General features: G+C 34.4%; 1 pseudogene; it reads left to right on the top strand.

The window, feature by feature from the left end:
* Positions 1 to 31,479: 31,479 nt before the first annotated feature.
* Positions 31,480 to 33,027, top strand: LOC149168882 (cytochrome P450 86B1 pseudogene; annotated as a pseudogene).
* The last annotated feature ends 39,062 nt before the right edge of the window (positions 33,028 to 72,089 follow it).

Genomic DNA, 72,089 nt, shown 5'->3' with positions numbered 1-72,089 from the left:
TTTACATAAGAAAAAGCAATTGGATATCTATATGGATTTTGACGGAAGATCTACATGACGATGGGGATGGGGTTTGAACTTGTTATTGAAGAAGAGCAAAGGTGCCACGGGACGAGCTATTGCAGTCAACGTGGCACCTACCAAGTACTCCACGATGGCAACAACACCGAATGTTGTTTTTTTGCAATGCACGATGGCAACAAGGTCAAATTTACGTGGTAAGTGCGGATGAGGGCGTATATTAAGGTCAGTTCATCACTTGTCTACTGCTTCTACTGGTTTGGTGGGCCGGGCACTAATTCAAGGTAGAGGTATTGGCTCTTGGGGGACGCTTCCTGGCTCACTGGGAGACTCCAAAATAGTTATAGATTGGGCTCTGAGCCACAAATTCATTATAATGCCTTGCCTACAACATTGGTTGCAGAATGCTCAAAATCTGATGGCCTCTTTCTCCAACATCACCTTCGAGCATGTTTTTTGGGAGCAGAATCTGTGTGCTGGTGCTCTCTCCAAACATGATTCGATCCACTTTGACTCTCAGGTGGATGGCTCTGTCCGTGGATCTGGGACTTTCCTCTTCTAGCTCTAGGTTTTTTTTTCTTTACTTGCTCTATTTTTCCTCTGATTTTTGGGTTTCTGACGCGGGCCTCTAGATCATGTGGAGGCTTATCGTAGTTCCTTTTTGTTTTGGTAGTTTTATTTTTTCCTTGTCCCTAATTGGATAGTGGATCAATTTTAGATTGCATGGGGCAATTTTTAGTTCTTCTGACCCATTGTGGATCTGTGCCTATGTGCAACATTTGTTATGATGTATTTTTGGCGATTTCTGGAAGGTATGTTCCGGATTACTGCTCTTTCTTTTTCGTTTTCACTGGGCTATGGGGATAATGCGATCTATATATGTAAACTTTGTTTTTCAATGAAAGAAGTTTGTTTTTTTCCTGTGAAATTGAGAAGGAAGTCAAATTTACAAGGAGGCAATTGCCATGAAAATCCCATGCCCTCCTAATGGTAATGGAAATGTTGAAGCAAGAACGGATATGTTGATGTTAAAATTGTAGAAAGGGTTAATGTCAAAATGGCAGGGATGGGTTTCTTCTATAGTTGATTTGTCTTCCTATTTCGAACTTGTCTATGTATGCAAGCGCTGATGTCCAAATTGTTAGAACGATACTTTCGGTCAACGGGCCCATTTTGATATTAAACTTAGTGGGCGGAGGATCAGGACCACGGACAAATAAATGCAATATATTTATCGCAAGTCTTCGTACTGTACTATTTATATTAAAATAAAGTTTATACTTTTGACAAATTAAAAATCAATAGGATTTCATAACAATTGTGATGTAAAAATCATGATTTCATATTTTTAAAAATAAACAGAAATTCGAATGTTTTTTAAAAATGATTTAACTTTAAATTTTTATGTAAAAGGAGTTGATTAAATTATTTATTAATATAAAGACTATAATAGATAAATTAAATATATATTAAATAAAAGTTTTGAACAATTTGGATTTATTAATTTTTAAAGTTATAAGTAATTTTGATATATAAATCCATAATTAATATTTTAAAGTGATTTATTGGTTTTTACGGTGAGTCTTTTTAGTGTGAATTAATCAACTACTATTTAAGGTAATCTATTAATTTTATATCTTAATAGTCATTTATAGGGATTTAATCTGGCTCACCACCACTGCTTTGCCAACAATAGACCAGACATGTTTATTAAAAAATAAAAAAAAATTATTGTACTCTCACCAATATAATTCGTTTAAAAACAAATCTGCAAAAATAATTTGAAAACAATTTCAACGGACATCTTGTACTCTGACCAATACAATTCGTTTAAAAACAAATCTGCAAAAATAATTTGAAAACAATTTAGACGGACATCTTTTTATTACAAAATAAAAAATTACTCTTATGATTTCAGTATTTAAAAATAATTTCGAAAAAATTTCGGCCGTTATGCCATCTGCAACGTAGACCTTTTGGCAGGCCCCGGCAGGGACTACCGGCTGCATGCAGCACTTGTTATAATAATATTACTATTATCATAATAATGATTAAAACACTCTATATTTGTGTACTATAAATTTACATAAAGCAAATTTTTGATAGGGATAATATGTAGTTATATTATAATAATAATAATGATTAAAACACTATATTTTTGTACTTTAAATTTACATAAAGCAAATTTGTGATAGGGATAATATGTACTTAATATATAAGTGACTTTAATTTTATAATATATTGGGAAAGACTTTAACGATTAAATAATAATATATATTGATGTTTTATTAGGCAATATATTATCTAAAAAATATAATTCATGATTATTATACACATTTTTATATATGTCAAAGAAAGTTTATAGGAATAATTGAGAAAGATAAATAATAGATTTATAGTGATGTAAATAATTAAGGTTATGCAAGTAAATGATGAGCTGTTTTTATTTTTTATTTTTGAAAAGTTATTTGGCCAATCTTGTTTCAAGGTTCTCAAGAGAAGAATGGTAAAGAAAAGGTCTTAATTAAGTCAAAACAAATAGTGTCATTTTAACCTTACTTATGTTTATTTTTATAATAAACTTTGTTGTTCTAAAGATATTCATTGCATTATCGATCTCTATTTTCAATGGCATGATGATTAATATACATGAATGAATACATAGAGACTCGACTATGAACATTAAGAAGAGACCATAAGATATGCAGTAATACACTGGATTAACAATGCTATATTGGCCAAGGTAACGTGTTCAAACAAGGAGTGGGAAATCCTAATTGAGCAATTGAGAGAAGTGTGGCACATTCCCCTAAAACTATACATTAAATGAAGTTCAAACTTGAAGCAATATACTCTAAGATAGTATGCAAGGGGCAATAAGTATTAGAATGCGGCGATGGAAAATAACTATAAAGAGCCAACGACTATAAGAAAGGAAGGAAAGCTTACAAATTTGATTTCCAATATTAGCAATATATGTTTGATAAAATACCTTATGGAGGAATAATAAAGGATGAACTTGCAGATTTTGATGATAGTGAATGGTGGTTGTTATAACCATGACCAACTTGGAATGTTTAGATGAATAGGAAGGAGTCATAGGACATTTAAAGGGAGTGAGTGAAAGTTTCACAAACAAGTATAAGAATTCAATGACAATTAGTAACTTAATACTCTTGAGGTGGCACATGAGTAAGTAACCATTTGAAAAAAAAATGTTGTTAAGAGGAGAAGGCAATACTTTCAATCAACCAGTAAAGTTAAAAGATTATATAATGGTGATGATCATTTTTAAGGAAGTTGTAGGAATTATGGTAACATTAGATTACAATGGCAATAAAACCATGAATTTCTGTAGGGTGGAATAAAGAGGACAAAAGTTTTATTTGGGAAGACTTTACAAGCGGAAAAAGGGGAATGCCTTAGCATAAAATTATTGATAGTCAAGCAAGGTTCCAATGTTTATAACAACAATATGAAATTTTAGGATTGGAGTAGCTAATTAAGTTCATAGAATTCTTTAAAGTGTATAATATTAAAGTGGGAAGGCAAATGTGGCAATGTGCTATTGTCTTAGGATAATTTATGAGGGCTATATTAAGTGACAAGTTCCCTTAATGATATTGATGAGTGGATTGAACAACAAGATTGGTAAGGGTTATAGTGATGACCTACAAAATTTAAAAGTGTAAGGATTGGAAATTGTGAATACTTTTAATTGGTGAGAAATGACAAATGTTAAATTGGGAAAATGTTTCAAGGATAGTGATGGTTTAACTTTTGGAAAAGGATATAAACTATGTAGACTAATGAGAAAACACCAAGCATGAAGTGTAGGAATAAATATTGTTGGAAATTCTATAATGAGACCTTGAGAAGGATTACACATAAAATGACAAAAGAAGTGAAAATCATTCACTAATAGAGGGTGTATTTGACTAAATTTCATTCATGGTTTCATGACTAGATTGATGATATAATGAGACTTTTGTAGAAGAAATTTATCTAGTTTATACCATGGCTAATGGAAGAAGTTACCAAGTACACCAAGCATATAAAATGTTTTGATGGATGAATAAGTGTAATAGTGGTTCAATGCTTCACCTTTCAAATCAATGGTAGTGTTGACAAGCCAATAGTGAAAGGTAAATATTAAATATAATAATTGTTTACCATGGGTAAAGGAGATACATTTCGTGATAAGTTGAGGATTAAAGACTAATGGAAAAATAATTAAAGTAAAGAGTAAGAAGTTGGTATGCCATTGATGAGTTATGTATTTGGATTAAATAAGTCAATGTATTGGAAATGAAACAAAAATTTAAGGAATGATGGTAAGACTAGTAATAACTTAACTAGAGATTATGACTCTATTGGGTGAAACTTGCAAGTAAAGAGATTATATCAAAACTATAGCATACTGATAGTATGGCTATGCCTATTCAGTAAATTTTGAACTTTCTTATGGAAAGAAGAGAAAATGATTATTGAAAGCATTTGACATCTAGTTGAGAACACAACACTAAGAGTGTTTATGGGATAGCCTAGATCTTAGATGGATGTTGAATAATCTTGTATCATAGTTGATATTCATTGTTTATATAAGAAAATGAAATTGATTCATGATAAGAATGCTTATAGTGTATTATTTTCTCTATATTTGATGTGTATTGAGATGATTCTCATATTTATGATGTTATGGTATGAGGTTATGTTGACATGTGGTTCATTTATTATGAGATGTCATGATATATCTTTGATGTTCATATGTTGATGTTGTAACTTATGAGGATATTATGATGTGAAGCATGTGGTAATTGCAAGCAGATTTTATAACATGAGAATGTGGTGATTAACAATGATGTTATGTTATCATGATGACATGAAAGAGTTGGCATGTAGATTATTTTCTATGATATTATTATTATAACTAATGCAGCGGTTGCATGTTGAGATGTGGTGACTGACAGGAACTCCACAAATGGGCTGAGAGGGCCGGTTTATTTGATGATCTTGTGGGAGCCCATACTTGCGAGGGATAATATGTAACACCATATGGGCTGGGGACAAACTCAATCAACACTACATATGCCAATGGTTCCTTTGTCTTGTATAGGTCTTGATGGATAGCTCTTGAGGGGCTATAGGACGATCTTGAGGAGGCCAAGTGCCTGATATTGTAGGCTAGGTGCCTAGTATTAGATTGGGATGCCGAAGTCTGGTGGGGGTGTAAGGACTTCGATGCCTGGGCCTGTGCGCTTTAATAGCTGTGGAGGGAGTGGGCCAGCCTTGCGAGATGCCTAGAGTCATTGAGTACCGTACCAGATGCCTGCCTTGGGGCAGATGAGGTTTGAGTCAGGCATGAGCCTTGGGGCCAGCCTTGGACTAGGATACAAACCGATGAGGCTTATGCCTGGTTCCGAAAGTGGGAAAAAGGACAGAGATTCCTTGAGATTTCTTGGGTGTTGTGAAAACTTTCAATGCCTACTGATTATACTAGTTCAGCAGAGGGTGTAGGGCAAACATGAAGTAATAAATAACTAAATAAATAAAATGTTAAATAATTCAACTTAACTTTGGGACGAAGTTCCTTATTGTACCCTAATAATAATAAAAATAATAAATAATGAAGAAAATATAATAATAATAAATAAATAAAATAGTAAATACCCTACTAGAGTTCTAAATAAATATAAATAAAAATAAACTATAAAAATAGTAAAAATAAGTAAAGTTAACAAAAAGTAAAATAAAATAAGAAAGAGTTAAATTAAGAGAACTATAAAATAGTAAAAATAAGTAAAGTTATCAAAAAGTAAAAATGAATAAAATAAGAAAGAATTATATTAAGAGAATTACTAAATTAAGTTAAACTTAAAATAAAGAAATAAAAGTTGCATGTTGACACATGGAGTGTGTGCATGCAGTCCCATTTCCATTGTTTGGTCTATTTAATAGACAAAGAGGAAGATGAGATTCATCATTCCATCATCCATTCTCTTGGGAGAAAAGTGTTGTGAGACAAAGGATTCCCTGGCAGTAGTACGTTGATTGAGGGCTCGAGGGTGGCTAGTTGTAGAAAGATTATATGCAGCTGAGCCTACGGTTGGGTGGAGAGTCGTCCCCAAAACTTTGTTGCGGTTAGCAAGATTCAAATAACATTCAACTCCGAAATTACAAGTAAGGAATATCATCGCTGCAGGTAAGTTTCCTTTGCTCCTATTTCTCAAAAATTCTATGCTAATTAGTTGAATAGAGGTGTGTTGATTGTAAATCGCATAATTGATCTAATTAGTTGCATGTTTTAATTTTGGGGTTGTTACACTTGGTGGGTTGAGTTACTAAAACTGGAAGCCCTGGTTGGACAAATGCTATGGAAGCCTTCTATAGATTGTGGGTTGAGTTACTAGTCATGGAAGCCTTGGTTGGACAAATGATCTGGAAGCCCTGGAAGGCTTAGATGGAGACCAATCTGATGATGGTTTTGTTTATGTCTCACTGGGTGGTGGAATCACTATTTGATGGGTTGAGGTGGATGGCATTTGGAAGACTTGGATGAGTTTTGATTGATGTGTTCTATGAGATCCGGAATTCATGTTTGGAATATGGCAGGGGTGTGAATGGCTGAAAAGAGATTTGGCTCAACCATTCTATAGTCAGGTGGAACATGGAAGTCCCATCCTGGGTTTGGATTTTGCATCATCAATGAAAGGTAATTTCTCCTTATATTTATATGATCATTTTTATGGATTATATGTGGTCTATATGTCTTTAATTTCATGAGTATTTATACTGCTATTATGCTGGTGATGTATGTGTTTTATGACAACAACTATGTATGGCTTTCACCATATTCTTACTTATAATTGAATGCTCAATGTATTTATGACCTAATGGATGGAATTACAGTTAATATGTTGAGACATCAAAGGTTCTTAGCGATTCATAGCTAAGCATGAGACCCCTATCCTCATAATTGTTATTTACACATGTAGTTTACATATTCGTGATATGTTTGACGAAATGCTTATCATGGCTAGTAGGGGTCTAGTCAAGGTTACATTCAAGAATTTTCTTTAGTACTGTTATTTCCATGTTGTTTACTATTCTGAAGGTGTCATGAAATTATGGGCAGTGACATGGGCTCTGGGTTTGAAAAAGTGGCTCAAATCTTGGGGATGCTAGCATATCACTGATAAATTTAGTCTCTAGATGCTGGCAGACAAGCTTGTGAGAGCGACATTGGGTTTCTAGACGCTGTCATTCCTATAGCATGAGAGCAACTGTGGCTTAAGGTGTCCAAAAGTTCAGTAGCACCCAAGGGAAAGCTGTCTAAAGTATTGGATTGGTTCTTGAGGGTCCTGTACCTAATGTTGAATATTTGTATGGTGTGTTTTCGTCAGTTCCACTTCCTTAACGTGACTTAAGAGGTTGAATCATATCATAGTGGCCTCTTGTCACATATTTACCCCAACTGACTGGTTTCTTGAGTAGATGTGGGAGGAGGGTGTTACAATATTCTCCTCGCTTGTCTTTTTCAAGGTTCTCCTTGCCATTTTTCATTCCTCATCGAACCAAGCATTCACATGAAAACAATTTGATTCTCATTTTTAATTTTTTTCTCTATTACACTTCTCAAGTGCACCCTGAATTATATTTGTTAACTCATGACTATTGAGGCTTTGGGGACTAGTTTTCTCCTTTTGAATTGTTCTCTCTAGCATTGGTTTGAAGATAGTGCAATTTTCTCGTGTAGAAGAATTTTACCCCTTGATGTCGATTGTCGAGAACATTGAGTTTTCCTCCTATGTTGTCTTTCTTCTAACCAAGATAACTTCATATAAATTGGGTTATGATCTGATTTTACGTCCCAAATATTCTATCCAATCTTAACTTCATCTATCCTTTCTATTAAGCTTTGTGAACAAATAACATAGTCAATAGCACTTGCCCTATTGTATTTGTTGCAAGTGAAGTTCCCAGAAATTTTCCATCTATCTAGACCATTGTAGATAATTAAGTTGAAAGCGTCACACAAGGTAAGAAAATCCTCTCCAAAATTATTACTAACTTTGTTTTCTTCTAAACATCTCAACCATTGAGGATTCTCCTCTTCAATGAACCATATATGATTGTGGTCCTATTTGCAACAAAGAATACTAGCTTGTTGATTTGTTGTTCTAGCATTGAAATCTTTCACTAAAAGAAATTCTCCCTGCTGAGAATATGCGACAATGTCTTGCTTTAAATCTACATACTAATCGTTTTTGTCCAACCCCTTATTTTTGAAAGTTTTTGATACTTGAGGTGCAAAATAACATGTTGCAATTGTTATGTGGTTCTCATTCTCTGTTATTTTGAACCATAACTATTGTTTATTTATATCTTCTTTCAATAACTAAATGTGATGACTTTTTTTTTTCTTTCACTAAAACCGGTATTCCTTAGTACCCTTTGCCATTCTCTGCTACCTTGTTCCAAAATGCTAACTTCAAATAACCATCAAATGTAGGAGTTTGCAACCATCATGTTCATGAGTTTCTGTGTGTAGTATACCTAGGGGGGATAGTATGGGGTACAGAGGGAGGTACCCAACAGAATAATGTAATGATGGGATGGGCCATAGTTAACAAATAAAGTGGTTAACCTGCATCATGTAAGGGACCACAAGTAGTTAGCAATAATGTGATAAGCCCGTTGTATTAGATATATGGTATTGAGAGAACCATGTTAATGACCCATGGTATTGTATGTATGAATCCTATATAGAGGCTAGAGACTCCCCATTGAGAGATGTCAAGGATTATTGTATCAACAAACATATGTCTTGTGGAGTGTTCTCTTTCCTTATGGAGTGATTGTATGGTGTTGCCCTACCTTAAGGGTTTTGATTAATAAAGAGAAGCATTTTTATATTTTGTGTTTATATTGAGATTATTTACAGTTATTGGGTATATTGGCATCATTTCATATATTTGCAGGTTAGATCTATTAAAAGATTCCTGCAAAAATAAAAATAAAATATCTCTCTGCTTGCCCAAGAAAGTGCTCTGATACCACTTGTAATTGATCTGACTTGCAAATATATAAAATGATGCCAATATACCCAATAACTGTAAATAATCTCAAAAGAATTATAAACACAAAATATAGAAATGTTTCTTTATTGATCAAACCCTTGAAGTAGGGTAACACCATATAATCACTCCTTAAGGAAGGAGAACACTCCACAAGCCATATGCTTGCCAATACAATAATCCTTGACATTTCTCCATGAGGAGTCTCTAGCCTCTATATAAGATTCATACATACAATACCATGGGTCATTACCATGGTTCTCTCAGTACCATATATCTAATACAATGGGCTTATTACATTATTGCTAACTACTTGTGGTCCCTTACATGATGCGGGTTAACCACTTTATTTATTAACTATGGCCCATCCAATTATTACATTATTCCCTTGGGTAACTCCCTCTGTACCCCATACTACCCCCCCTACGTATACTACATTCCACCCCCTTTAAACATGTTTCGTCCCCGAAACATAAGAAGAACACAAATAATAAGATCTACTCAAAAGAGAAGTCTACCGGTACCATGCACATGCATTTAACCATCTAAGAGAAAGGTGAACCCTCGATCTAGCTCATGCCTCGCTCGCTTAAGATGGAAGTTGATATTGGCAGTTCCTTTGTGTTGATGTGCTATGGTTAGATCTTTGCACCTCTCTATCTATCGTGCGGGGGTTGTTTTCCTTGTTTCTAAATTGTTGCCATATTGTTGGTTGTTTTCTTGCTGGGTGATGTGGGTGTTGATATGCTGAATTTTTAACCAATGGTGTATCTTTCTTGAATTCACCACCTAATGGAGCTTGATTGGTATCTGGTACATGCTATGGCACCTATTGTTGTTGCTTATCTTCCAATATTACTTCAACCATGGATTCCTCATATGATGTATCAGTACCTGTAACATTTTTTGCTTCAGCCTCCTTGGACTCTACCTGTTTATTGATGGAAATATCCTGTAATGTAATTTTTTCCTTTTTATACTAGAGCTTCAGGGATTTCTTTTGCACATTAATATTGATAGTATGAACAAATTCCATGCAAGGGTATCCCAAAACAACATCCACATTAGCCATATCTGAAGCATTAAAATCTGAATGCAATACATACTTATCCATAGAAATTTTCAAATCTTTATAAACTTGAACATCCTCATTATCGATCCGTGTGTGCTCCATTTTTTTGGTTGGTGCTTGCAATCTATTTGCCAAATTAACATTTAGAAAAATTTTCTTGCAACTAGGGTTTATAGACACAATGATCTTCTCCTTCTGAATACATCCATGAACTTGTAAAAAGGGGATACCAGTAGAAAAGAACCCCTTACATGTCTCATTCTCTTGTTTTCTAGCATGAGACCATTTGTCTAAAACGAATTTTTCAAATTCTTCATCGGGTAGTTAATTTATGATAAAAGATAACATGTTTCTTAGCAAGGAGTGTATCCAGTTCTCCTACTCCTTTTTTAACTTCATTTATTTCTGGATTTTATTTCAATTGGTTAATCTTCTGTTGTAGTTATTGTACCTGTGCATCTTTGTCTTTGATTTCAAATTCAAATTGTAGTTTTGAGTCATTGAAACTTTTCTTTAATTCATCAAGGTTTGCTTGCCATTGTTTCTCCATCACTTTCCTTTCATTCTGGAGACTTTGTTCTAATTTAAAAATCCTTTGGTCCTTTTCCTTCATAAGAAGTTGAATTTTTGTTGCTTTATCAATAATAACACTAGCCTAAGCTCCTACAAACAGTGAGAGTCTGTTTAATTCTTTGTGAGGGATTGTTTGGGCTCCTTTCTAGAGAACTTGAAAAGGATTCTCATTTGAAACTAATGTTTGTGTCTGTTCCAACTTTCTCTTCTTTCTTGACTTTCTCATAACTTATTTGTATTATGGACTATAAAACACATCCAAAGGATGGATTTATTCAATATTTAGAACTATCTCTGATGTAGGAAATGATGGGATGATCTCCAAACCTTTAGCAACATTAGTTTTATCTGGAGACTCAATAGCGAACGAGGTTGTCCCTTCAATTTGTGGAATTTGCTCTGTTTCTATGTTAACTGTAGTGTTTACATCCCAAGTCTCTTCAGTTGATAGGACGCGATTAAATTCCTCCCAAACTTCATCCATTTTATTTTCTTCTTGAACTTTATTTGTTTTCTCAACAACTACGGTAGCTATCTCTGAGACTTGAGAAATAATTGGATCCTTTGATGAGGAGGCTGATGTATTTGAAACTTTGGATTCTGTCCAGAATGTCTTAATACAACTTCTAGTAAATGGGTTATTCTTCAACTACGATATTGATTGAACTCAATCAATTCTTGAGGTGTTAGTCAATATGCTGCTAACTTTTCAACCATGGAATACTCTGGAACCATCTCAAATAAATCATCAAATTTATCAGGCTCGCTTGCGAATTTCCTGATTCTTTCTTGTGCCATGACATCTTTTGTGACCCCATTGGGATCATATTGTCTATTTAGGATGGTTAGAAAACTCAAAGATTTAATTTGGTAAATTTCAACAAGAGCGTGTCTGAAATTTTCCAATGCTTATATACCATAAGAAATAGGAAAAGAAGGCCAGGTAGTTTTCTTGGCATATTGAGCACTTTAGTTGAACCATTCCCAACTGTTTTGTATGCAGTTTCTATGGCCAATATTTTATCAGGAACAAAAAGAGGCAAAACATGAGGATGGGAAAAACTGCCAAACACTCGAATATAAGTAAATGAATCTTCCCCAAACCACCTTCATAATGACATTAAGTCATTGTTAGCTTATGTAGAGAGTTTAGGAGCTTTCCTTCCAAAGACCTCTTGGTGAATGGGGAAGATAATTTCATGACAAATTTTATAAAAATGAGAATGATACTTGGATTCCCACAAGATATCAAGGTAAACATGGATGGGGGTAGGGTATTGAATTGTCCACTTCCATCCTATATATGGAAAATCATAAGAAAAAAATAACATCCATGACATAAGCGCTCATAAAGAAAGGAGGAGGAGTTATATTGTTAACATTGTGCTTCTATCTGTAACCGCGAATTTGAGTAGTTAAATTATTAGACAATATATTTCCTAAATCTGTAATATAACCATCAAAAGAAACCTCTATTAACAATACCCATTCTTCTGAGAACTTCTGTGTATTAAGGTAATCGTATAAACGACACATCATAGTAGCGACATGAGAGAAAGGGCCAACAATAGAAGCTAATGAATACATACCCTTGTCCTTGTGCTTGTGCTTGCTTGGGTCACTTCTCCATTCTTTGATAAGCTCTGTTGGGTTCTAATTCTCATGCATAAACTTCTGGACAAATTGAGTATCATACTTTTTCTATGGTAGCAGCAAATGGTACATTTTCCTCAAATCCTTGACCTTGAATGATCCTATGATTGTTTTCTTCGGAGTTATAAAAACTTTGTTTGTAATATCCAGATGGTTGATGACCCATCTCACCATATCTGTATAGGGCAAGATTTTGGGACAGACGATAATTCTATACAAAAATGAATTAGCCACATCATTCCATATAGATCCAACATCCAGAGCGAGAACATCTACAGCAGCATTTGCTTCTCAATTACCTTTGGGTTTAAGAGGAGGACCCCGTGTCTAGCATGCATGTAGTATCTTATAAAAACTCTGTTTGTAATATCCAGATGGTTGATGACCCATCTCACCATATCTATATAGGGCAAGATTTTGGGATGGGCAATAATTCTATGCAAAAATGAATTAGCCACATCATTCCATATAGATCCAACATCCAAAGCGAGAACATCTGCAGTAGCATTTGCTTCTCAATTACCTTTGGGCTTTCATCCTCGATCAGTTTGTATATGAACTCCTAAGAGGAGGACCCCGCGTCTAGCATGCATGTAGTATCCGTAAATAAAGGTCACATCTCGGCAACTTCTTCAGGAGGCAAAACTTTCTATGAATGAAGTACAAACTTCTTCTTTGCCTTGATAATCCTTGACATTTCCTTTAACTTTTGTTTATTAGAATTTACCTATTAAAAAGCAAACAAGGGTGAGCGAAAAGAAATCGTGAATGCAAATAGTATTTTCAATTGAATGCGAGTTTTAATGAAGAAATCCTTCTACATTATATCAAAATCATAACAAATTATTTAAAACCTTGAAACTATAAATCACACAAGGTGGCCATTTAATGTGTGAACGTTTGTTCGCGTGGCTTTGACACCTGTCACTGTATCGGAAAATCACTTTTCGACAAAACTTTATCAGTGTTTTGGTATCGGGTGATATGAATAGAACCATGCGACATGCGAACTCCGATACCACAAGTCAATTGATTGTTCATAAATTGGAATGTGGGATGTCCGATATTGGAGTGTTGGGATTTGAAGGAACGTGATATCAGTGATCGTTACTTAACATAATGCGATATCAATGATGTTACTTGATAAAATGCAGTATCACTATCGGCAAATTGCTTATAGTACTTACTTTGAAATAACTAATATCGATAAGCCGATTAGTGCTTCACGTGCGGTTTTCTATTGGGGCAAGCTTTTATAATATTTCTGTATATTTATGTAAAAGGCCTTTTAAAGCTTTGAAAATGATTTTCAAAGGTTTTATAATGGAAACATAGTTATCGGGTTTTTTATACTTTCATATTATTTCATAAGGAACTATGAAAAATCTTTTAAGCCTAAAGAAAAAATTACATTTCGCTATATATGCTTTTGAAATAATTTTTTGTTTTATTTATTAAAAGGTAAAAATATGAAACTTGTCCTATTTTATTAAAACAAGAAAGGATTATTTCCTAAAAATTTAAAGGGTCCCCATTATTTATTCTTCTAAGTCTAAGGATAATGGGGAGTTGTTGAGTACTACAACAATTGACGACACACTAGATGAAACAATTAATCTCTGTAATAATAAATAAGATCTTGATCTTATCAAGAAATATTAGAAAGTTTAAAAATGATTGAAATTTAGATTGATAAAGATAACTTTGAAGTGAAACAACTTATTTTATTGTAAAGATTCTCAGAGCTTGTTATATATGAAAATCTTCATTGTGTAAATCAGTCACTAACAGGTTGAAAAATTAAAGTAAAAAGTATTTGAATCTTAGTGTATAGAATAAACTTATTTGTCACTGGTAGAGCCAACGCTGCTAGCAGGCATTCATAGCCTCGACAGGGTTACAGTTTAACCAAAATCAACCAATATCCCATCCACTTTCTAATATAATTGTTAGAGGTAATTAATGTTTTTTTTCCTTTTTGAGAATATTATTTTTATTTTATTTTTTTCTTTGTTTTACTCAAAAGTCATTATCCTGGTTTGGTGGCCAGATGATGATAATGCCACTCACAAGTTGTAATAAAATTGAACAAGTCAGCTCATAATGAGACCTCTTGTCTTACAGTCTTGTAACTATAAGCCATCATCTTGGTTTGGTTTCCAATAGTGATAATGTCAATGTTATTAGTTTCCTATGATCATGGTAAGTAGGCTCATGATGAGACCTCTTATCTTTTAAGTTTTTTATATTTTTGAATTACACTCTAAAAAAATTAAAATTAATGGATGGGGAGGTTTCATTTACTCCTTAAGATTTTTGGATGACCATTTAAGTAAAAGATGCTAAAGCTTCATAATAATTTCTACTTTGTAAAAATAACTTTTCAAAACCAATTTACAAACAAACATATTTTTTAAGAGTTCCAAGCCAAAATATTTTACAATTAAATGGTTATCACATTTCAAAGTTTTTAAATAGATACAATACCAAATTTCAATTTATAATTTCTCTTTTTGAATTCTTTCTTGAGTAAGTTAACACCTTAATAATGGAGAGAAACTTCCAATGTAGACTTCAAAAGTGTACTACTTAACATTATTTAAAACTAAAAACGCTATTTTTCCTATAATATTATTTACATATTTTACAAGAGAACATTCATTCTTTTTAAGAAAAATATTTTTTGAGAATAAGTCCATTAACGGGAAGAATATCCTTTCTCCCTTGTAAATCTTGCAAGATAAAAGTTGATGGACCTACCTTCTCAAAAATCTGAAAGGGACCAAGCCAGAGTTTTTGAAATTTAGTATGTTTTCCTTTATCCTCATGCACTTTATCCCATTTCAAAACCAAGTCTCCAATATCAATATATATATATATATATATATATATATATTTTTTTATATCTATCTTTGATTGAATTTATATCAAATGAAGCTTTGACCAACTATTGATGGTGGGCATGGACCTGTTTTGCTTTATTTCTTTCTTCTTCCAATTTAAGGATTTGAGACATTCGCAATTGTAGAGCGGAAGAAGGCTTTTCTTCAATAAATTGTATTAGGGCTAATGAGGGAAGTGTTAAATTGGGAGGAAAGATAGCTTCTTTCCCATATACTAGATGAAAAGGGGAAGTACCTATTGAGGTCTTCTCAGTTATTCTATCATCCCATAAAGCAAATATTAAAGCCTTGTGCCAATTATTTTTATTTTGGTCAATGGTTCATTTAATAATTCTAATAAGGTTCTTATTAGTGGATTCTACTAAACCATTCCCTTAAGGGTAGTAATTTGCAGAATACTTAAGTTTAAATCCTCTTTTTAGAGAAAATTCAGTCATTATATTTCCAGAAAAATAAGAAGCATTATAAAAAATAAGAGCAAGAGGTATACCAAACCTGGTAATAATAAATTGATCAATCAATTCAGTAATGCTCTTAGAATTGGCTAGCTCCAGAGGTATTTCCTCTACCCATTTTGTAAAGTAATCTATTGTAGTCAAAATGTATTTATTCTATTTGGAAGAATGAGGAACGATCTCACCTATTATGTCCAGTCCCCCATTGTTCGAAAGGTTGTTTGATGTTGACTGGCTGCAAAGGCATAGATTGTTTATTCTGTCTTCCTGAAACAATTTGAAAATTTTTGCATCTTCTCACATACATGTGAGTGCCTTTGAACAAGGTTGGCCAATAATATTCAACATGTAGGATTTTGTGAGCAGTTGTATCTCCACTATAGTGCCCACCAGCTGGCCCATCATGAAGTTCCTGTAAAACCTTTTCTGCTTCAGCTTTTTCCAAACATCTTAATAAAACAAAATCGTAATTCTTTCTAAAAAAAACATCATTGAGAGTTGATATTGATTAGATTTCAATCTTAATGCCCTTTTCCTTTTGTAATCAAGCTCGGATGGAGCATAACCATTTTTTAAATAAAAGATTAAGTTAGCATATTGAGATTCAATATCAACATGAAGTACATCTATGATTTGATCAATATTACCTGTACCTTCATCTAATGATGCATCATTCATTCATGTGATCGGTTTCTAAAAATCTTGACCTCTCACAATTTTAATAGGTTTGATTTCTAGGTCATATTCTTGTAGGGCAGTAACTTAGTTAGCCCCTTTTTCTCCTAATTCCTTTTGAATAAGTAATTACCTAACTGCTGAGAAAGGCACAATGACTTTAGTATGAATTTTTAAGGGAAAAGGTCTAAAGTATTTGATTGCTTTGTAGACCACGAAGACTTATTTTTCTACTTCAGAATAATTTAATTCAACTCCTTAAAAATTTGAGCTGAAGAAAGAAATGGGGGCTTCTATTTTTTGTTCATTTGGTTGTGTTAAGACTGCTGCATATGACAGTTCATAGGTATAGGTAGATAAAATGAATTGATCAGAAAAAAATAGGAGTTGATAGAAAGGGAGCATCAATAACATCTTGTTTGATTTCTTTAAATGAATCTCTTCTTTGTTTCCCCATTGGAAAAGTGAATTTTTCTTTATCATAGTTTGTAATGGTAGGGTGATTTGAGAAAACTCACGAACGTGTCTCTTGACAAAATTAATTTGGCCAAGAAAAGATTGATTTTTTGGTATGTGGTAAAGGAATTTCTAAGATTGTCTTAATTCTTTCTGGATCAATACAAATTCCATTTTTGGATACAATAAAACCAAGGAGTTTAACTTCATTAAGAGAAAAAATGATTTCTTGGGGTCTAGAGAAATTCAATACCTTTTGCATCCTTCAAAGATTTTTTTAAGTCATTCAAATGATTACTTATCTTCTTGGAATATATAGTAATATCATTTAGATATACCGCAACAGTTTTATTGATTAAACCCTTGAAAGCGATATTCATTTCTCTCTGGAACGTAGCTCCTACATTCATTAATATGAAAGGAATTTTTTTATATGTGTATGTTCCCATTTTGTTCTGAACGTGGTCTTTAATCTATCCTTTGGATGAACAAGGATTTCATTGTAACCTGAGAATCCATCTAGAAAAGACATTAGTTCAGAACCAACAACTGATTGTAGGACTTGCTCCATTGGTGGGAGGGGAAAATTATCTTTTTGACATGCCTTATTTAAATTCCTAAAATCAATACAAATGTGAATATCACCATTCTTTTTTCTAACTGGTACAAGATTAGAAACCCATTTGGAATGTCTTACTGGAAAGATAATTTTGGCCTTTAAAAGCTTATTCAACTCACTTTTGATCTGAGTTTCCAAATTTGGATGAATCTTTCTAAGTTTTTGTTGAATGGGTTTGACATCAGGTATCATTGGGATAATGTGTTGGATGATAGAAGTATCATAAGTTTTAAGATCTTGATAATTCCACGCAAAATTGTTTTATATTTTTTCAACAGGTGAATAAATGCATTTCTTTCTTCTGAAGAAAGCTAAGACCTAATTTAATATTTTGAGGCTTGATATCAGATCCTAGATTAATCAATTCAAATCTCAAAGTTAAACTTTGAAGTTTGCAGTTGCTAACCTTTTTAAATCTATCTTTTAAATCGTAAAGATACTCAAGTTTAACGATAGGCTTTGGCAAAGCATTTTGTTCATTTGATTTATTCAAATGTCTATCGTGTTCATCTTCATCAATTACTTGGTCAAAATAATATTGTTCAAATGTTAAAATATCTAAGATGTCTTCATCATCATTGAACACTCGCCAATTGGTGATATTATCAGGAATGGAAGGGCGAAAAATAAACTCTATAAAAAATATATCTAGACTAAAATCTTCATGTGGGATCAGTTTAGATTTAACATTGGCCAAAATATCAGCACTGGCATTTTGTAGCCCGGGCATTGGAGAAATATTAAATGCAATGAAATGTGAAGTAAGATTTTGAATTAAGGACTGATAATGTCTAAGATGATTAGAAACACAATGAATATTGTTTCTAACTTGTTTTATAACAATTTCTGAATCACCAAAGACTTGAAGGTACTCAACATCAAGACTTATAGCTTTATGCAATCCTTTTACTAATGCTTCATATTTTGTTATGTTATTAGTACATTCAAACTCTAATCTACATGGCAACATAGTTTTTTCACCATTAGGGCTTACCAATATACATCTAGCCCTTGCACCATAGTTAGATTTAGAACCATCAAAATAAAGTGTCCAAAATAAAGAATCATGCTTAATTACATGTGTATCTACAACATTTATACATTTAGTAAAATCTGTTTGTGAATAATTTTCAACTTGAGATGAAACATAATTTGCTAAGAAAGGAGATCTTTGAGCTGTAAAACTTCCAAAGAAAGATTCAGAAGAATAATTCCCAAGGATGTTGTTTGTGAAAACTATAGGCTCATTTTCTTCATCCAGATCAATAACCAAGTATTTCATATGCTTTTCTCTATCCACCCGAATCTGATTTGGTTTCCCATTGTAAGGAATCCATATATGTGACCAATCTGTGGTGAAATAACCATGTAATTTCTCAGACCAATCTCTGCTTAAAATAAGACCATAAAATTCAGGAATATCAACAATCAAAATATCAATAATTTGACATACCTTTGAATTTGAAGATAATCTTATTAAAACAGAGTTTAATTCTCCCAACACCTTAACCTTTGTTCTATCTAATTGAACAATTTGGACAGCAAACTTCTCAGGTGTTATGTTCAGCTTGAGACAAACTAAATATGGCATAATATTTGATGATGCACCTAAGTCTACCAAACAATTGTGAACATTTTTATTAAAAATCTCAAAGGTTAAAAGAAAAGGAGTGTGGGAATTGGACCTGTCTCCAATTAGAATTGCATCGAAAGCATCAATTTTATCTGGGGAATCACTTGGAGGCTTTCCTTTTCCAAGTGAGGCTTTTGCAGTTGGCAAAGGAGATGTAGGAACAACATTTAATTCTTTAAGCAATAATTTTTGTTGTTTCTTAAGCTTGCTCACCTCATACATGGAAATGTTAGCCTTGACTTTCTTCATATCTTCCACAATGTTATACTCTATATATTTATCAGAAACAACAAGATTTTTAGATGAAGAAAGGGAATTTGAAGAGGATGGAATGGATTCAGAAGATTTAGGAGGAGATTTTTTGATTGCACCTTTATCTTTATTAATAAGAGTATTTGATCTTTGTTTTTGATTCCAGGATGATGGATCAATACTCCTAGTTTATACTGGTAGGGCTTCTCCTTCTTCTTCATTTTCTGATGTAGTAAGAATAAAATCCCATAATCCATGTGCTTCAACCAGCTCTTCTTCTTCTTATTCTTCCACAGATAGGGCTGATTCTTCATCTTCATCTTGATCTGATTTAGCATTGGATATAATATTGGGTGGCTGAGATGACGAAGGTTGAGCTTTCTTGAAAGGTCTAAAAGATATTTTTGAAGATTCTGATACTTGTTTCTTGATCTCGACCATCTCATTTGACATTGTTTTGAGGACTTTCTATAATCCTTCTAAATCAAAAGGGTATTTAGAAGGTTTCTTTTTGGCTTCCTCTTTAAAAGTTACTTTCTTTGACTTCCTTTCTTCAAGAATAGTTTTCTTCTCTAAAGCTAGAATTCTCTTTTCAACAGACAAAGCTTCTTTCATGTTTTTAGCTAAAGTGGCCTTATTAGCTCTATCTACAAATATTGCAATATTAGAGGGAAGCACAGAGATATACCATTCTATTTGTACATCTTCACTAGGTTGTGAAGTGTCAGGAATCTTATTAAGCAATTTATTGAACCTAGAATTAAAATATTTGATTCTTTCATTTTGATTTGTTTTGAGATTGGAAAGATTGTTAATTAACGTTGTTGTTGTACAATCATCACCAAAATTGTCAAAAATTTCTCTTGAAATGTATTCCAATTATTAATTGAATCTGTTGGTAAAGAAAAGTACCAGATCTTGCTAATCCTGCGAAAGTATAGGGAAAAAGTCTACATACACAATCTTATTCTGAGACTCCATTTAGGTTAATGGCAAAAATATAATTATGTAAATGTTCTTTAGTTGGAATCCCTTCATCAGGATTGAACTTGGGTAACCATCTTTCTGTTGTTTAGGTAAAGGATGAAGAGTTGTAGGCATGTTGACTGCACCTGGATTGGTCCATGGTATGTTAACCATTCTGGGAATTTGGGTAGAAGAAGTTGTAATAATAGAAGAGGTTGATTGTGTGGTAGAAGAAGTAGTCCCTGTGCTAGTGCTAGTGAAACTAGAACCAATTGATTAAAGATGAGGGATACGAGTGAAAGGATTGATCAGATGAGAGTAAATTGATGACGAGGGATGAAATAAAGGCGTTTGTGGTTGAGTGGAGGATAAAATCTCACTAGTAGATGATTGTGATTCAATTTTTTTAATCTTTCTTTGGTGGGAAGGTAAGGGAAACTCAAATGGAGTAACCCCAAGTTTCTCACTTTGGGATCGAGTCAAAATACGAGAAGTTTGGAAAGATGAAGATACACTACCTTCAGATAACTCAGATTGTTGTGGCCTTTCTTTTGAAATAGAAATTCCTTCTAATTTCTGAATTAAGGTCTGAACTTCAGGTAACTCCTGAGAAGGAGGTTGATCAAATGACTTAGGGTGTGTGCTAGGAGATCTTGTAGTTGTTTTTACAACTTTCGGTCTGGGAGTAGGAGATTTCGAATGAGATCTGGAAGTTGGGGGATATTTTGAGGGAGAATGACTCTTTTGATGACCTTTTGATTTAGGATTAAACCTTGTTGCCATTCATAGTCAGGGCCCTCCTTCTAGCGCCAAAAATGTTGAAGGCTGGAAAATCTTTGCCTCAACATCAGGGAATACCACCCGGTCGGGAACTTAAGACAACTTTTTTTCTATTGGAATTGGTGGCTCTAACTAGGGATAAAGGGAGTTTCCCATTAAAGAAATATAAAATAATAATGGAAATAAAATGAGAATAATTGAGTGATTTAAAGCTAAAGATGATATTAATAAATAAACTTATTCTACGTATCTCCCCAGATAATATCTCTTTACATGTGATTCATAAAAATATTTCACAAAGAATGCAACAATATAGATAATTAAACTCTTTATGAAAAGAAAACAGATAAGATAAACTAAATTAATTAAATAGTTAACTAATTTAGTTGGTTAAAACTAATCACATATAAGATCTTGTTATTTCATATATAATCACAAATGATATAATCGTACACATCAATAGTGACAATGTATGACTGTTTTTAAAATCATACATATAATGAAACAACTTGTAAGAAATTCGCTATCTATCTCAATGAAACATAGTAGTGATATAAAGATAATAGTACCCGATACATCAAGACTTTGCTCATGAAAAAGATAACTTCTGGTTCAGCTTCTTCAATTAGATAACTTTGGAATAAATATTAGTTCAAGTTCAAAGTTGTCTATCAAAAATTCAGAACCCATTTCTAAGTACATGCGAGGGGTTTAAATAGTCTATTAATATTACAAAAATAACAAAAATAAAAATAAAAATCTTCAGAAAAGCTCCAACAAACTAAGCTAGGATAAAGAAAAGAAAAGATAACATTCTGTTGGAACAAGAAATTCATGATTGTGTTGCAGACTGATTCTCCATTCATTCTCCGAGTGCACATATATGTGTTATTAGCTTTAGTTGGGGGGATAAATTGGTTGCATGCACATTTGTCCTGTAAATACTACATCGCTGAGTGCTGGAAGAAGTTGAGTTGTTGCATTAGAAAGACACCTCAACACAAGCCATTGACTATGTGGCTTTACTAAGAAATTCCAATAACTTTCAAGGTTTACTTTTGATAAACTTTGGATGTCTTAAACCTTATTCTTTGATGTTTCCTGCCATGACTGCTTTCGAGATTTGACATCTGGCGAGGTTTCCTTCAGGCATTCCTGTATTAGATTGGCCTACAATAAGGTATCACTGATATATTCAGTGAAATTAGAAGCAAGATTTATGGCCCTGATGATAGCCATTTCTGTTTGCTTCATCTTGATGTCCCAATCATCGAAAACGATATCTTTTTTAGATTCTTCAATTCGAGGAAGATCAGCTAATCTTCCTTTAACACTGTCCTGCCAATCTATATGCTCAAAGATTTTTTCATCAATTTCTTCATAGAATGTCCTTAGATCAAACAATTGGTTAACCAAAGAATTACTGCTCTTACAAAAATCATGAACTAAAGGTAATTTATGACAAAATATTACCAGTTGCTTAGCAAGGAGTGTATCTAGTTCTCCCGCTCCTTTTCGAATTGCATTTATTTCTAGATTTTCTTTCAACTAGTTAATATTCTGTTGTAGTTGTTGTACCTATGCATCTTTGTCTTTGATTTCAAATTCAAATGATAGTTTCAAGTCATTGTAACTTTTCTGTAATTTGACAAGGTTTTCTTGCCATTGTTGCTCAATCACTTACCTTTCATTCTAGAGACTTTGTTCTAATTGAAGAATCATTTGGTCCTTTTCGTTCATAAGCAATTGAAATTTTGTTGCTTTATCAATAGTAGCACTAACATAAGCTCCTACAAACTATCGGGGGTTGTTTGGGCTCCTTTCCAGAGAACTTGAAAAGGAGTCTCATTTGAAACTAATGCATGTGTTTGTTCCATCTTTCTCTTCTTTCTTGACCTGCTCATAATTGCTTTGTGTTTTGGACTATAAAACACATCCAAAGGAGGGATTTATTCAATTTTTAGAACTATCTCTGATGTGGGAAATGCTAGGATGATCTCCAAATCTTCAGCAATAATAGTTTTATCTAGATCCTCAACAGTGAATGAGGTTGTCTCGTCAGTTTGTGGAATCTGCATTGTTTCTTTATTAACTGTAGTGTTTACATCTCGAGTCTCTTTAGGTTATAGGATGCAATTAAATTCCTCCCAAACTTCATCCAATTTATTTTCTTCTTGAACTTTCTTCATTTGTTCAACAGTTGTAGTAACTATCTCAAAGACTTGACTCAATAATTGGATCCTTGATGAGGAGGTTGATGTATTTGAAACTTCAAGATTCTATCGAGAATGTCTTAACAAAACTTCTGGAAAATGGGATATTATTTGGCTACAATATTGATTGAACTCAATCAATCCTTGAGGTGTTAGTCGATCTGCTGCTAACTTTTCGACCATGGAATACTCTGGAACCATCTCAAATAAATCATCAAATTTATCAGGTTCACTTGCGAATTGCCTGATTCTTGCTTGTGTCATGACATATTTTGTGACCCCATCTGTTTAGGATGGTTGGAAAACTTAAAGCTTTAATTTGGTCAATTTCAACAAGAGCATGTCTGAAATTTTGCAATGCATATATACCACAATAAATAGGAAAGTAAGGCGAGGTAGTTTTCTTGGCATCTTTGAGCACTTTAGTCAAACCATTCCCAACTGTTTGGTATGCAATTTCTCTGGCAAATAATTTATCAGGAACAAAAAGAGACAAAACATGAGGATGGGAAAGACTGCCAAACACTCGAATATAAGTAAATGACTCATCCTCGAACCACCTTCCCAATGCCATTAAGTTATTGTTAGCTTCTGTAGAGAGTTTGGGAGCTTTCCCGCCAAAGACCTCTTGGTGAATGGGGAGGATAATTTCATGACAATTTTTATAAAAATGAGAATGATACTTGGATTCCCACAAGAAATCAAGGTAAACATGGATGGCGGGAGGGTATTGAATTGTTCGCTTCCATCCTATAGATGGAAAATCATAAGAAAAAAAAATAGTGTCCATGACATAGGCGATCATAAAGAAAGGAGGAGGAGTTATATCGTTAACATTGTGCTTCTGCATGTAACTATGAATTTAAGTAGTTAAATTATTAGACAAGATATTTTCCCAATCCATAATATAACCATTAGAAGCAACCTCTATTAATGATACCCATTCTTCTGAGAACTTATGTGTATTAGGGTAACCGTATAAACGACACATCATATCAGTGACATGAGAGAAAGGGACAACAATAGAAGGTAATGAATACATACCCCTGTCCTTGCGCTTGTGCTTGCTCGGGTCACTTATCCATTCTCTGATAAGCTCTACTGGGTTCTGATTCTCATGCATAAACTTATGGACAAATTGAGTATCATACTTTTTCTGTGGTAGTGACAAATGGTACATTTTCCTCAAATCCTCGGCCTTGAATGATCCTATGATTGTCTTCTTCGGAGTTATAAAAACTTTGTCTGTAATATCCAGATGGTCGATGACCCATCTCACCATATCTGTATAGGGCAAGATTTTGGGATGGGTGACAATTCTATGCAAAAATGAATTAGCCACATCATTCCATATAGAGCCAACATTCGAAGCGAGATCATCTGTAGTAGCACTTTGCTTCTCAATTACCCTTGGGTTTTCATCCTCGAATAGTTTGTATATGACCTCCCAAGAGGAGGACCCTACGTCTGGCGTGCATGTAGTATCCATAAATAAAGGTGACATCTCAGCAACTTCTTCAGGAGGCGAAACTGTCTGTGACTGAATTACAAACTTCTTCTTTGCCTTGATAATCCTTGACATTTCCTTTAACTGTTGTTTATCAGAATTTACCTATTAAAAAGAAAACAAGGATGAGCGGCAAGAACTCATGAATGCAAATAGTCTTTTCAATTGAATGTGAGTTTTAATGAAGAAATCCTTCTACATTATATCAAAATCATAACAAATTGTTTAAAACCTCGAAACTATAAATCACACAGGGTGGCCATTTAATTTTCAAACGTTTGTTCACGTGGTTTTGACACCTGTCACTATATCAGCAAATCGCTTTTCGGCAAAAATTTATCGACGTTTCTATATCGAGTGATATGAATAGAACCATGCGACATGTGGACTTTGATATCACATGTCATTTGATTGTTCGTAAATCAGAATGCAGGATGTTCGATATCAGAATCGCTATTGAACAATCGCTTATAGTACTTATTTTGAAATTGCCGATGTCGATAAGTCGATTAGCGCTTCACGTGCGGTTTTCTAGTGGGGCTAGTTTTTACAATATTTTCGTTTATTTGTGTAAAAGGCCTTTTAATACTTGAAAATGTTTTTCAAAGGTTTTAAGCCTAATTATCGGGTTTTTTTATACTTGCATATTATTTCATAAGAAACTATGGAAAAAAATTTAAGCCTAAAGAAAAAATTACATTTCACTATATATGCTTTTGAAAGAATTTTTTGTTTTATTTATTAAAAGGTAAAAATATGAAACTTGTCCTATTTTATTAAAACAAGAAAGGATTCTTTCCTAAAAATTTAAAGGGTCCCCATTATTTATTCTTCTAAGTCTAAGGATAATGGGGGGTTGTTGAGTACTACAACAGGAAGCTATACCAAAATATTTGCAATAAACATATTTAACACTCTTAGTTAGTTCGTACCAATGGATTGTGGAAATTGTGAAAACTTAATTGAATTTCTATCTTTTAAACTACATAAGAAGATCAGTTAATATATTGTTAATAGTGAAACCAGATGCCATCATAATTGGGAATAATATTTACTGGCAACCAACAAATTGCACTATGTTGATGCTACTGGGACTCACTGCTAAAGTTTAAATTCTACTCAAATATTGCTCAGTGTCTATGAGATATATAATATCCTAGTTTACGATTCACAGAAGGAAATAAAGGTGTAATTATTGTTCATAACATTCTGCTACTCTGAATAACACTTCCTTTTGTAAACAATATAAATATTTGGGACTTTTTTATTTTACAATGCTTGGTCTCTTTTAAAGATAAACTTAAACTAAGGACAATCCTCATAAGGGAAACAAATTTTCATTATAATGACTCTTTCCACTGTCAAAGAACTCTTTGAAGTCACATAACAAGGTCAAGAAAGTCATGATCAATGTCAATTCTAGGAAACCATTAACAACAAGAACTAAACAAGTCACGACTGTCCCCAAATTCTGAATATGAGATCATTATTTCTTAGTTACAAGTTCCCTAAAATTTACATGTAAACCCGAGTTGTTCCATAGAGAAGCATGTAAAAATAATTGATAAAAATGATGTGATACCTTGCTATGTATTTTTTAGAATGTAATGTGATATGAAATATTGAAAATATTGTAGCTATGAATTTCTACATCTACATTGACAATTTATCATTATGAAAATAGACAATAAAAAAAATTTGAAACAAATGGCTAAAATTGGATGAGATGTTTTCTCAATTGGCACTTTTTTGTGGAAGTCATCGTGTTGAAGAAATAGAGGCCCCTAAGAGGTGTAATTGCCATCATATAATTTTAGATAACATGAAATAACTAATGGACACTATTCACAAATAAATTAAGTACAATTTTTAGGCTATAATATATAGAAGTGAGTGCTTCAACTGTCAATTGTTTCACTCAAAAATACTCATCTATTAATGGTTCTTGAGAAGTTGGTTATATAACCTCATTGTACGTAATTGTAGAAGCTTGTTTTTTGTCTTCTCTTTGTTAATTACCATATATAATGTTTCTATCGATTAAGAGGCCACGGTATAGATATGTATGATTTTTCAAAATAGTTAAAGCATATATACACAGAAAAATCCAATAATCTGCCTGCTTAATCAAACCAAATAATATCTTCATCTATTTTGTGCACGACTTGGAATGTTGCACATGAAATATAACTATATGTGGAAGTACGACAATATACATAAAATGAAAGTGATTTTCCTTCGCACTGAAGATGGTTAAGCTTCTATTCGTGATAAAATTCAGCTCCATGATAGGTTGATATCACCTGGAGAATATGCTTGTTAAAAACCTAGAACGTGACAATAAAAGTCTGGCAGAAAATCAAATAGAAAAAGAAAGAGGATTCATAACCTATAAATCCTTGTATTCTTCGCATTGAACTATCAAAACATCAGGGTTGTATGACATTTCACATTTGTAGTGGCTCAAATAAATAGATAGGCAAAACCAATCCTTACATGCTTCACATTGAACCATTCAAACATCAACATTGTATGACATTTCACATTTGCAGTGGCTCAAAGAAACAAACAGACAAAAGGCATTTCATTAAAGAACACATCTTGGAGTTTGGCAGATCGAAACCTCGGAAGATGAAAATGGAAGTGAAACTTTCACAACAGATCTTGCTGACTTACACGACCACCTTATCGGGAGTGAACCCTTCGGTTGCGACATTGTATTCAAAGCAACATAAATAGTTTGGCCTGCAAGGACATGGTTGTGAGTATTTAGAACTTCCTTCGCTATGGCAAGAGAGGAGACCACCACTGCAGTTTTCAGTCTGAGAGAGACACATCAGAGGGTCATATTTCATAGTGTGGTGGAATAGAGATTCGTAGGGCTTGTGAGTTAGTTAGGTAGTTAGTGGCGTAAATGAAGGAGGCAGTGGATCGAATGGCCTAAAACATTTCAATCATCTAACATTCAATCTAATGGTACAGACAGGTACATAGTGGCAGCTGGGGGAGTTGTTCTCAAAGGGGAATGCTTTACGGTGTAAATATTTTATTGCATCCCTAATTTCATTATGAACTCCATCCCTAATTCAATTACAAAATCATGAGAGTTCATTTTTTTTACTAATGTTGATTTCCTTCTTTAACATAGCTATACTAAAATATACCTTTTACCTTTTACATTAGGATTAAGGCTATCTTTGTAATATATAACTTCTATATTACTTAGCCAAGAATCAACACTTTTATCCCACTCTCTCATTAGTTGTCTCTTATTCAAATTTGGAACAATAATGATGATGATGATTAATTCCCTCTTTGTTGTTAATTTATTTTCCAAGTTAGACACCTAAAGTGTTGAATGTGTGGGGAGGATAACAATCATTCCTCCTAACCAACTAAAATAAACTAGAGTATTTATATTTACATCAAAGGTGTCCCTTTTTGAAATTGGTCAGGCTAGAAATTGTCTACCTTTTTCATTTTCATTTCACATTTGTCCGTCTGTTGTTTTGACATCTATTTTGTCTAATGTTACATCGGTGGAAATCAATGTGACTTAAGTAGGGGAGAGGCAACTTTTACCCTCTTCTATAGTTATTGACCTTGACATAACATCGAGCATTGCAAAAACTTCTTCCACGACACCTCCCGATACCCATTTTGGAGTTGTTGATCCTTCATCCGACGCTCTGGAGCCGAGATGATTTGATGTCGTCACACCCCTCACGCCATAATGTACCTCTAGCAATTACACAATAAGGCGCGTCAAACGGTGTGTTTAAACACTTTGGGGCCCAAAATCTTGATCCAACAGAAAACGAGGGATTATGCAGTGATACTAAATTCAAAGATCAGAGACAAAGCAGTGTGCAAAGAGAAAATTTTCCAATTGCACGAGATCAGCGATAACGCAGTGTGCTACCAGTAGATTTTCACTTTAAATTTAAATAAAGTAGATGATGTTTTTAGATGCATTCCCATTATCCCATTGAAATTCCCTGTACTGTAAATGCTCTTTTCCAAGATTACTCCTGTAAATGCCCTGAACTTTTCTTCATGGTTTCTTTGCTTTTTCAATATTATTTTCCTTCGTTAGCAGAAGTTTATATACACTTCATCAATTGAAATTGGTCAGTGTCTGGCTATTTTATTCATGGTTGTTATTTTTTTTCGATTTTTTTTTCCTCCCCAAGCTTCGTCAATTAAAATTTGTCGAGGTATGGTTTTATAACTTCAATTTATATCTCTTTTTTTAAGCATATCAACCATTTTAAAGCTTGTTAAATCATGGAAAAATAAAAATAAACCTTCCATGACGAGATTGCCACACAAAACAGAGAAGATGAAATAACTAACTCCAATGTACCAAAACATGACCAAGTAACAACTGATCGTTATGTTCTTCTCCGATTGCTCATCAGAGTCAACCAGATTTCGCACAAGTAACAAGAGAAGGGGCGGTGTGTGAAAACAAAGAAATGTAAGAGTACCTCCATGATGCACCTAGGTAGTTTACCCCATTTAACTTTCTTTGACGATGGGATTAGTGATTAAATTTGAAGTGTGATGGGACCCCGATTAAATTTGAATTGTTGATGTTAATTTTAATTCGATGGGTGTATATTTATGCCACTTTTTCATGATGAAAAGTTGAAAGAAAAAACATTTCAATTGACAAGGGTATATCATCTCTACATTTCATTTTCAATCAAATTTATTTTTACGCAGAAGGTGTCTCTTTTTGAAATTGGTCAAGCTAGGCATTGTCCACCTTTTTCATCTCCATCTGACATTGCCTGTCTGTTGTTTTGACATCTATTTTGTGTGATGTTGTCTCGATGGCAATCAATGCGAATTAAGTAACAGAGAGGTGACTTTTACCCTTTTATATAGTGATTGATCAATTAACGAATATTTAATTGAAGAAAATTATTAGTTTTAACATCGAGTGAGCCTAGAAGCATTTTATGGGTAGTCGATTAATACTTTAGACACATGTAATTTTTTTTAGTGATAACATCAAAATTTTAAAATTGTATTTTTAAATGCATAAATAGATACAATGCCTTGAAAGTTTGCTTGGACACTTGGATTGTGTAAACTACACCACATTAATTTGCAATCCCAACAAATCTTTGTTAGACAAAATTTAAATTTAAATTTAAAACTGGAATTAATGGCTCCAAATTAATTTAAAATTTATCCTGGAATCTGAAGGTTACTTAAGTGAAATATGTTCTTTATTTAATCCCATTATCAATACACACTAACTTTAGTCATTTCCTCTGTGCAATTACATTTTTTGTGTGCCAGTGCCCACTAGGACCTATGGTAATGTTTCTCATCATTACCTTGCATGTTATAGCTTGGATATAATATGTTATAAGATTATGACATAGTGGTATGATTGGAAAAAAAATGATTTAGCCAAGTGGTTTGAGCAACATTTGTTAGATAGTCATCGACACAAGTGTGAGACTAATGCCTGAACACATTTCCTCCCCTCCATCCTCCACCCTTTAGGTTGTTATCTTTCCATTATTGCAACATTTTTGCAGTAACAACATAAACATGTTCAATCACTTCAGTGTATGTTTGCACCTTTAGGGACAATTGTTAGTAATAATATGGTGTATTATCTATTGGATTTAGCTAGAGTAGTTAGGGAAAAAGTTGTTATTCTATTTACCTAATTGTAAAACTAGTGAGAATTTATTCTTACTTTAATGATATTGATTTTATTCTTTAATATAACTATATTTTACATTTTACATTAAAACTAGTGTTATTTTTATTATATATAATTTTTATTATTTTTTAATATTTTAGCCCAGAGTGAGTATTTTTATGATAATCTCTTTTAAATTGTCTTTTTCTCAAATTTGGAACAATAATGATAATAATTAATATACTCTTTGTTATTTTATTTTTTTCCAAAATCACTTACATCATGCACTCCTCCCAATCACTTAAATTAAACTAGAGTATTTATACTAATAATATGATATATTTTCAATTAAATTTAATTATTTAAATTTAAATAAAATAATTTAAAAAATGATATTACTATTTTTACCCAAATATTATTATGCTATCACCCAATTCAATTCTCACATATTACATATTCACTCTTAATAATTATATAGATATTTTATTTTTTTTATTGTGTTAACCTCAAACTTTAAATTATAACCATGTAGCAGATAAAATTAAGTAGGTGAAGACCATGAATTATCATAGTAATAACCAACCTACCATCTTTTAAATTATAACCATGTAGCAGATAAAATTAAGTAGGTGAAGACGATGAATTATCATAGTAATAACCAACCTACCATCTTTTAAATTATAACCATGTAGCAGATAAAATTAAGTAGGTGAAGACCATGAATTATCATAGTAATGACCAACCTACCATCTTTCCATATCTATTGAGTCCATTCCATTCTTCTGTTTTAGTGAAAAGTACACGTTAATAAATAAATTACCCAACAGAGGCGTGGTGAACAGTGAAGGAACACAACTACACAGACGATGTGTATGTGGTGGAAACAAATCGAGCTGCAAGTATAGATCTATATAAGTTCAATCATGGTATGTATATGTTGAGAGAGGGGGATGGTGATGGAGAGCGTGTTGTTGTCATTTCTGAGTGAGAGGGTGCCATTTGCCGTGGTTATGATGATTTTAAGCTTCATAATCTGGCAATCTCTTGTATTCCTGGGGAAGATGAAGGGGCCTCTTCTCTGGCGACTGGTGGACACAATGCTTAATTTCTTTGTTAACCTGAATGATATTTACGGCTGGATTACGCAGCTGATTCAACGCTATGGCGGAAGCGTGAAATTGCAGGGGCACTGGATGGGTTTTTCATTTGTCACAACTGATCCCAAGCACATTGAGTACATTGTGAAGACCAAGTTCAGCAGTTTCCCAAAGGGTCGCTATTTCAGATCTATCTTCCTGGAGCTTATGGGCGATGGAATCCTCACCGCCGACGGCGAAGAATGGGTCTCGGTAAGAAAGATGATGAGTTCCGTTTTCCACTCCCCGGCCTTCAAAAGGAAGTTGACTGAGACAATGGACGAACTTGCGAACTCGAGGCTTGTGGCCGTACTGGAACACGCAGCTCGGCGCGCTTCGGATGTGGACATTCAAGATGTCATGGTCCGTTTGGCATTCGACGGCATTTGCAGGGTTGTGTTTGGAGTGGATGCGGGTTGCCTCAGTCCTGGCCTGCGGGATATTGAGGTCGAGAGAGCGTTTCACGAGGCGATTGAAGCCACCGCCTATCGATTCATTACGCCGCACCCTGTGTGGAAGGCAATGAGATTTTTGGGCATCGGAATGGAAGGAAAGCTTAAGGCGTCTTTGCGAACCATTGACAATTTTGTGGAAGAAACAATTCGACAACGACGGGAGGAACTCGCAAGTGGCACGGCCTGTGAGCGGGTTGACCTGTTATCTATTGTGATGCAGCCGCGTTTCAAAGATGACGGGCGTGGTGTTTTGTCTGATAAAGAAGTCCGAGATATGTGTATGAACTTCGTGCTTGCAGGGCGGGACACTGCTTCTGCTGCGCTCACCTGGTTCTTTTGGCTTCTCATCCAACACCCAGACGTAGAAGAGAAGATAGTGTTAGAAATCCGGCGGATCTTGGATCGATCACGACCCAATGATGATCCCCAGAAGGACTTCTTTAATGCACAACATATTAAAGAAATGCACTATTTGCATGCAGCGCTGTCAGAAACTTTAAGGCTGTACCCGTCCATTCCGCTCAACTTTAAAGAGGTGGCCGAAGATGGACTGGTATTGCCTGGCGGGAGACGTTTGAAGAAGGGGACAATCGTGCTCAAGGCCATTTATTCCATGGCAAGAATGGAGAAGATTTGGGGGAAAGATTGCAGGGAGTTCAGGCCGGAGAGATGGCTCAGGGATGGAATGTTTGTAGCGGAAGATAGTTATAAATACCCAGTTTTCAATGCAGGACCACGGGTGTGTCTAGGGAAGGATTTTGCTTATTTGCAGATGAAATGGGTGGCGGCTTCTCTCCTTTATCGATATCGTCTTAAACTGGTGGACGAGGATGTTGTTGCGGTGCCCAAGTTGGGACCCAGTCTCTTCATCAAGAATGGGCTGCGAGTCACTGTCCATCCACGATCTGAATAGCCAGACTAGACTATTCCAGACGAGGGGCGATGAACCCTAATTTACAGTTTCGTCATATGCGTTTTGGCACAGCTTTGGTTAGTTTCTTGATCAAATATGTTTTGGTTTTAAGCAACGAAAAGTAATCTCCTGTACGTCTGTTTTTTCAAATCACATTTCAGTAGAATAATGAAGGTGGCACTGCTTGTGGCATATTAATTCTCTCCCTATATTCCAGATGTAAGTGCGGGCGGATTGTACAGTGCTGAAGTTATCTGGGAGGTTATTTAAGGCTTGTATAGATGTATGACACCGTAAGTTTGTTAAATTATAAAATGTCAGGTTTGTGGTAGAGTGTTAGATTTGTTTTATATCGATGGGTGAATGCTTTTTTGTTTATATGTGGCTACTCATTCTATGATTTATGAATGCTTTTTGTTTATGTGTGCCTTCTCATTCTATGATTTATATCTTTAATTTTCAAATTGATTTGACATTGTTTATTATTTTGTTGCGGTGATACTTCTTTGTGTTGTTATAAAGTTAAACAACGATGTTATAAATGGTGGGTTTTGTCTTTTGGTATGTTAGTGTAGGTTTGCCCACTGTATTTCGTTAAGGGAGTTTGTGTTTCATTTTGAAAGCATTTTAAGTTATAAAGTGGGTGGTTTACTGGATGGATAGTTAAAAAGTGCAGCTGAAAATAATTTTATTTTGGAAGTATTTTTAAGTAGTAAATTTGGTGATTTATTAGATGAATTGTCAAAAGAATATAGCTAATTTTAATGTAGTAAATTTAGTAATTTACTAGATGAATTGTGACAGGAATGTAGTTAATAATATATTTTGGGATCAAAGTATGGCAGTTAAAAGGTGAAGACCAAATTTGATAAAAATATACTGTAAGAGTTATACTTGGTAGAAAATTAATATAGAGTTAGATTTTTAAGGGAGATTTTATTTTACCATGGTTGTTATTAAGTTATTAAATATTTCTCAAGGAGATTTAGCTAAAATGTATTGGAAGAAATGTATATGAAGGTTGGAGTTGCTATAGAATTGTGTCTTCTTAGTTCTATTCTAATGAGTGTTTAAGATGTGGATTCAACAAAATCCTTGTTAAACAAGTTGTATTGAATATATGACACAAAGTCCCTAGTTAATGATTTAATTTTCAGAAGGTAGCTTTCCGTGGAAGTAGATGAGGCCAATAAACATCTTAATACCCTTAAATTGTTTGTAAATTGGCATGAATCCATTGGAAGCAACATGGCCGAGGAAGAGAGATGCATGATCTCGTTGAGGTCTTCAAATGTTTGCATAACCTCATGACCATTGACTTGTATTGAAGAAGAATGGAACAATGGCTCTCAACTCCATTTATATTCATTGGAATAATTGAGAAGATATGGAGAATATATTGCATGGAGTTCAAGCCTAATAGATGGCTCAAGGATGGAGTGATTACACTAACAAATGGTCATAAATTCCTAGTTTTCAATGCATGACCAAGAGTATGTCTAGGGAAGGATTTTGCTTACTTGTTGATGAAATGGTTGGAAAATTCTCTCCTTTATTGATATGTCTCAAATTGGTAGACAAGGATGTCATTGTTGCTTCAAAGTTGGGACTTAGTTTGGTCATCAATAATGAATGGGCTTCAAATGAATTTCCATCCATGATATGAATTGTTAGACTAAACTAAATGATGAGTAATAAATTACAATTTTATTATGGTTCCTTGAATGTTTTGGCATAATTTTAATTAGTTTCTTGGCAAAATATGTTTCAGTTTGAGTGAGGAGAAATATTTTCTAGCTCATTTTTGGGGATAAATTCTCCTTTCAGCTGGCTTTTCATGCTTTTGTCGAAAAATGATTTTGTAATTCCATTTTTTCAAAAAATGATTTGCCAAAATATTTTTTAAACTTTAAAAATCACCAAAATTTTATAAAAACTATATAAAATTATGAGAAATTTAAATATTTTATAATCAAACATTTTATAATTTTCATTTCAAAAATTAATAAAATTTATCAAAATTTATACATTTTAAAATTAATATAAATCCTTAAAATTTTATTTGCTAATTTATCTTCCAAATTATATATAAAACATTTATCATACCAAAAAATCATATTAATAAAAAAATTGTGTTACATTTTCAACTCATAAAAGAGATGTTATTAATCAATTTTTAATTTTTATCTTATTTTAAATTAGAAAACTAAAAGTAGACGAATGTGTCAAATTAAAACAAAAAAACATTTCCTATCGAAATAACTCAAAAGTAATCAAGAATGAGGGTTGGGCGTGCAACTCACTGAACTAGTCAAATTCAATTAAAATTTGAGGAACACAATGTTGCAGACAAATTAGAAAGAGTTTCAAAATTCTGAAGGAATTTTTTGTCATATCTATATATATATATATATATATAGATACACACACACACCTCCAGGTATATGCTCTTATGTTTTAAAAAATGCCTCTATAAAGCTTGTAGCTGACATTTTTCTAAGCCCATTTTTATAGTTATAAGACAAATCTATAAAGTTATGGACTTCATGCAAATGTTATAAGACAAATATGGACTTGTTTAAGACCATGGGAGGAAGAAACATATTCTCTACAACTGAAAGCACTTAAAAATACCCAAGGATAGAATTCAGGCTTGCATTTTGGTCAACTAAGCGGGCATTTCACATTTAGAAGGTAACCTTGTAGTGTATTTACACAACAAGATTTTTTAAATCCAAAATTAGGAAACTAGAAGTAAACGAATGTGTCAAATTAAAAGAAAAATCATTTCCCACTAGGATCACTAAAAAATACTCAAGAATGAGGGTTGGGTGTGCATTTTACTAAACTAGTCAAATTCAGTTAAAAACTGAGGAATACCAATTTTGAGAACACTCCTACAGACAACTTAGAATGATTTTCAAAATTTTGAAGGAGGTTTTTGTCAAATATATATATACCTCCAGGTATATGCTCTTTATGTTTTAAAAAATACCTTTATAAAGCAGCTCCTAACATACATTTCTCTAAGCCCATTTTAAGCCCATTTTTATAATTTTACTCTCTATTTTTCATAATAAACCTAGGATTTTAGTCATTATTTTCAATTATGACAATGTTTCTTATAGTTTATGCATAAGTATGAATCCATCATGATGCAGTGGGACTACTACAAAATCTTCATGCAACTATTAAGACACATATATGGACTTCATGCAAATGTTATAAGACAAATATGGACTTGTATAAGACCATGGGAGGAAAAAACATATTTTCTACAACTAAAAGTAGTTAAAAATACCCAAGGATAGAACTTAGGCTTGCATTTTGGTCAACTAAGTGGGTATTTCACATTTAGAAGGTAACCTTGTAATGTATTTACACAATAGGATTTTTTAAATCTAAAATTAGAAAACTAAAAGTAAATGAATGTGTCAAATTAAAAGAAAAATAATTTCCTATCGAAATCACTCAAAAATACTCAAGAATGAGGGTTGGGTGTGCATTTTACTAAACTAGTCAAATTCAATTAAAAATTGAGAAATACCAATTTTGAGAACATTGTTGCAAACAACTTAGAATGAGTTTTAAAATTTTGAAGGAGGTTTTTGTCAAATATATATACCTCCAAGTATATGCTCTTATGTTTTAAAAAATGCCTCTATAAAGCTCATGGCAGACATTTTTCTAAGCCCATTTTTATAGTTTTACTCTTTGTTTTTTCATAACAAACATAGGATTTTAGCCATTCTTTTCAATTATGACAATGTTTCTTATAGTTTATGCATAAGTAGATGAATAACACATATAGTATGATCAGTTTAAAGGGAGTGAATAGCTAGGCATCAAAGGCAAAGGGATGTCTATCAATAATGAGGAAATTACCAGCTAAAAGTCACCACAAAAATTAGACAAAGAATTCTTAGTGAAAATTTGTTAAACCCAATGAATATTATATGAATATGAGAACAAATTACTAGTCTTTTAAAATCGAAGTTGATATCACTTTTCCAATTTTTTAATCCAATTATGGTTCGTTTTTCTTTTGAAGTAGTAACTACAATCTATCTGAGCGTAGCTTCAATAGTTCGTTGAGATGATTTGGCCTGTGAGCTTAAAAAAAAGAGAAGGAATATTTTCAATTTTTTTGTTACATTATTAGCTTAAATTCATCTGTCAATGAAATTTTTGAAGTTACCCACCATATGATAGATAATGAACAAATGCATGATCAATTGAATTGATTGATTTCATGAACAGGTACTGGTTAATAACTACGCCACCCTGTTCTTAGCTATTATATCAATTAAATATATTTTTTGTTGTCGTTTTTTTCTCTTGGAAGAGTGTGCCCAACGACAAATATTTATTGCAATTTTGAATTTTCGTTGGCTTAACTCAACATGGGTTAAGAATTTTGTTTGGATAACTCATGTTCAACCTGTTTGTTAGGGAAAACACAATAGTTTTTCTTCAAGATTTTCCCAAAAATTCTATCTATTTGTATTTTTTTGGCTAAACCATTTTTAGTGAATTGACTAAAGCACATTCTTAACAATAAAAATAATACTTTTAAAGCTCAATAAAAAATCCTAGCCAATCAAATAAGACATCTTTTGACCAAAAAAACATGTTTTACACATATGTGATTAAGAAATAGGATACATGCTAGTGTTGGCTAGAACGTTATGTAACAAATTAAAACACAGATTAATATCATATTATCTAACAGACACAATCATATCATTCACAAAAAAAAAAAACATAACCATCATCATCATATTACCATCTAAAAGAACATAGCCATATAATTTAACAAACAAAAACAATATCATCCTCATCATAATACCATCTAACAAATACAATCATATAATTTACAAATAAAAACAATATCATTATTATCTCCTATCATCTAATAAACACAATCGTATGCTATATAACAAACAATCATCTTTATAATTAATCTAAAATCTCTCTCTCACACACACATATTATAACAACCAAAATTAACTTATTATATATAATATCATTTAATGTCAGACCAGGCAGTAACTCCTCAACACAAATTGATTCGTATGTCTTATTCCTTCAGGTAGGTCTTCATTATATACATGAGGGAGAGACTGTTCACTTCATCTCCCGATGACTGTTCATATTACCTATTTATTTATTTACATTATATTCACCCAATCCCGATGATTAGGTGTCAACATTCCCCCCCTTAATCTGAAGGGATGTTGGTGAGTCCAAGCATCATTCTGAATTGTTCAAGCTTTTCTCTTCCAAGCGCTTTGGTGAAGACGTCTGCAATTTTCTCATTAGTGGAACAGTTATGGATATGGATTGTTTTGGCCTCAACATGATGTCGAATCAGATGATATTTAGTATTGATGTGCTTCGTTCAATCATGGAACTTTGGGTTCTTGGCCAACTTTATTGCAAAGGTATTGTCAATCATGAGTGGAGTTGATTGTACTTGTTTTACCTGCAAATCTTCAAGAATTTTCCTGAGCCACACAATTTCTTTTGTTGCTTCAGCTGCTGTCACATATTCTGCTTCTGTTGTGGAATCTGCTGGAACTAATTGTTTGCGTGATCTCCAAGAGACAGCTCTTGATCCAAGACTCATAGCATATCCTGAAGTAGATACCCCGGTTTCTTTGTCTCCATCAAAGTCTGAATCAGAGTATCCAATCAAGCTGAAGTCGTCCACTTGTGTATACTTGATTCCAAAGTCTTGAGTTCCCTTCAAGTACCTTCGAACTCTTTTTGCAGCAGACCAATGTCCCTCACAAGGTTTTTGCATAAACTTGGAGAGGATTCCAACAGCAAACAAAATGTCTGGTCTGGTAGTAGTTAGGTAGTTGAGACTTCCTACAAGTTGTCTATACTTTGTTGCATCCTCAAATTCTTTTCCTTCAATAGATGTGAGCTTTAAGTTTTGTTCCATTGGAGTAGTAAGAGGATTGCATTCTGTCATGCCAAACCTGTTCAATAGATCTCCAATGTATTTCTTTTGAGAAAGAAATATGGACTTCGGATGTTGGGTTACTTCAATACCAAGATAGTAATGAACATAGCCCAAATCAGTCATTTCAAAATTTTTCCCAAATTCCTTCTTTATGGATGCAATGTAGCTTTCATTGTTCCCTGTCATTAAAAGATCATCTACATATACCACAAGATATACAACTGTTTTGCCAACTTTCTTGACAAATAAAGTTGCATCATCAAGATCATAATGTTTGAAATTGAGTTTCAGAAGATGCTCAGTTATTTTTTCATACCAGGCTCGTGGTGCTTGTTTGAGGCCATACAAGGACTTCACCAGTTTGCATGCTTTATGTTCATGTCCTTTCACAGCAAATACTTCAGGTTGGGACATAAAAGCATTTTATTTTAGATCTCCATTCAAGAAAGTAGTTTTTACATCCATTTGATGGACTTTCCAACCGTTTTGAGCTGCTAGGGCAAAGAGTGTCCGAATGGTAACCCATTTTGTTGTGGGGGCAAAAGTCTCCTCATAATCGACCCCTTCCTTTTGTGCAAAACCTTTTGCCACAAGCCTAGCTTTGTGCTTGTCAAGTGAGCCATCGGCTTTATACTTGTTCTTGTAGACCCACTTGCAGCCAATTGGTTTGGTTCATAATGGAGGATCAACCAGCTTCCAAGTGCCATTCTTTATGAGGGGATCATACTCCTTTTGCATCGCTTCTTTCCATTCATTAGGAGAAGCAGCTTCTTTGAAGGAAGTTGGTTCAAAATCTGTAGACATGTTCAATTCACAATCATAAGAAACATCCATATCAACAGGTGAATTAGAGCCATCTACATCACCTCCATTTTGCCGGTTTGAATTTCTAGTTCATGTCTTTCCAACCTCATCAGGATGAACACTTTCAAGTGTCTTTGTCAGCCACTTTGGGGGACCTTTTTCAGATGGTCCAGGCTACTCCGCTGATTGAGTTGGGACTAAATCAAGATTGTGTCTCCCAATTTTGTCAATCACATCACTTAAAGCATCATCCGTTGTTGGAGTTTCATGTAGGGGAGAGTGTTCTTCAGAAGAAGATTCCACATGTTGATCTAGTATAGGAATCCCCCCTTCAAGATGTGGAATTTGATTATCAAATTCTTGAAATGATTTTGCTTTTGCGAATCTATCCAAGCGATCAGGTTTCCGCTCAACAACATTGTTAGTTTTGGATGATTCAAGAAAAATTACATATCTAGATACAACAAACTTTTTATTTACTTCATCATAGAGACGATATGCTTTGGAGGTGTTTGAATACCCTGGGAAGATACACTTACGAGTTCTACCACCAAGTTTGTTTCTATGTACCTTTGGTATCAAGGTATAATAGGTGGAACCAAAAACCTTGAGATGCTTTACCGAAGGAACATGTCCATACCAAATTTCATATGGAGTCTTGTTTCTAATAGCATTAGATGGACATCTATTCTTTATATATGCAACACATAGAACAACATCAGCCCAAAACATTATCTTTACATTTTTGAAGAAGAGCATGGATCGTACCATATTTAATATTGTCCTATTCATTCTTTCAGCTACACCATTATGTTGGGGATTATAAGGCACAATTGTTTGATGTTTGATCCCATGTTGGCGAAGATAGTTTCAAATTCATTTGATGTGTATTCTTTTCCATTATCAGTGTGAATAGACCCAATATGAGATTGTGCATCATTTTCAATCCATTTATGAAAATTCTTGAATGTTTGAAAAGCATCAGATTTGTTCTTCAATAAATAAACCCAACACATCCTGGTGTAGTCATCAATAAATGTCATGATATATTTATTTCCATTTGCAGAAAGAATAGGCATTGGACCACACAAATCTGAATGAATGAGTTCAAGTTTTCTATGTGCTCTTGAATGTGAATCATGAAAATATTGTTTTCTATGCTTTCCTAGAATGCAAGCATCACATTGCTTAAGTTTCCTAGGAATTGTAGGCAAACCAACAACGCCATTTTTTTCAACAAGCGGAGGTTGTCATAGTTCAAATGTCCAAATCTAGAATGCCATAATAAACTTGATGGAAGTGTACCTTCTTCATAAGGAGAATTGTATGAGAAATATTGTGCATGAGCAGAGGTACCTTGCAGCTTGATAAGCCTTTCTTCTTCTATTCCCCTCATGAAAAGTGAGTGGTCATGCTTTTCTTACCTCAAGCTTGCCATCAAACATATGAATGGAGTGACCTTGCTCGCAGATGTGAACCAAGGACAACAAGTTTCTCTTGAGCTGTGAGAGATATAGAACATGATGTAGAAGAAAGTCTAGAAGACCAGGCAGTTTAAGCCTGATTGTGCCAAGCCCTGATGGCTTGATTTTTGATTGGTCTGCAAAGTATACTGCTCCATCAACATTGTCAGTAAATTCTTCAAAAAAATCTTTTCTATAAGTCATGTGGCAGGTTGCTCTTGAATCAAGCAACCAATCATTTTTCCAAGAAGCAAATGAAGCATTAAATAAATCTTCATTTACTCTAATATTACATTGTGCCACAACATAGTGAGCGGATTCAGGTGCTTTACCTTTGTCTGTATCATCAATTTTACCTTTCTGTTGGTTTCTTTGCTGCTCAATTTTGTCCCATGGTAGCTTGCATGTAGAGGCATTATGTGATCCATTTCCTTTACAGTGTATGCAGTGCAAATCTGCCTTTTCTCCTTGAGAGTCTCTGCCCCCCCTGCCTCTGAAATCTCTTCTACCTATTCCTCTGGAAGAATCTTGAGCAAGATTATTCTCTCTGTTTGCAAGAAGGGTTGTCTTCTTTTCCAAACCCTTCACTTTTTCAACAAACTTCTCCATCATAAAAATTTGAACTGAGCCCAAAAATAATTACAGTATTCGTAGAAAAACACTAATAATAATTTGCTATTGTAGGTTTTAACCCTGTATAAAAATTACCTGCATATGAATTCTAAAACACAGAAAATAAACAATGCGAGAACATAACAGATAAAACACATATACACAGAGATTTTCCCCTGGATCCCAAAACCGGGACTACCAGCTTGATTTTTCATTATGTTCCTTTCAATGTAATAATACATATTTATACATGCCGAAGCATCCGATACCATGGACCGAAAAACATCGCGTCCAATACCATGGACCGAAAACCATCGCGTCCAAAAAACATGTGCGAAAATCATGCACAAAACCATAGGTGGGTCCGCCCAACCTAACATAGTGTCCAAAACCAAAATTTCCCGGGGCGCTGTCCCAGACCCCATAAAGTGGAGTTACGGGTACACCTGAAACCCCCTGTGACCACCCCCCCCCTCTAACCCTCGGTTAACTACATGGGCTAGTCATGGAAAGAATATAGCACAACCCAACAGCTATGACTTTCCAAAAAATGGAATCAACTGCAAGCTCTCAATATTCATATATCATGCAATATATATTTCACATATTATACCATGGCATGTCATCATAAAATAAACAACATAAGCCCTAATGCCATCACCACATATCTTTCGCTATCATTCAGTTGGAAAGCAACGGTCTATTTACTACAAATCAAAGGATCTAGATACTTTTTGTAGTCATAGTTACCCGCCAACCATTAAAATAAAACACGACAATTAGAAGAGGAACTGTAGCGACTCACCCCGGTGTCAACACATTCAGCAATGTGAGAAACATGGACGCCGAAGAAATCGGATTGCATTTATCGCGATTCTCAAGACCAGCATTTCTTCATCTTGATGTTTCACTCATCATCGAGATTATCCCAGCAAATGAACACGAGGGGCATGAAGGGAGATTCCTTGCTGTTCTTTACCAATTTCATGCCATGTCTCTCCAAAACACTACTACCGGTGTTGCAGAACTCAGACTGGGAAAACCAGTGGCAGCGATCAACATATGGGTAGCGTTCAAGGCTATAATACACCAAGATTGTAATACAGCTTAAATACAACAGACCAGCGTTATATGCCAAAACAAACTTCAAACCAGCATTATATGCCAAAACAACGTTATATGTCAAACCAATGTTAATACAATGCCAAAACAATGTTATAATACCAGCATTCTTCAAAACAAGAGCAACAGTGTTCTCCAACGGAGTAGCGTTATGTAAATACTTATGGAAGGGAGTAGCGTTCAAATCTACAGTTCAACGCAGCGTTCCGGAGCATCGTTCTTCAAACTTCAATTTACTCAACGTGTCAGCCTTCAGATTAAATTGCATGTACCATGTCTTTCTTGCATCAGTATTTTTCTTTGACCTGAAAACATTTCAAGGTAGGAAATTTCACTCCGATGGCATTTACTGCAACATCGATGCAAGAAACAAAAATGACAGCCTCAAGATGGCTCTTGGGGCCACGCAGCAAGACAATATTCCACCGAAAATTCTTCAGACAATATTCCAGTTCTAAAGATGGCCCTCTCTCAACGCTTTCTGAATTTAGGCAGTAAGAACAGTAGATAGACTATGCAGTAGAGAGACAAGACAGAGAGCACAATAGACAGTGGACATAGAGCTCAGTAGACAAACTCCACAGGGGCAAAGGACAGAGAGCAGTAGGCAGAAGGGAGTTACAACTATTTTGGGAGCTCGCTCTGATACCATGTCAGACCAGGTAGTAACTCTTCAACACAAATTGATTAGTATGTCTTATTCCTTCAGGTAGGTCTTCATTATATACATGAGGGAGAGACTATTCACTTCATCTCCCGATGACTGTTCATATTACCTATTTATTTATTTATATTATATTCACCCAATCCTGATGATTAAGTGTCAACATTTAAAAATACATTAAAAAATCAGTATATTCATATTATACATAATATCATTTAAAAATACATAAAAAAACAAAAAATAGAGAAAACACAATTAAAAAGCCAAAAACACACACATAAACCCAAACAAACATGCACATTAAAAAGGGAAAAATGTTAATAATATCCTTGTATATTTTAAAAATATGCTTGTACGTTTCAAAAGTTTTTTCCCTACATCATTTTACATTGTACATTATCGAATAAATGACCAGTTACATACAAAAAGACATTAATATTTAATTTTTAAGAATAGAAAACAAACACTTTAACATAAAATATACAAATCAAATCAATAATTAATGTACACCGTTACAAATGGATAAATCACTATAAAAACATGACAAATAACTCATAAATAAACATACATAGATATAATTAATGTACAATATAGATAAAAATGTAAATATACAATATAGATAAAAATGTAAATAAATAATATCCATTAGATTACGACAAGCTAAGTACGTTCAATATAGATTTTGAGGGTGATGGCTACACTAGTTAAGTTCATCCCTAATCTAATTTGCATGCTTATTTCAAAGTTTCGACCACATCTCAATGGAGAGTGGAGGAGTGAAGTGACTCTACAACAAGCAGATCTTCCAATTCTTATGACATCTTTTCAAATAATTTGCTTCTACGTGTACAAGACATGTAAATTTCATAGTAGAATTACATCTAGACCCAAGCCTCAGCTTCAGTGTCGACACACAATTCACTCCAGCACCCCAAAATTGACACTTCCTCAAGAAATGACCGCTTGACTTGTACAAGAAGTAGTAGTTTTCATTTGCGGAAGGTAAAATCCATTTTGACTTTTGGAACTAACGTATGGAAGGGAACAAGAACACGACCACTTTGGAGACAGAGGCAGAGGCAGAGGTGCTCTGATTTGTAGGTATTAGTTTTCTCGGCTTCCCACATGTTATTGGGATTACAATTGTGACTATAATATTTGTGTGAGCAATTGGATTTGACTCTGAAAAATTTATTAATTAAGAGTTGTTTGAAATCTCTTCAATAAATGGAGATCACTCACTAGATTATACCTCAGTTGTTAGATAAGTAAAGCCATGATTACCGTTCTTTCTTACTTTAACAATTCTCAAAGGTAGGCCACTAAAATTGCAAGTAAGATAATAGGTTTGGATATCTTACAAATATTAAGTGAATCGATAACAACTGCAATTGCATATGGGTTTGACAGGAAATCTTATTCATCAGATGGTGGTGAGAAAGTCCTAATCAAAAGACATTATTCAGAAGAAATATAGTGATTAAAGCTCAAGACATCTAGAGGTGACTCATCCTGATGATCATAAAGAAAAAGAGCCTAATCAGGAGTTATCATCAGTTTCTCAAGGCGATCAAGGCGTAGGACAACTAGAGGTGATTTGATCGGACAATCATAAATTAAATCCCAAACCAGTTTCCCAAGAATTGAAATAATTGTTGGGAGGGAGAAAGTTTGAAGTGCCTAAGCATGCCCAATACATTGTTGCAGGGGCACTAATATCAAAAGAGCCCAAACATGATTTATCCACGGTTTCTCAAGGAAATCAAGGCGTAAGGCAACTAGAGGTGATTCAACCAGATGATCATAAATCAAAATCCAAAGCAGATGTTGAAGAATCAAAAGAATTGTTGAGAGGTAAAAAGGAAGAAGTGCCTAAGCATGCCCAAAACTTTGTCGTGGTTGAGGTTCTAGAATAAAAAGAGCCTAAGAAAGGGCAATTTGCAGTTGCACAAAATGATCAAAGGCCAAGACATCTAGAAGTGATTTAACTGGATGATCATAAAGAAGCATCCAATGTAATTTTTCAAGAGTCAAAAGAATCTCCAGAAAATAAAAAAGGAGAAATGCCTAAGCATGCAAAATACTTTGCTCATGGGGATCCAACAATATCTAGTCACATACAAGTAGTATTTTTGTAGACTGGCTCTGATCGAGATGCCACTCTTTTTGTCATGTGAGGCCACCTGTACTAGAATCTACGAGGTTCTCGTTGGGCTCGTAGTTCGAGTGGTTTGGGTTTCTTCTGAGCAACAATACAAAGGGGGCAGCAGGGACGGAGTGGGAGGAACTATTGGGATCGTCATTCTACTTTTTGCAACAGGAAGAGGAGAGGAGTATAAATCCAAAGAGAAACGGTGACAGTAACGGTATGGGTGTGGTAGAGACTCGAACATGAGTTGCTGCTTGTTTGACAATAGGAGCCACGTGGTAAAAAACAATTGGACAGAGGAGGACGAAAATGAAGCTTTAGAATTGATTGGGATGAACAATGTTTGCCTAACCCAACTCGATAGAGGAAACATCTTTGATGTAATTATATCAAATAACTCAACACAACATATAAATTCAATATTGTAGCATCATTGTTATGTTCTTTACATGTTCGTTGCATTGTACATTGTGCATAGATTATTGCAACGAATGCACTGTGTGTTGTAGTAAATGGTTCAATGCAAGATATCAATTTAATAATATAATGTTGTTACTACATTTTTTACATGTTTATTACATTATATATACCAGGAATTTATGACTTAGCAAAAGTGAAGACTCCACAAGGGTGGGTAAGGCTACTCCTTGAGCCTTATCGCAATAGGCCAAATATGTTCCCATGTGATTTGAAACCAGGTCGAGGGGATAACATCTCATTCTTCTTTTAATGTCAACTATGTATATACTAGCGCAACCATATAAATTAAATGGTTGGTAAATTCCAATAGGCATAAATCCATATTAAGCATAAAAACACTTACTTCATGATATGTCTCACATTATTTCAAAAAAAAAAAAAAAAAAAAAAACAAAATTATCATTTTATTTATAATTATAATAATAACAATAATTATTAATTATAAAAAGAATTAATTGCACTACGAGGTGCTCTCCAACCTAGTATGGAAGAGATGTTGTAATGTCTTGTCATGTTTTTTCATATCCTATCATGTTATGTTATGTAAACAAAAATAATAAAATAATAAAAATAACCCTATGTTAAAATAAAAATAACCCTATGTTAAAATAAAAATAACTTAGCCCACGAGGCTTTGGATTGATGGTGAATGGGTGCGCTGTTAAGGCACTCCTTGCGATAGGTCACCGGTTCAAATCCCCTGTGGGTACTTAGGTTAGTCTTAACTAGAAAAAATAAAAAATAAAAATAACTTCAAAACTAAAATAATACGAACAAAAAATTTTATGTTATTATTATTATTTTTAATAATTTTTGTTGGGTAGTTAATATAAACTTGACTCAGTTAAGTTTTTTTTTTTTTCTATATTAAGACTAACCTACGTACCCACGGGAGATTTGAACCGGTGACCTATCGCAAGGAGTGCCTTAACAGCGCACCCATTCACCGTCAATCCAAACCCCCGTGGGCTAACTTGACTCAGTTAAGTTATCGATGGTTTTTGAGCTCCAATTTTATGAGAACTCGTAGTATTAACCCATGGTATTTATGTGGAATATAGCCTATTTAAGGGGGGGAATTAAACCAGTCCAGTTCCATATTAACTCTAGCTCTATCTAGTGGAGGGATCAAATCCCTTTTGCAGCAAAAAAAAATGTTTGCTCCTTGAGAAATTTGTTCCCTCTTGGCGTTTGATAGATTTGTAGTTAACATGGACCTAGGTTGGTATCATGGAAAATCTTAAAGCATAATATTCACAGGTGGGCTAATTTTCCATGATTTTCTCAAAAAAAGATACATCAATTTCCATTTTTTCTAAAAATGATTCGCCCAAATTTTACAATATAATTTCTTTTTACCTTAAAAATTGTCAACATTATATAGAGACTATATATAAAATCATTATAAATTTGAATAATTTTAGAAATATATCAATAAACATTTTATAGTATGCATATTAGGGACCCGTGAGATTCGCCAATGTTTTTAAACTTCAAGATAATTTTCCATCCTTCAAATTTTCCCTGGTTGGTATATAAGTTAACATATATACATCTAAAAAACATGGAACAAGATTCTTAACCATGGAGATTTACCCCCACTTTATCATGACGATCCTTAATTTGTAAATATGATTTATTACAATACCATGGTCCAATGCCATGGCTTATAAATATCACATACCCAAAAAACTATAACTCCCTATGATTTTTTTTAATTAATCAATTTAATTTAAATGACGAAAAAACATAACTTATTGGAAAATAAGTCTCAATATTTGATTTGTGTATACTACTATGAATATTCTAGAACATTCCATGGAGGTCAAATCCCTACCATTCACTTAGTAATTATTGATGAGTAAATTAAACTTCTAGAATTCCTATTTCAAATTAGACACACCTATCAACATAAGTATATGTCTCCTTGTGGGACAATTAAGTGGTTTTCACAATGGAATGTTATCCACTCCACCTAATTTCAAATCCCATAGGGATCTGACTTACATATAGGTTGAAACACACACACACAAACACACATATAAAAGCACTAAAATATTTTATTTATGAATCACATTGTCCACATTAAAATACCTTTTTTGTTATTAACATATTTTTAAATACACAATAATATTGGTTAATCTTGCATATGAAAATGTGTTACTTATTAAATATTTATTTTTTTAAAATTATTATTAACATTTTTAAAATGACACATATTAATTTTATAATAAAAAATGAATAAATCACACATCTTCCTCTTATTACTTCTATTAAAAGTAATTGTTTTTTTTTTTACTTTCAATTATTGAAATAAATAAATTAATATGAATATTAAAAAATATTATTTAAATTCCCCTCACACTCAAAAGTTTTTTTATGTTTTGGATATATATATATATATATATATATATATATATAAATATTTATTTATATTCTCCTCACACTCAAAAGTGAAAATATAAGTTTTGTTTTGTTTTTTAATTTTGATTACTCTATCTTTTTCTAAAAGTGATATAGGGCATTTAAATATTTTGAGCCCTAAGAGATAGCTCTGTTGGTCAAGTACCTTGGATAGCAGGAGGTCACATCGTCAAATCTCCTCAACGCCCTTGGGGTTAGGCCTTGCTAGTTTGGTCGATGGGTAGATCCCTTAGGGTTGATCTATCTGGATTTTCCTGTGGATGTAGAGGCCACTCAGTGTCCGTGAACCACACTAAAAAAAAAGGCATTGAAATGTTTTATTTATGGCTAAGAGCGAAAATATAAGATTTTTTTTTCTTTAACTTTTGATTACTTTATCTCATTCTAAAGTTGATATAAGACATTGAAATATTTTATTTATGTTTGAGAGTGAGAGTGAAGTATTTTTACATCTCTCCAGGCACAATTATAATGATTTTAGTTAAAAGTAACTAAATATGTATACTCTTTATTATTATTAATATAGTTATTATGGTTCACATTGTTCTTTAGTTTGGAGAACATTTTGTTTTATTTTAAAAGGAACATGTTTTAACTTGAGGTTGAGCATGGAATGAATTACACATCTCCCTCATACTCGGTTAATACACCTCTCAACACAATAATTAATAATGGTTAATTAGTAGGGGGAAGTAGGAGAGAGAGGGGCTTTGTTTGGCCCTGATGAAAAAATCGTGTCTCAATTTGTTTGAGGACTTGGATATGCAACCAATAATCAAGTATATTTTCTCTCCGTTTGGAAAGGTCGGGAAATGGATCTAGCAAATAATTTTTTTCAATTTGATGCTATTTGGTGATTCTCGGATTGTTCAACAAGGCATAAAGGCCTCAAAGGGTCCCATACAAATCATCATCCAATTCTCCAAAGGATATGCTTAATTGTTTCTCTGTTTGAGATTTTGGATTTTATTTATGTTTATAGAAATATAAACACAGTGGCAAACTCCTTGGAAAAAAAAGGCTCTGTTATGGAACAAGGCAGATTAGAGCTGGATAATGGAATTTTCAAATTCTCCCCAACCCCTTAATCATGTTACAAAACCCACTTTAGTTTTTTTAGTCAGTTTCGAAATGATAGAAAATTTGAACTGTATTGGGGTCGGATCTTCTGACATCAGTGATGTCTGGTTCGTGGCTCACATATTGAGAATAATGGGCATCAGGATTTGAATTCCTCACATCCCTCGATAATAGTACATAAAGTGTCTCTCTATGTGTCCTTTGTTTGTTATTAAGTGTCATATGTTCCATCATCTTCTTCATTCAAAGTGGATCAAACATTTATATCACTTAAGGTGGGTGTGGTTGGAGATCATTATGGTCATGTATTTTCATGCAACAAGCCCTGAGATGGTTTTAAATTCAGTATCCTTTGTTCTCTCTTAGCTATCACCTCATTAGGGTCTCCCAAGGATTTTGGATCAATTATGGAAGTTTTTATTCATCTTGGCTCTTGGTAGGGTTGCAAAAATGTTATTTTTAAGTTCTCAGTGTTTCTATGTTCACATCCGAAGCCTTCACTTTTTGGTCTAGAAGAGCGGATTAAGTTTTCCATTTGGATAGTTAGTTGTGTGTAGTGGTTTTTGTTTAAAATGGAAGATCCTCTACCAAATTTGGAGAGTATAGAAGTTGGCTTGTTGTTAGACAAGTTTCTCGATTTCATGGAAGCATTATAGGTCGCTAAGCAACATCAGGATGACATGGATGAAATGTAAAGGTAGTCTTCCCTCCTTCTGTTGGAAGCCAAAATTTCTTTGTCTTCTCAATAGTTTGGATCTTTCATTTTCTGGTCTACACAAAGAATCTCTCTCTCTCTGCACTCAGATTACAACCCTAAAGGATCTCATGGCCGACGAGCTTATCATGATGGGAAATGTCTCCAATGTCACATTTCAAAAGAAAAAACAATGTCGTTCGAGGAGGTTTGATCCTCTAGGCTATGGACGCTGCCAATGGCTATGTATATTGTCGGTCATTTGGGTTTTGGTTTTGGTTATCTCCTCTGAAGTTTAATGATACGATGCAAATATATCTAACTTCTGTGGTCTTTCTATTAAATCATAAGAATAAATGTTTTTAGTATAAGAAGAATATGTACCTTGAAAGCTTGCACTAATTTTGTGTGGACTATTGAAACTTTTCTCTCTCAAATGATAGAAAGATGTTGTAAGGGTTCCAACCCATAAATCGATGTTTATTAATACAAACCCTTACTCGTTCTTTAAAAAAAATGGTTAATTAGTAATTATTATTAACATTTTTTTATTTAGCTATTATTAATTATTCTTGTTATTTTTAAATTATTAGTATTTAATTGTTGTAATTGTTATTACATTTTTCTAAGTAACATATTTTAGGGAAAATCTCTAGGCACTTCCTCTCATTTTGAGGATGGTACCCATATTCAACCCTATATTCTATAGGATATAAAGAGAGGTTAACAATAGGGTTCAAATTCATTATAACAACATACTCGCTATGAACTCAACATACCACTTACAAAATAAAATCTAAGAGGGGAAGATAACACCCCATTCTTCAATCACTAGAGCTAGACCCAATTAACCATTATTATTATTATTAATAAACTATTTAAATATTAATAAAGTTTACTATTAATATGCCTCTATAAACTGCATCCATACCATGAAAGCAAAAACCCATATATTCATAGGAATCCCCCCTTCAAGATGTGGAATTTGATTATCAAATTCTTGAAATGATTTTGCTTTTGCGAATATATCCAAGCGATCAAGTTTCCGCTCAACAACATTGTCAGTTTTGGATGATTCAAGAAAAATTACATATCTAGATACAACAAACTTTTTATTTACTTCATCATAGAGACGGTATGCTTTGGAGGTGTTTGAATACCCCAGGAAGATACACTTACGACTTCTAGCACCAAGTTTGTTTCTATGTACCTTTGGTATCAAGGTATAATAGGTGGAACCAAAGACCTTGAGATGCTTTACCGAAGGAACATGTCCATACCAAATTTCATATGGAGTCTTGTTTCTAATAGCATTAGATGGACATCTATTCTTTATATATGCAACACATAGAACAACATCAGCCCAAAACATTATCTTTACACTTTTGAAGAAGAGCATGGATCATACCATATTTAAGATTGTCCTATTCATTCTTTCAGCTGCACCATTCTGTTGGGGATTATAAGGCACAATTGTTTGATGTTTGATCCCATGTTGGCGAAGATAGTTTCAAATTCATTTGATGTGTATTCTTTTCCATTATCAGTGTGAATAGACCCAATATGAGATTGTGCATCATTTTCAATCCATTTATGAAAATTCTTGAATGTTTGAAAAGCATCAGATTTGTTCTTCAATAAATAAACCCAACACATCCTGGTGTAGTCATCAATAAATGTCATGATATATTTATTTCCATTTGCAGAAAGAATAGGCATTGGACCACACAAATCTAAATGAATGAGTTCAAGTTTTCTATGTGCTCTTGAATGTGAATCATGAAAAGACTGTTTGCTATGCTTTCCTAGAATGCAAGCATCACATTGCTTAATTTTCCTAGGAATTGTAGGCAAACCAACAACGCCATTTTTTTCAACAAGCGGAGGTTGTCATAGTTCAAATGTCCAAATCTAGCATGCCATAATAAAATTGATGGAAGTGTACCTTCTTCATAAGGAGAATTGTATGAGAAATATTATGCATGAGCAGAGGTACCTTGCAGCTTGATAAGCCTTTCTTCTTCTATTCCCCTCATGAAAAGTGAGTGGTCAGATGCTTTTCTTACCTCAAGCTTGCCATCAAACATATGAATGGAGTGACCTTGCTGGCAGATGTGAACCAAGGACAACAAGTTTCTCTTGAGCTGTGGGAGATATAGAACATGTTGTAGAAGAAAGTCTAGAAGACCAGGCAGTTTAAGCCTGATTGTGCCAAGCCCTGATGGCTTGATTTTTGATTGGTCTGCAAAGTATACTGCTCCATCAACATTGTCAGTAAATTCTTCAAAAAAATCTTTTCTATAAGTCATGTGGCAGGTTGCTCCTGAATCAAGCAACCAACCATTTTTCCAAGAAGCAAGTGAAGCATTAAATAAATCTTCATTTACTCTAATATTACATTGTGCCACAACATAGTGAGCGGATTCAGGTGCTTTACCTTTGTCTGTATCATCAGTTTTACCTTTCTATTGGTTTCTTTGCTGCTCAATTTTGTCCCATGGTAGCTTGCATGTAGAGGCATTATGTGATCCATTTCTTTTACAGTGTATGTAGTGAAAATTTGCCTTTTCTACTTGAGAGTCTCTACCCCCCCTGCCTCTGAAATCTCTTCTACCTCTTCCTCTGGAAGAATCTTGAGCAAGATTATTCTCTCTGTTTGCAAGAAGAGTTGTCTTCTTTTCCAAACCCTTCACTTTTTCAACAAACTTCTCCATCATAAAAATTTGAACTGAGCCCAAAAATAATTACAGTATTCGTAGAAAAACACTAATAATAATTTGCTATTGTAGGTTTTAACCCTGTATAGAAATTACCTGCATATGAATTCTAAAACACATAAAATAAACAATGTGAGAACATAACACATATACACAGAGATTTTCCCCTGGATCCCAAAACCGAGACTACCAGCTTGATTTTTCATTATGTTCCTTTCAATGTAATAATACATATTTATACATGCCGAAGCATCCAATACCATGGACCGAAAAACATCGTGTCCAATACCATGGACCGAAAACCATCGCGTGCAAAAGACATGTGCGAAAATCATGCACAAAACCATAGGTGGGTCCGCCCAACCTAACATAGTGTCCAAAACCAAAATTTCCCGGGGTGCTGTCCCAGACCCCATAAAGTGGAGTTACGGGTACACCTCAAACACTCTGTGACCGCCCCCCCCTCTAACCCTCGGTTAACTACGTGGGCTAGTCATGGAAAGAATATAGCACAACCCAACATCTATGACTTTCCAAAAAATGGAATCAACTGCAAGCTCTCAATATTCATATATCATGCAATATATATTTCACATATTATACCATGGCATGTCATCATAAAACAAACAACATAAGCCCTAATGCCATCACCACATATCTTTCGCTATCATTCAGTTGGAAAGCAACGATCTATTTACTACAGCTCAAAGGATCTAGATACTTGTTGTAGTCATAGTTACCCACCAACCATTAAAATAAAACACGACAATTAGAAGAGGAACTGTAGCGACTCGCCCCAGTGTCAACACATTCAGCAATGTGAGAAACATGGACGCCAAAGAAATCGGATTGCATTTATCACCATTCTCAAGACCAGCTTTTCTTCATCTTGATGTTTCACTCATCATCGAGATTTTCCGAGCAAATGAACACGAGGGGCATGAAGGGATATTCCTTGTCGTTCTTTACCAATTTCATGCCACGTCTCTCCAAAACACTACTACCGGTGTTGCAGAACTCAGACTGGGAAAACCAGTGGCAGCGATCAACATATGGGTAGCGTTCAAGGCTGTAATACACCAAGATTGTAATACAACTTAAATACAACAGACCAGCGTTATATGCCAAAACAAACTTCAAACCAGCGTTATATGCCAAAAAAACGTTATATGTCAAACCAATGTTAATACAATGCCAAAACAGTGTTATAATACCAGAGTTCTTCAAAACAAGAGCAGCAGTGTTCTCCAACGGAGTAGCGTTCTGTAAATACTTATGGAAGGGAGTAGCGTTCAAATCTACAGTTCAACGCAGCGTTCCGGAGCATCGTTCTTCAAACTTCAATTTACTCAACGTGTCAGCCTTCAGATTAAATTGCATGTACCATGTCCTTCTTGCATTGGTATTTTTCTTTGACTTGAAAACATTTCAAGGTAGGAAATTTCACTGCGATGGCGTTTACTGCAACATCGATACAAGAAACAAAAATGACAGCCTCAAGATGGCTCTTGGGGCCACACAGCAAGACAATATTCCACTGAAAATTCTTCAGACAATATTCCAGTTCTAAAGATGGCCCTCTCTCAACGCTTTCTGAATTTAGGCAGTAAGAACAGTAGATAGACTATGTAGTAGAGAGACAGGACAGAGAGCACAATAGACAGTGGACAGAGAGCTCAGTAGAAAAACTCCACAAGGGCAAAGGACAGAGAGCAATAGGCAGAAGGGAGTTACAACTATTTTGGGAGCTCGCTCTGATACCATGTCAGACCAGGTAGTAACTCTTCAACATAAATTGATTAGTATGTCTTATTCCTTCAAGTAGGTCTTCATTAATGTAGGAAGAGATTCAAATGCAGCAAGAGTTTAGAGGAAGAATTTAGATTGCATTTAAAAAAATATTTTTATAATGATATAAGAAGTGATAGAAAATCACAAATGTGTTTGTTGGATTTTTTTGTAGTTGTTGCAATAGTATTGTAATTTTAGTAGTAAGGATTAAAAAAAGATTTTTGTTAAAGATTTCTCATTATAACTTAGGAATATTTTATTTAAATAGTAACGTAATAATTTTAAATTTTTTTCATATATTAAGTAGATTATATATGTTAATATTATATATAAAAGTGAATCCATGTATAAAGTAATTTCACATTTAAAATTATATATATACTAAACCGCTAAAAAAAATATTATAAAATAAATTGTGGTTGTTAAATTTTTTCAAAAAATTGAACAAACTTTGTAAATTATTTTCAAAAGTTACACATTAATTAAAAGTCAAACATGAGTTTGACACACTTATTCAGAAATGAAATTTTCATAAATATTGAGATTTGATGTGTGTACTATTATGACACTTGGAGACATATAGATTTATTATTATTTTAAATATCTATATATATATATATATATATATATATATATATATATATATTTTAAATTCTATTTATAACCCCATAAAATTAGTCACTTCATCTATATGAACCAATAAGAAAAAAAAAAATTTAACTTTCAAAAATTATTTTTTATTTTTGAAATATTCAATTTAATAGTTATTTTTTTCAAAACTTTAATAAAATTTATAAAATCTTTTTAAAATTTTGAAAATTAATTGAAAGTCAAAACTTTTAACTATAAAATAATTACAATATAACCTATCATAAACATGAATAATAAATAAACCTATATTTATAAACTTATTAAGTTAACCCTAAGTTGACAATCATCTAGAGCTTTCTAATTTGACTAATAGAATATGTACTTTTTGTGTTCATTCATACTTCTTAATGTTAATAAGATAGGAGGAGTTAACTTTATCAATGCCCAATACTCCACCATAATAAAATACCTTACCATAATAAAAGTAGGTATGAAACTAAATATTGCGGCATAGAAAAAACACAACATGGGAGTACAAGGGCATCTCCCCATCGTTGCCAACAACAAATGAAAAGTAACTAAAATTTAAAATATCAAACAATCAGCAAAATAAAATAGTATGTTATTATTTTATGCTACTTAGGTTGAAGTTAATCAATAATATGATTGCTAAATATGTTGTAAAAGTAATAATAATTGGTAATTTAGGTAAATATATATTAATTATTACCTTTTCAATATTTTGTTATGGTGTTTGAGAGTAAAATTTTCATGTTAGGGAGGACTTTAAGAATTCAAATTTTTCTTAAGGGAATTTTTTTTGAAATGCTCGTTAAAATTTGGTGATATAATTGTAAGATTTTTTTATATGGTTAAGGATTTTATATAGTTTATAGATAATTTTGGTGAATTTTATAGTAAAATTTTATTATTTTATAGAATTGGGGTGAATCATTTTAGAAAAAATAGAAATTTTTGAATCTTGTTTTGGAAAAAAATATTAAAAATTAATCTTGAGCGAAATTCAACCCCTAAAAATTTCCTTGCTACCTTCTCAATGAATATTTTGAAGTCTCTTCAGAATCCTTAAGGATGCTTTTAAAGACAATTTTATCAACATTCATTGGTCTAATTTTCACTTTCCTTTCCATTTCAAGGACTATTTTAATAAATTGACTAAACTTGTCAAGAAACATAGAAAATGTTGTCAACCATGAAAATCGATGAAGATGCATAAAGAAATAGAAAATGTAAAGGACTAGACACAAGTGACTAAAAAGAAGGGTAATTTGAATATATTTACTTAATGTGGTGTCTCCTCTCCTCCTCCTCCCATAGAAAATGAAATCAACTATGAAATTCCATTAAGATGTATAAGTAAGTAGAAGGATAATTGACTAGAAGCATGAGTGACTAATAAGAAGTGTAATTTGAATATGTTTACTCGACATGGTATCTCCTCCTCGTCATAGTGTTAAAGAATATATGAATGATTAATCTATCACTACATGTGTCTGGGAACCTTTTCATAAATGGTTTAATGCTCTCTCCTTACTAGCATTGTTGATTTCACTCCAAGGTACTCTTTTGATGACTCCCCAATGGCATTGTTAAAAATTTCATGATGGAAAAATTTTCCAATCCCATATCTTAAAACCCATCCTTGCGGGTCAATTTTCATATCACTATATGCTAAGATTCTTTGTATTTTATTGAGATAGATCTCACCTTGATTCAATGTCATCTTCCTCCCTTGTACGCAAACACTAATATGCATGTCATAGAATAATTGAGTACCATGAAAAATATTGTATATTAGATGCAATTAATACTATAATCTATGTTGGGCTCTTAATTTTTCATTATTATTACAACTTCTTAACATTCATTTCATCTATTTCCACTATTCTTTTATCACATTATTTACCATAATTTATTATATAATTCCTTTTCATAATCATTTATGCTCTTGTGGATAAACAATATCTAATCTCATTTATTTTTAATAATTAATGATTATTATGCATGATTTTGGTTTATTCATTCGTTATAACCTCACTCATGATTTTAACCTCCAAGATCTTTTCTAGATTGTAGATTTGGTCTTCAACAGATAATTAGATATTCCAACTCAGGAATTCCCTGGCGTAAGAAGTGACCATTTTGAGTTGGACGTTTTGGGCAAATGAAATCGAATCTGGAAAATCTGAGACATGGGTTTTGTTCAGAATGGACCAAATCAGTTTCTTGTCGAGCAATTTTTAGAAATTCGGTTTGTATTGAGAGAAAATCAAGGTTCTTCGAAGGACATATTTGCAGATTTGTTGTTGCAACCATTTTCCAGAATTGCCCAAATTGTAATAACAAAATTCGACTTGTTCCAACTAAATCATTATGGACAAATCTATCAGATCTCATCTTGAATATTGAGATCAGTTTGTTGCAAGTTTCCTTTGGATGTTTATATATTTAAAAGACACAATTTAGAGAGAGAGGGGAGCTAGCTAATGTAAGAGCTGAGCCTTGTGAGAGGGGAACTCTTGTTAATGAAATTTCCAACTTTCTAATATTTTTCTCAATATGTGAGTTAAGCATAGCCCTGATCAGGGAGTTGGGCCCACTCTTTTGATCAGGTGTTGTGCGTGTGTCCTTTTTATGTATATTGTTTTACTTGTTGTATTTTCTTTATTGCTGTTACAAATTTCCATAGATTGTTGTGAATGCTTTTCTTTCTGCAATTTAGTTTTCATTACTGTTACAGCGATGCTTTAATTTCTTAGTCACGAACCCTTGGTCAATGTAAGATTGTAACCTTGCTCCTGCATATACCTTGCGTGTTACCTTGAAAAGTGTATGCATCTGGATTGATGAACTAATGTAGGAAACATGATTGAATAATTTGTTCATACTCGGACGCCAACATTTTGGCATCGTTGCCAGGGAAGGCTAACAAGGTGAAAAACATGATCTGTATTGACCAGAGGGTCAATCTCTCGTCTTGGGGAGGGAATCGTCCTTTGACACCCTGCTCCACATCTTGAGCGTAGTTATTTTTTCTTACATTTTTGCTTCTTTTTCTTTATTTTATAGGATCCACTCTCTCGTCTTGGGGAGGGAAAGAGTTCTCTCACCCTACTCCAGGTCCCGAACTTAATTTTTTCTTGCATTTTTGTTTGTTTTGGTTTTGGAAAAACTAGTCTCTCGTCTTGGGGAGGGAATGGTCCTTTGACGCTCTGCTCCAGGTCCCGAGCTTTAGATTTCCTTGTGTGCATTATTTTCTTGTTTGGTTTCTTGTCCTGGGGAGGGAAGGGTCTTTTGACACCCTGCTCTAGGTCTTGAGCTTTAGATTTCCTTTCAAATTGTTTTTTTGAATAAATAGGAAGAAAAAGGTAGAAATTTGAAGAAATCTTATCATTTCACTCAAATGGTGATGTAAGCACCACCCATTCCACTAACAAATTGACAAGAATATCTGAAGGAGGAACCTCAAAGCAGCACATGAAGAACATCTTCTATTATGGTAAGAAATGGCTTACATTGTTACTTTTGAATTCCCTATCAGTGATCTAGGAGGAGTGACACAAATGCATATAATTCCTCCATCTTCTCTACCAAATTTTCATGGTTTGGATAATGGGGACCTAGATACATTCTTATTTGAGTTTGAAGTACTTTGTATAGGATGTGATTATTGTACTAATGATCAAAGGTTGAAAGTGTTTCCTCTTACTCTAAAAGGAGCAACTCTTTGATGGTTCATGAGCCTTGGTGGGAACTGCATCAAAACATGGGAGGACATGAAGAATGTATTCTTGGAGAAGTACCAAGACTATTGCAAGGCCAATAAAGATATTTTCAGTATGATACAAGGGGAAGATGAAAGCTTGGAGGACTGTTTGGAGCGATTTAAATACAAACTTCAAAAATCAAAGCATAAGCATTTGGAAAAAGAGATCTTAAAGACACTCATTCTTAAAGGGATCAAAGATGAAATTTTAGAAATCTTAAATCTGATAGAAAAATGTGATGTTTTTCAACTATCATATGATGATGTTTGTGATTTATGCATAAGGTATTCAAGAGGAATATCCAAGTAATAATTCTAGAGAATTTTCTTCTTTCCTTTCCAAATCTGCTACAAGAACATGAGATATAAGAGATGAAATCAATGATTTATTTGAGCATTTTAAAGTTGATTTTATTAGCTCTCTAAATTCACAATTACATGTTTTACAGGTTAAGAAAAGTCAAGCAGAATTTGAAGAAGTGAGTTTTCCTCAATGCCAAAAGGAGCATCCCATGGATAGTTTCTCTTTCCTACTTGGGATGAAAACAACATTTCCAAGAGATGGAGAAGCTGCAAAAATTTCACAACCATTGAAACCTTGGCCTACATGTATGTTTCAAAACACTTCCTCTCCATTGTCTTACTTGCATAATCTATTATGGAATACTCATGTGTTAGGGAAACCATGGCAATCTCAATATAACCCTCATCAATCTTGTCCACAAGTTTGGCATGGTTCATCCTATGATTACATGACTACTCTCCCTCATCTTGTAGCACAAAAATATCATCCATATTCTTTTCCATCTTTTCAAGAACACCTTGCTTGCATATCAAAATCATCCACACATCCCAATCAGTGACATCATCAAAATCCTCCATGCCCTACCCAATATCCTGCTCAACTCATTCCACATCCACACCATAATAAACCAGTACAACATGCTTACAGTGTTGAATTGAAAAATTTACCTGCCCTTCCCACCCAACCTATCTCACATACGCAATTGCATAAAACTTATATCGAGATTGGAAATGTTCCAAATCTAAAAATTGTAAAAGTTATGGAAGAAAAGGAGTTTTCTTAGAGTCTGCGTCAACAAGTTGTTTTAGAAGCTCAAGAACTTCATGATATGACAACTACAGGAAATCAAGAAAGTAAAGGATATATTGAAGATTGGTTTCACTCCATCAGTTGTTCACAGCGTCACTCCATACTTCAGCAATTTTTGACACCATATTTTCAAAGGAAGTGGGTCTCTCATACCCTAGTATTTATTGACAGACATTTCTCAAATTCAGGTGTGTATACACTTGAGGCCTTATTTCTAAAATGACTCCATTGGAAGTACTCTTATACGTAAGTATTCTTTATTTGTCAAGGTAGAATAGGTTAGTGTAGAAAATAGAATAAATAAGTATATAAATATTTTTTGGTATATGTCAAACGAGTTGTGTTTGCTGCAACTTGCTGAGTATATCAATATCAATGGTAAATATTTGAATTTAATTGTGTATGTAGATGTATTATATTGAAAAACAGATTTCTACAAACACTTATCATCATTTTGAATTTTTTTTTATCATATCTTAAGGCATGTGGGCTTGATAAAACTATTGAAATCACAATCGGTACAGTCATGTTTTGAGAAACAAAATGGGCATATTTTCAAAACCTGTTTCTATCCTAAGTAGCCCTTTATTTATACTTTCTAATCCAATTTGAATCACTCAATTTGGATTTGAAATGGAAAATTTGTGACTAAAACATTGACAGTATGTCGAGTAGGCATCTTAGGAATAGAGTTCAGATAGTCTGTTTTTGGAGGCCTAAATGACTATATTTTTGAAACCTGTTTCTATGGTATATCAGCCTATTAATATAGTTTACAATTCAATTTGAATCACCTGATTTCGATATCGTATGAGAAAGTTATGGCTAAAATACTGACTGTCTATCGTAAATCAGCGCCTTTAAAACTATGTTTTTCCGACTGTTTCTTTGCACATTTGACCCATCAATTCTTCATGATCTCAAAAAATCTTTCTATTGGATATAGTTACATGAATCTAATTTAATCTCCAATTTGAATCGGTTCAATCTGTCATCAAATGAAAAATTTATGCTTAAAATATCAACTGTTGGTCTAAGTTGGGAAATCGAAAATGACTATGTTATGTAGGTTGTTCTATGTAAATTTGACATATCATCTCATGGAATTTTTAAAACCTATTTTAATAAGAGATATCCCTATTAATTCAATTTAATTTTGCTTTGGAATCATGCAAATCGGACGAAAAACAAAGAAGTTATGATTAAAATACTGTTGGTTAGTATTGTTGGTCACCGTTGTCCCACAAGTAATAAATTAACTCTACTTTGTTATTTGGTTTCCATGGATTTGTTTTATATAATAACTACTTGTTAATTTTTTTCATATATATTGGATTTAGAGAGCCCGATCACCTCTTTTCTTCCACGATTACATGTTTTATTACATACAGATGCTCATTTTTTTTGCAAGTCCGAGGAGAATAAAGGAGGTCAATTTGTTTTTGAACAAGTGATTATTGAAGGCAATGATAATGAAATAATAGACTTTCATCCCAGCATCTATTAAGAAATCTAATATCATATAACTTTGATTCTTTCGATGTGCCATGGAAATTGATCATAAGAGTTTGTTACAAATTATTCCTGTTATTTCTCACCAACAACATGAAGACTTTTTCATCACCTAATGGATTCATAACAGGGGAAATGGAGAATTGATTTCCATTTGAAGATCCAAGTCATTTCCGCCAAAATAGTTTTCCATCATTTTCCATTGACAGATTGTTGTTTCTGGAAATAGATTGATATTCCCTTAGGAAACAACATTGTTGCAGTCAAAATCATAGCCGTTGCAACTTAAGTTATTTATTTATTTATTTATTGTTTTTCAATAAAATTGTTATTTCTTTTCTAATTCCTCTTATGTTTTTTTTCATGTGTTCAAAGTTACAAATTTTGTTCTTTCATCAAAACAAAAGGAAGTTCTCAAGTTTCATGATGTTGCTCCATATTTATCCATTTGTTCCTGAGTCTTATCAGTATATGATTTCCTCAGATCCATTGGGTGTTGTTACTCTGCCACTACTGTTACTCCCGAAAATTTTCCAAGTGTCGGATGATGTTACTCCACCAATGTTGTTACTCCTTAGGTGTTGTTACTCCCAAAATTTTTCTAAGTGTCAGTGATGTTACTCCGCTAGTGCTGTTACTCCGCCAGTGCTGTTACTCCGTCGGTGCTATTACTCCATCACAGCTGTTACTCTGCTAGTGCTGTTACTCCACTGGTGTTGTGTTGTTACTTCGTTGGTGCTGTTACTCCGCTGGTGCTGTTACTCCACCAATTCTGTTACTCTTCCGGTGCTGTTTCTCCGCCAATGATGTTACTTTGTTGGTGTTGTTACTTAGCCAGTGATGTTACTCCGTCGATGCTGTTACTAAGCCATTACTGTTACTCCACCACTGCTGTTACTTCATTAGTGCTGTTACTCCGTCGATGTTGTTACTACGCCGGTGCTGTTAGTTCGCCACTGCTGTTACTATGCCGTTGTTGTTACTTTGCCGATGCTGTTACTTCCGAAATTTTTCTGAGTACTGGATGTTGTTATTCCTTAGGTGTTGTTACTTTTTTCAGTGATGTTACTCCTTCGGTGCTGCTACTCCATGGTGAAATTTTTTCTAAGTACCCAGTGTTGTTACTCTACACATGTTGATACTCCGTCAAGGTAAGTCTTCAGGTACGTCCCTTATCAACTCCATGTATTTGATTGATGTTTCAATTGTGACCAAAGATGGTCATATCTTAGTTGGGGGGAGGTGTTGCATTTGATAGAAAATCTATTATATTTAATATCAATGATGTCATGTTATCATTGTTATTAAAATTTCATGTCAACTCATACATCTCACGATTATTGCCACCATAATCCATAACAATTGGTAACCCCCACTTATCTACACACATTGGAACTTGAATCATGCACGACGACATTAACTTCGTGAATGGGGAATTACATTTAATTGTTTAGGTCCTCTTTGACATAGTGATTGGGTAGTCAATTTATCTTTGTTTATCTATAAACATAATTTTATTTTTTAAGGAATAATTATGAAAAGATGATTTCATCATGGCAACTTTCAAATTTCCTAATTTGTCAAGTCCCTGATCTTGTAAAATTTATGACGATGACCACAAAATTGTACTTAAATCTTTCCATCACTATCTAATGAATTATTCCTCAAACCACAATCTTAACAAAGCAAAATATCTTTATCAATAGTCATTTGATGGTTATTAGTATTTGAGAAGCAAAATTACCCGAGTTGAAAATAGTTACTACAAAACGTTTTACACCATCCTTAGCTCTTAAGGAGCTGGCTTGCCACCGCATCTATTAAGTGATATTTTGTTGACTAATAATAACCATAGTTAAATTTTAAACATAAATAGTCAACTGGAGGATAGGAGGTCTCATCACGAGTCGACCTATCATGATCATAGGTCCTAATAGAGTGACATTACCACTACTGGTCACCAAGCCGGGGTAATGACCTTCAGTCATAAAACTGAAGGACAAGAGGTCTCATCACAAGCCGACTTGTTCACTTTTGTTAGTTCCCATGAATGGCATTGTTATTAACTAGTTACCAAGCCAGAACAATGATCTTCAGTAGACATCTAAGTAAATTGAAATGATTTTGTAACTATGTACTTATTTCTAATAGATGGGACACTGACATCTCAATGGGTTAAAAGGCATCCATGTCGAGGCTATGGACGCCTGCTAGCAGCAATGGCCATGCCTATGGTATATAAGTTAATTCAATACTATGATCTACTTGGTTACCTTGTTTTCTCAAAGCTAACTGCCGATAAGCCACTGTTGCATATATAATGTTTGCTAGAACTCATGGTTCATGGGGTAATATTTGATCAGTTCTTAGATAATGGTGGTTTTGGTTTATATCTATTATTGAGTTATAAATATTTACTTTGCATGTTAGGGATGAAACTTTTAGAATATCTGATATTTGACATTTTGTATCATCTAATCTATCATTCCTTTATTCTACAAGTTTCATATCTTTAACCAAAGATAGTTGCTTTACCCAATCAATCTCTATTTAATCCTCGCTTAACAACACTACTATTATTTTGAGGAAGGATGAAGAGGCCTAATTCTAATTTTGAATCCTAATGAGTTGTTGATTGAGGATACTCATGAGATTTGCTATAGAAATCTTGATGACAGGAAAACTAATCAGTTTGGAGGAAGGAAATCTTGCTACACTTTTTGATTACTTTCTTTGAGCTTTCATGGCTTCCATCTTTCGCATCACTTACACAAGCTCAACTTACATTAGCTTCAACAAATGTTAATCCATAGATGTCATTACATGTTATTTTGTTGAAAGAAACAATTGAGGTGAAATAACATGAGTGTTTGATTTATTAAAAGTTTAGGAGAATGTCATAAAAAAAGACCATTGAGCATTATTCACTCATATTTTTCAAACCATTATTTTCCCTACTTTATACAGAGGCATTGGGTTGCATGTGGGCATGCAACATATTCAGTTTGGGGGAATTTTGGGCTCTTAATTTATCATTATTATTACCACTTCTTAACATTCATTTCATCTATTTCCACTATTATTTTATAACATTATTTACCATAATTTATTATATAATTCCATTTCATAATCATTTATGCTCTTGTGGATAAATAATATCTGATCTCATTTATTTTTAATAATTAATTATTATTATGCATGATTTTGGTTTATTCATTCGTTATAACCTCACTCATGATTTTAACCTCCAAGATCTCTTCCATATTGCAGATTTGGTCTTCAACAAATAATTAGATATTCCAACTCAGGAATTCGCTGGCATAAGAAGTGACCATTTTGCGTTGGACGTTTTGGACAAATGAAATCGAATCTAGAAAATCGAAGACATGGGTCTTGTTCAGAACGGACCAAATCAGTTTCCTATTTGAAATTTTTCAGAAATTCGATTTGTATTGAGAGAAAATTAAGGTTCTTCGAAGGAAATATTTGCAGATTCGTTGTTGCAGCCATTTTCTAGAATTGCCCAAATTGTAATAACCAAATTTGACTTGTTCCGGCTGTTATCACTCAGGTTGTCCCTTTTGACTCCCAAAGGGATACGGCCTAGGTAACCACAAACCAATCTTTGGACTGCAGGTCCTAGCCTACCAGCAGTGAGAGAGGGCTCTCTCTTTAGGATTTAGCTTTGTTTAAGGGATGATTTTAGGTTAGATATGATGCACATGGGTTTTGTTTGAGTTTGGTGGGATGGTTAATCTATTCAAGCAGAGTTGGCATGCAAAGTGTAAGAAGTTCAAACCATTGGGCATGGAGTCAATGAATGTGAACTAAAGGGTGTGTTTTCCTTGGCAGAAGAGGGGAATATGGAGCAGGATAGCTACACATGGCACAATGATTAATGCTGGAACAAGGATGAAATGGAGGTCAGGGGATGAGAGGCAATTAAGGATCTCTCATCCAGCCAAAGAGGGAAAGTGGATGAAGGCTAAATAGGAGCAATGAAGAGTTTCCTAGACAACATTCATATGTGAAGGAAATAGCTTAAACATGATCAATTAAGTATGCATATTCATCACTAATTTGGAGGAAAACATAGAAAAGTTACAAGAATTGAGCACAGAGGGCATGAAAACCATTTCTGAACTATTCCTTCTTCCTGCAACTTATATTATGATATATAGATGATACAAATACATATAAGTTGACAACAGAGGGAGGAAAGACTTATTGGACCATGAGCAAGCACGAGAATTTCATATCAAGCTCTTCAGCCATTGAAAGCACAACCAGCCAGTTTAGATGCAAATATTCCAGCAATCTTTGATTACAGAAATTCTTAAACTTACAACACAAGTCTAGAATGAGAGATACAACCAACCAACCCTTTACACTATCCAGAGGGTGGTATAAATAGAGAAAATATCTACAAAATATCTACAACAGCAGATCTGAAAGCAGATCTGGAGAAATGAATGCTTCTAACCTAACATTTATTGCAAATAAATGAAAGAATGCCTATCTACCAGCTGCGCAGGGACTGCAGCCATAAAAATGAATAAATTATTGGTCTTTTGAGCAATGCGCTGACACTTCTGCAATAACTGTGCCTTGGGACTTGCTGCGCTGCTCATATGTGTCTTTGTACACTGTCTCTGCAAAATCTGGGCTTTAAACACTTGAATTACCCCTCTAGGCGGTTCTGCTGCTGTCGAGTGGCTTTATTGCTCATAACTGTGATCTGGTGGGCTTTGATGGCTCTGAGCTGCTTTATTGACTTTGATGGGGGCCTCTTTAATGTTCTGCTGCTTCGGGCTGCTGATATTTTGATCTGATACTCTTTGCCGCTTCCTCTGATACACTTTGATGTCAAAATCGCCCCTTTCTAGCTGCTGTTCAGCCAAAGGACTGCTGTCGCTGTCTACTGCCTTAGGAGCTGCTATCGGCGCTTGGCCGATCAAAAAATGCCTTTAAACTGATAAAATTCCATAATTGATGGAGAAGCAGCGCTCTGGAGGCATCTGAGGAGGAATCATGCCTTTAGAAGTGTTTTTTGGGCCAGAGCGACTTAGAAAATTGCTGCAAAAACCATTGTTTCTTCTTTGCTGGGCGGGCGCAGTCACCGCATACAAAAACCTTTGAAAACGGCCCATTTCCAAATAACACAGAAAATGTGTCAAAAACATGAAATTTTAATGAAAAATTGGCTTTGGCGGGCACTGCGGACAACTTTAAGTCCTGGCCGTTGGATCCGGCGCGGGCCGATCCAACGGCCCAGATCTCATCGCAATATCGGCGTCGGGGCGGACACATAAAACTTGTGATGAGTGAAACAAAGGGCGGACCCGAAATGCTTTGAGGCCCTCTTTATTTTATTTCGGGTCCGGCCCATCGGCGGAACCCAAAACAAAATGCCTCCGAAACTGCGCGGACCCGACGGGCTATAGGCTCCTTCTTTATGGATTTCGGGTCCGGCCCGTCGGCGACTTCAATCGGCGGATTTAATAAAAAAGGGTCTGCGGACCCGACACACCATTAAGCTCTGCTTTATTGTTATTTCGGCTCCGGCCATTCGGAGCCTTTCCACTTCGCTGAACAAGGGGCCCTTACGGACCCGAAACATATATGTGCTGCGCTTTATATGGAGATCGGGTCCGAACCATCGGAACCCATCATATCGGCGGATTTACATTTGAAACGGGTCCAACGGACCCGAAATCCCTTTCAAAACTGCCCTTTATAAATTATCGGCTCCGGAATATCGGAGAACTCCTTTTCGCTGCGCCCGGGGACCTTACGGACCCGAAATGCTTTCAAAACTGTGCTTCAATTTATTTCGGCTCCGGCCATTCGGAGCGGTACAACCATCGGAACCCCGACGCGATAAAGGCCACGGACCCGAACTGTTTATAGGCCGCTTCTTTATTTAAATCGGGTCCGGCCCGTCGGCGATTCATATCAGAGGTTTTATAAAAAATGGGCTTGCGGACCCGATACACCATTGAGCTCTGCTTTATTGTTATGTCGGGTCTGTCATTTCAGAGCCTTTCGCAATGCAAACAATGCATATGTATGGGATCGCCCGACCTCCGACAGCGATATCGCGTCAGAGGGAGGGCACCTGCCTTCGGAGAGCTGCCATATATGTTAATAATATGCCACTGCCCCCTCCCGATAGCGATATCACATCGGAGGGGGACCAAAAAGAGCCTTTTCTCTTCGGAGCATGCATTTTATTACAATGCAAAGAAAAATGAATTCAGAGGGGTGGCCTTTATGCTTATGAATGGTTTGTGAGCCATCGGAAGGGGTCCGATGGCCCAAAAGGAAGGATTTTCTCATTTTTTGAAGGTTTTTAATGATTTTTGCATGGTTTTTTGGGAATTTTCATGCCTTGGAAGGATTCCAAAGGCATTAAGGAGGCATGTGATGTGTTTGAGAGGGGCAATGAGGGTTCTTGCTAAGTTTCAGATAAACTTAGCAATTCCCAAGGATGTATATGGTTATCTTTCAACCAGGGGGAGGGGATAAGTATATAGGGGAGTAATATACATAGTTTTAGTAGGGGAAGGGAAAATAAATAGGGAGCTACATAGTAAAGTTAATATGAAAATGATGAGAAAAAGCGCTAAGAATGATGTCTTAGGCTATCAATGGGGGAAAATGACTGATAGAAGAAGTGTGTACATTCCTTGAGTGAAGCAGATCTTCACCAAGGCAAATGATATGGAGAATGATGAAACTAAGAGGTATCAAGCAGATCTTGACCTCTTTTAGGGGAAGTTAGTGAGAGATTTGGGAAAAGAGGAAGAAGGGGAAGTTAGACATGCCTCGCTTGAAATCCTCCAACTGAAAAAACTGCCTCAAACTAAAAATGAATTGCTTACCAAAAATTGGAACATAGCAGTGGCATTTAGACTAGCACGCTTTCATGGACAGTTCTTTGGCCATCTGTAGCAAATATGGAGCATTGCAGCATGCATAGAACGACATATTTGGCATGTAAAAATGTCGATCATGAAAGATGATTAACCTGCTGCAGCAAGAGGCTAACAGTGGCTCCACTTGGGGATGGCTTTTCCTTGTGAAAAGCCAAGAACAGCAGGTCAGACTGTCTTGTATTCAATTGTTTCTGTGTTCTGCAAAATTCCCTTGGCTGGCTGCCTTATTGATCCTACCTACCTACCTACCCTAACCAGCACTTACTTTGCTGTTAGGTGAAGTGAAATAACCAATGCAGCCATTTAAGCAAAATAGACATCAGTGAGCTTTGCTGCTTGTGCTTGCCGGTGAGAAAAATTGAGATCTTGCAATCTGATGTGGCTTTGTTAATCTTTGAGAAGATCAGGAAGCTACTGACCTCCTTTGCTATGTTTAAACACTGTACAAAACTGTCCTGCAACATATATATACAATTTCGATACTGAGCCTTGCAGCCTGCTAATGGAGAAAAGCACTGATCTCTTTCATCATTCAGCCTGCCAGCAGATAGGTCATTCAAAACTTGCAGAGGTGCTTGCAATTTATTACAATCTGGCTCGAATAGGACTTGACTGATCTGCGCAGGCTGCTCCTCTTCTTCTTCTTCGAATAACTCAGATGGTTGAAAACAAAGAGGTAGGGGATCCACTTGGATCATTTGATCATATGTTGCTGCTTCTAAGTCTTCCTCAATCTGATATTCGATGGCTCTTTGGGGCTGCAAAACTAGAGGCAATACCTTTGGAACAATATTTTGATTAACCTCCAGGCGGTCAATAGCAACACAAGGTGACACTTGATCATACACAGCATGATAATTATCCCTGATAAATTGAAAAGACTCAAAACAAAATGGTAAAGTTACTTTGCTGAAATCAAAATTTTCTGCGCTTTCCTCCTTTACTTCATAGCTGAACTGGGCAAGCTGATCATTACATTCAAGCTGCTGAGCCTGAACTTCGCTTCCTGCCAAAATAGGATCTAATTCCTCTGCAAGGCTAATTTGGTTGTTAGGCTCATAATCATCATCATACAGATCATATTTGGGCAGACAGTTGAAAGAAGAGAAGCTATTATATTCACACAGTATATTAGGAGACTGCTCCTTCACATATGGCTCTATGAATATGTCATCTGATTTGTGGTAGGTTTGTTCGTGAATGTCACTACTTTCCTAATGCACAACAGATGTGTTCTTGTGCTCTAAACTTTCTACTTTCATTGTGATCAACTGCATCATTTCTTCTGACTTTTGTAACACACTATGAAGTCTTTCTTCTTGTTCTGCCTTGTGCTGTTTTTCCCTCATCTTCAGATTTGCCTCCACATCCACTGCTATGTCCTGCATTTGTTTCAAAGTGGACAGGCATCTTTCTCTCAAACGAAATTCCATTTCTGGATCAAAAGCTCTTGGATATTGCAATAGAGCCAGATCAGGGGGAGGCCTAATATTCAATGGCATAGAGAGATAGACTTGATTGAATCGATCAGAAAATTGCTGAACCGACTCATTTGGAAGCCTTTTTAACTCATCATAGTCTTGAATGAGTGAGTGGAAACTAACTTTGATCATCCATCTATCAAGGAAGATCTTGGAACACTGCTGAAGATTTGAGATGCTGGCCTCAGGCAATGCTTTAAACCAAGTCCTAACTTCGCCTTGCAAAGAAAGGGTAAACAGTCTAAGACTAACATCTTCATCTTCCACTTCAAATATATTAAGATAATCTTCAAAATCCTGGATATGTTTCTGGGCAGTAATACCATTCTCTCCATCAAATCTAAGGAGATACTCAGGATGATTTGCAGGCAGAGGATTAAGCACAAGAGGCAAAATGAGAGGCTTATATCTATCAGGAACTTTACGAGACACAGGAGTATATACAGGAACTGTAAGACTGGGCTCTATTTTTGGTTCCTCCTTGGCTGTATGATGATCTTCAACAACATTTGAAGACTGCTGCTCTAATGTGCAAGCAGGCTTTTCAACAACATTTTCCAAAGGAAAATCATAAAAATCTGATATAGAATCGTCGTTAAAATACAATATACACAGCAAAACTTTATGGAGAAAAAACATGACCTCTTGGATAGTAATCCAGGTCAAAAGCCTGATCTGCTCATATATCTCTTTTGGGTTCATTTCTCCAGTGGAGTCTGTATCCTGAGTGGAGTCGCCAGGTGGATGAATTAACCTTGAAGTGCCTGATCTCTGTCCACCGTCACAGATCAGAGCTAAACATGAGAAGCTCTGAAGAAAAGGGACACTTTCTCCAGAAAACAAGGAAAACTGATCAAAATTGGGGGTATACAATAATAAACAAATGATTTCAGGTCCCCAGTGGAGTCGCCATTATGTTATCACTCAGGTTGTCCCTTTTGACTCCCAAAGGGATACGGCCGAGGTAACCACAAACCAATCTTTGGACTGCAGGCCCTAGCCTACCACCAGTCAAAGAGGGCTCTCTCTTTAGGATTTAGCTTTGTTTAAGGGATGATTTTAGGCTAGATATGATGCACATGGGTTTTGTTTGAGTTTGGTGGGATGGTTAATCTATTCAAGCAGAGTTGGCATGCAAAGTGTAAGAAGTTCAAACCATTGGGCATGGAGTCAATGAATGTGAACTGAAGGGTGTGTTTTCCTTGGCAGAAGAGGGGAATATGGAGCAGGATAGCTACACATGGCACAATGATTAATGCTGGAACAAGGATGAAATGGAGGTCAGGGGATGAGAGGCAATTAAGGATCTCTCATCCAGCCAAAGAGGGAAAGTGGATGAAGGCTAAATAGGAGCAATGAAGAGTTTCCTAGAAAACATTCATATGTGAAGGAAATAGCTTAAACATGATCAATTAAGTATGCATATTCATCACTAATTCAGAGGAAAACATAGAAAAGTTACAAGAATTGAGCACATAGGGCATGAAAACCATTTCTGAACTATTCCTTCTTCCTGCAACTTAGATTATGATATATAGATGATACAAATACATATAAGCTGACAACAGAGGGAGGAAAGACTTATTGGACCATAAGCAAGCACGAGAATTCCATATCAAGCTCTTCAGCCATTGAAAGCACAACCAGCCAGTTCAGATGCAAATATTC

The sequence above is a fragment of the Pinus tabuliformis genome, chromosome 4_2 (genome assembly GCF_031772625.1).
Source record: "Pinus tabuliformis cultivar Carrire ecotype Pingquan chromosome 4_2, CPIR1, whole genome shotgun sequence".
Classification (NCBI taxonomy): Eukaryota; Viridiplantae; Streptophyta; class Pinopsida; order Pinales; family Pinaceae; genus Pinus; species Pinus tabuliformis.
Note: the sequence above shows the minus strand (reverse complement) of the source record. Positions and strands in the feature narration are given on the sequence as shown.